Source organism: Homarus americanus, unplaced genomic scaffold (genome assembly GCF_018991925.1).
Source record: "Homarus americanus isolate GMGI-L3 unplaced genomic scaffold, GMGI_Hamer_2.0 scaffold31037, whole genome shotgun sequence".
Taxonomy (NCBI): Eukaryota; Metazoa; Arthropoda; class Malacostraca; order Decapoda; family Nephropidae; genus Homarus; species Homarus americanus.
Genome location: NW_024722227.1, coordinates 13,561,285 through 13,632,508, shown reverse-complemented (window position 1 = coordinate 13,632,508; position 71,224 = coordinate 13,561,285). Strand labels below are relative to the sequence as shown.

The window sequence follows — 71,224 nt, the reverse complement described above, 5'->3', positions numbered from 1 at the left end:
CCAACACCCATCCATATCACCACATACCACCAACACCTATGTATCACCAAACACCATCAACACCACCAACACCCATGTATCACCACATACCACCAACACCTATGTATCACCAAACACCATCAACACCCATGTATCACCACACACCACCAACACCTATGTATCACCACACACCACCAACACCTATGTATCACCACACACCACCAACACCTATGTATCACCACACACCACCAACACTCATGTATCACCACATACCTAATCTTATGTACCACTACACACCTTAACACTCATGTACTACGACAGTGATACACCTCCAGTAACATACATAATTATAACCACCTGCGGCAAACACCTTCACTTCTCACCAACACTCATGACAGACAACACACCTGATCAAACAGTTAATAGCAATAACGATACATTTTTTTTACGTAGGACAAACATTATTAAGACCAATACACCTATATACCCTCCCTCACACTCCGGTACTCTTGTCTCCTCCCTCACACTCCGGTACTCTTGTCTCCTCCCTCACACTCCGGTACTCTTGTCTCCTCCCTCCCACCTTGGTACTTCTTCTGTCTCCTCCCTCCCACCTTGGTACTTCTTCTGTCTCCTCCCTCCCACCTTGGTACTTCTTCTGTCTCCTCCCTTCCACGCTGGTACTTCTTCTGTCTCCTCCCTCCCACCTTGCTGGTAACTTCTTCTGTCTCCTCCCTCCCACCCTGGTACTTCTTCTGTCTCCTCCCTCCCACCTGGTACTTCTTCTGTCTCCTCCCTCCCACGCTGGTACTTCTTCTGTCTCCTCCCTCCCACGCTGGTACTTCTTCTGTCTCCTCCCTCCCACGCTGGTACTTCTTCTGTCTCCTCCCTCCCACCTTGGTACTTCTTCTGTCTCCTCCCTCCCACGCTGGTACTTCTCTCTCCTCCCTCACACTCCGGTACTCATGTCTCCTCCCTCACACTCCGGTGCTCTTATCTCCTCCCTCATCCGGTCTCTCTCCCTGCAGAGTGTCACTTCGTCCTGGAGTATGATAAAGAGTACGATGGGAGCAATATTGCGGAATACACTAACGGCGTTAACTCCTTCTACGTCTCTTTCAAGCAGTGTCTCAAGTACTCGTGCATCGGCTTGATATGCCACGCCCCTGGAAGTGAGTGTTACTAGTATCCAGTGTGATCAGAATCAGTTATGTCCACAAATAGTGTCTCAAGTACTATTGTGTACCTATGACCTGCCACGCCTGATACTTATGTGTGTCCATGAACTACTACAGCCCTTGTATGCGTTTCCAGTATTCTTGTAAGATCATAATATACCAAATCCCTTGTAAATGTCACTAGTAATATTGTGTAACGATGATTTGCTGCATCCTTAGTAACTCTTTAGTCCCTATGTGTGGCCATGTTCTGCCTCGTACCTGGTAAGTGCCTCCAAAACTTGAGTGTTTTTATGATTATCCATGTCCCTGATGAATGTACTCAGGATTATTGTAGCCGTGATCTGCCATGTCCCCAGTACTCCTGAATATATCCATGATTTATCACACCTTTGGAAAGGGTCTCCAATATTTATTGGTGGCCTTCATCTGTAAAAATTCTGGCAGATATTACAAATATTCTTGAGTCGCCAAGTATGTATATATATATACATATATATATATATATATATATATATATATATATATATATATATATATATATATATATATATATATATATATATATATATATACACTTTAATTTAATGGTTGTCTCTCGTGTTCGAGGATGGTCGGCCAAAGGGCCACCTAGGCGTGAACATGTTTAAGGTGTAAAAACTGTCGCCAACACAACAACCACCCCCTGAGTTAACGAGCTGTTTTACCCAATGTCAAGGATTTATCCAAGAAGACCGGACATCTCGCCAACTGCCCTGGCTAACCATTACCCCGGAACAGGATTCGCAAATTATTTAACATCCAGGTCCCCAGTTAATGCCGGGTAGACAGAGGCAAATGGCGTAAAGAAGTTGCCCATTGTTTCACGCTGCTACACATACATACATACATACATACATACATACATACATAGTCTTTTTTATATTAATATAGACTTATGGAAACTTTTATATATTGAGTGGAACTTCAATGTTCATGATGGAATGTTGTTTTTCAGATAGGTGCTGGATGAAATCTACCTCCCACCTCTCCTCCAACCAAATGCCAACTGTTCAAAACAACTTGAATTACTGGTACGCTCACTGCCAGTAAGCAGGTGCTCTCACCCTTGCAGCGAAGAATGACGAAAATGATTCCGGGACTTAGAAACCTTCCATATCAGGATAGGTTAAAGAAACTAAACTTGCATTCCCTAGAAAGACGAAGAGTGCGGGGAGATATGATAGAAGTATTCAAGTGGGTGAAAGGAATCAATAAAGGTGATATAGATAAAGTTCTTATAATATCCGAGCAGGATAGAACTCGGAGCAACGGATTTAAGTTGGATAAGTTTAGGTTTAGGAGGGAGATAGGAAGGAACTGGTTCACAAATAGGGTGGTGGACGAGTGGAACAAGCTTAGCAACTTTGTAGTAAGTGCTGGAACGCTGGAATGTTTCAAAAAGAGGCTGGATAGATTCATGGATGATAGAGAGTGGTAATAACTCTCGACAGGAGCTGCCATGCACAGGCCAACCGGCCTATTGCAGACTCCTTATGTTCTTATGTTCTTAAAGCTACCAAAGGTTAACTTTGTAAATAATCTCTTACAGCACAACTTCGGAGGTTACAGTTTTACCCATGATATTAATAATGTATTTTCACGCACAAAAATATGATGAGACATCACCAACTATCTAGTCGGTAAGGCTGGTGGGGGGCGCACACCAGCTCCCCTGAGGATAGGTTATGGGGAGCGGCACCTTTTGGACTAAAAGTATATCTTAAGATAAAACAGACTGCAGACGCAGGTGCTCTGAGTTTTCTTCGAACTCTGAAGAAACTGTATCTACATTAACATTTTTAGATCAATATATTTAAGTTTAATTTCCACGTAAAATTGTTTTTTGTAAAGTTGTGAAAACAATATTTTTATCTGTAAGGTGAAGCAAACTATGTGTCAGTCAAACTGAGGACCTCCCCTGTTGACGCTTGTCTAGCAGCAAGAGATTGAGTGTCGCCAATTTTCTGGTTTTGTTAACTAAATATGTCTGTTTCTTCATGTTTTTATCCATTTGTTTGAAAAGGCACAACATCATGGCTGAAAAAATGGGTCTGAAGTTGTCTTTTACGGTAAAGTTATCGGCAAATACAAGATCCCCAGAAAAGACGATGACTGTCAAGGTTCCTACATCTAGACCCTGACAACGGCCCCTTTAACCAATCCAAAATGTTATGAGAAAACGATCTAGAGATGTCAATGTTAATGTTATAATGTATAACTGCACTTCAACAACTAAGGTTTTTAAACATGTACTCTAAAACAGGTAAGATACTAGACATCAAAAATTTAAAATCAAGGGGTAATCTCTCTTTTACAAACTTTCAGCAACAAGCGGATACCGGGAACTGGAGCCCGGCAGAACTAAGGATATCATCCCATTGAGTAAATTCATAGTATTCATCGCATCATGGTCCATATTAGTGATAATTTCTATGAAGAAAAAATATGAAGGCTGTGCAAAATACTCCTATAACAACGGTGAAAAAAATATACCAACTGTGGCGGGTCATCAGGATAGCATGCTACGCACCCGAGTACAGTACAGTACAGTATTTAAAAAATCGATAACATTTATAGATCAATTGATACGATACTGGCAATGAATTTTTTTCTGTGGAAGAAAAATAATTGCCAGTAGCGTATCATTTGATTTTCCGAAACATCCGTATACTAAAAATTAAAACAAAATAAATAAAATAAGTGTTTTCTCGATATACTCCACAAAATAAGGCTCACTCATCACTTACAGTTCAGAACCAAAACTTTGCTTGCCAATCACTTAGTCTCCCCCAGTCTATTTTTTGCTTTATTATAATAACCGAAAATATATGTAATGTTTCTTAATGAATTTTATAGGATAATCAATATTCAATGACACAATATACATAGAAATATTATAATGAAGTTTGATCTTTAATACATTACTGAAGTGTGGTTATTTCCTTAAGTGAGTCTACCACCTGGATAGAAGCTTCGATGAAGGATTAAGATAAGAATGATTTAAGTAATATAACACTTACACTGTATATAAAACTCTTAATAGGTAATCTTGTAATGCTGTGCAACATGGCGTTTGACAGGTCAACAGGACCCAAATTATATCGGGTTTTCTCAGCGGAAAATTTATTCCCAAAAGTTTAAGGACAACATCTATGATCTGACTTTCTTGTCACTCGTATCTTAAGGGTCGAGAATGTATGGTAATGTTTTATGTATGTTCTGTGTAAGCTTTCTGTGGTTTAATTCCTAGTGCAAATACAAACTATAAAAAAATGAGAATCTCTACATATTGGTGTGTTTCTATATCTACTGTATATTAATGAAGATAACATACTTTTAATTCACAATAATGTATGAGTCTCTTTAAACATAATAAAAATATATCCCTAAGACAACTTCATCCTATTATTATCCCTTTAGCAGACCTTATGATGATTATCTAAATAATGAGGATTTCATATAACAATTCATTAGATGGTATTTGTTTTGTCTATTATAATATCATGGGATACAGTTGTAGAACGCTTTGATCCATCTTTCATCTGTTCATTGTGTAAAATGGCTCTATTTTCCTTTGCATTTTTTATGATGTCTTCCACTTTTGGTCTAAATCCCATCAGTCAGATCTTTTGTGTTTTGGTTTTGTTTGTTTATAATCTAAATAATATATATTTTTCCAGTGGTTAGTCTAACGATGTTTCAGATCTACAATGGTCCCAGGCATAAACCGAATCTCTCGTTCATATCCATACTGTCCCTCTAAGACTAAGTATTTATGGACAGATAGTAGGATACCTTTCCTTATAGAATTAGTGTTGTGTTAATAATTTATTATTGAGGGAGACACCAGTAAGTTTAATGTTACTAATGTTGTTTGTCTGTGCCCTTCACATTCTTCACAATGAATGCTCGATTTTGGCTCAAATACGAGCCACTAATGCATCTAATTCGTTCCTTACACTTCCAACATTTGGATTGAGGAAGCGTAGAAAAGAAACGTTATAGGATACCTCTACTTGGTGCCAATTTGTTCCGGAAACAGCCATTTTCGCGTAAATGGATTTTCCATTGTGTTATACTTCTCTTTATTGACGATTCCCGTCTTTGTCATTATTATTATCTGTCTTTGAGTCTGGTCCATCTTTAAAACAAGGAAGTTCACGTATAATCAAAGACAAAAGTCGAGTCACAGTTTTGTCCTAAGATTAAATATAACTCGTGAAAAATTATGAGAACCCAGTGCCACAAGGCAGAGCGCACAAAAAGTTTAGCCCTTCGGCATATGTTTTCACCAAATTTCACGACACAACTTCTGTCTTTCATTGTACAGTCTCGTTCAAGATTCTTCGAACACTGCTGGAGACAGCTGGCAACTCAAGGCCGTTTCTTTACTATAGTATGTAGTATAATATAAAACGAAACAACATAGCCCAACCATTAATTAAGCAACGGGGAACTAAGTAACCAATCACCGATAACCTTACATTCATTCATAATTTTTACTACGTACTACAGTAAACAAACGGCCTTGAGTTGCCAGCTGTCTCCAGCAGTGTTCGAAGGATCTTGAACGAGACTGTACATTCCTTCCACAATTTTACACATTTTCAGTTTATAAAATCTCTTTTAGATTTCATCTTCCATGGATGCTGCTTCCACTTGTACCAAGATTGATCTAATTGCCATCCTAATTCTACCGTCCGCCTGTTCCTATACTGTATACATAACATTGACAAAAAAATCTTTTTCAATAAATGCAAATTAAGAGTATTGTATATTTTTATAAGAGCTTTCCCATTAATGTTATTTTCTGTGAAGACTAAAGTAGTCACAGAAAACGAAAATTTACCTCTTTCTGTACAGTATAAGATACTGTCATTATAGAATATACTCCTCAGATATAATGAGACGGATAGGGATGTAAAAGCTTTAAAGCAGTACACACGAACCGACCAACTCAAACCCTAAACGAGCCTAACAATAATTAGCTTTTTTGAATTAATAAGTTAGAAGTTTGGTTGATTATGATCTGCTTCATAAAAAAAATGCATCTCATCTTTTTCTTGCTTCCCTGTCGGATTTACATAAACTCTGAGGACCACAAAACCGAATGGCGATCATCACTAATGTATGCAATAAATAATGACATTGATACTAATTAAAGTGAAGGATCAAGAGTAAGAGTAAATATTTGCCAAATTAATAAATACGGAACTCGAACCAATGCATAGACAAATGAGGCATAATTATGATATCTAAACGAGTATTAATGGTAAAGTTGAATCAGTTTTGTTTAGCTCACATTAGTGGGAGACATGTTGGGTGTGTGCTTGTGTGGGTAAATCAGATGAGGTTTAGTTTGATATATATTGAAGCATATCTTCAATATATATGTCGATCGTATTAGTTATTACATCATGACTATTAAATACACCCCACCAAACCTATCAATCTAAAACCATATTACACGTTAACCAAACCTATACAAACTAGTCCAAACACATTTAGCCTCAATACTGCCGTATCAACTATAAAACTATATTTTTTCTACAGCGGCAGCGTGGTCGCCTCTCACGACTAGGGTTTGATCCCTGCATGAGTCAGTTGTGAGATAAGTGTTATATCCAGTGTAGCACCACACTACAGAATATCTAGGATGGATAAGCACAGCAGGTCTCGTAGGAATTGTATGTTAGTTTTTAGAACGGAATATATTTGTATTCTCTATTGTATAAAGATTCAGGAAAAAATGGTTCCAGTATTTCTAATGACATAACGATCATATTGATATCACAGAAGTCATAACCCGAAGTCCGCTCCGAGTGCAAAATTAAATAAGCCGCCTCTGTAAAATGTCTTGAGATAATGGCGTAACTATCAAAATGAAGGTCGTCATGTAACATACAGTAAAACGTGATGAAATATGCAAATAGATTGAACACAAGATAACATAAAACATCTCAGGGACTTGGTGATAACTCGAGCCACCTAGCCCCAGTGTTAACATCATCGTCTAGTTAAACAATGTTGATGGAGCCTTACTCTCAGATGACGATGGGCACCAAGAACAGTGAGAGCTTTGGCCGGGTCATCACTGTCAATCCAGACAGTGAGAAAAAGCTTCCTTTACTCGGAATCGCTTCGTCCTCCTCTTTTTGTTGTGATGTTCCAGTATTACAGTGTCTTGGAAGAGTCGGGTCCAATGATGATAATAATGGTCTTGTTGACAGAGGAAGTTGATGCAGTGTTATGCCTGATATTCTAGTTTTGAGGAAGTCGCCTTGAATACTTGGATCTACATCAGAATCTAGCACCTGGGTGTTACTACTGTTTGACACAGCCAATCAAACATAAAAGCAGTATCAGTGGTCATCAGAGTAGTCCATTAATGCTTGACTGGTTTAGATTTTGGTAGTCGTGTTGCTGCTCCTCTTGCTTCTGCTGTTCGCGCTTTCTTCCTGCTTTTGTTGCCGTCTTAACCGCTTTGAACAGGATTATTATAACTCATGTCCAGTCCACTAATGTCATCACCTAGATCATCAGTATCGAAATCATTGAGGTTGGTGGAGGTTATTGAAGAGAGAGTAGTGATCATGGTGTTTTTTTTTCAGGGATTAGCCCACCCGGGCACAGGTCACTGACCCACATCAGGGCCTGGGGGGCGAAAATGTATTAATAATAATAATAATAATAATACAAATAATAATAATAATAATAATAATAATAATAATAATAATAATAATAATAATAATAATAATAAAGAACCATAAAGAAATACAAACATGAAAAAAAAAGATCAAAAGTGAGAAACAATACTGTATATGTATGTTGTGTTGTTACTATTAAGTGAAACAATTGAGACCCTGCAATTGTGTGAAATTGAGGCAGAAAGTCAGATCAGCAACCTGAGACTTGGTCACAATTTTTGTGATGCCATGTGGCAGCAGGGTCTACCATAGACAACACATCATGCTTCCAATATCTTCCCAGGCGGTAGTACCTCCCCTTGGTGACTGAGGGGAGGGGTGGTGGTTGTGGTCACTGAGGGGAGGTGGTGGTTGTGGTTACTGAGGGCAAGGGGTGGTGGTTGTGGTGACTGAGGGGGAAGGGGGGTGGTGGTTGGGACTGAGGGGAGGGGTTACTGAGGGTGGTCTGAGGAGGTGGTGGTTGTGGTGACTGAGAGGGGGGTGGTTGTGGTTGTGGTGGTTACTGACTGAGGGGAGAGGGGATGGTGGTTGTGGTGACTGAGGGGAGGGGGTGGTGTGTGGTGACTGAGGGGGAGGGGGTGGTGTTGTGGTGACTGAGGGGGGGTGGTGGTTGTGGTGAATGAGGGGAGAGGGATGGTGGTTGTGGTGACTGAGGGGAGGGGGTGGGTGGTTGTGGTGAATGAGGGGAATGTACTGAGGGTAAACTCGAGTAGAAAGATATAGTGAGAATTTATAGTAGAAGGATTGTAAAGTGAAGAAAGTTGGAAGTGTGCCTGATTATTTAACCGTCACTAACTTCTTTGGGGAAATCTTCCAAACGACACTTCCAGGTACAGCTATTTATTAGTTAACTGACTGGCATGGACACATTAATAAATCATTATATCGAAGTTACTAGACAATGACTCCCAGACACAAACATGAAATGGATTCACTTCCCACCGCAAGTAACTCGCCCTATGGATCGTTCTAACAATGACTCACGTGTAACCTGAGGGAGGCCCAGCGGCTGGGGATACTGTTTGCAGGTGTTGCTGAAGAGAGTGGTCCTGGCTGGTGCTGAACTCTGTCTCCTGTGAGAGACTCTGCTAGCTGGGGACTCGGTGCTAGGGAGGGAAGTCCCCTCCCGACTTGTGATGAGTGTGACTTCATCTGCCCCTGAGTGCTGTCTCTCCCTGTCTGTCTCACGGAAGGAGCTGTAGGCCCCTTATATTGGAGGTTTCAGGCCTGTAGATGTCGTCACTAATCTGGGTGTGTCTGGCCAGGTGTCAGGTGTACTGGCTTGGTGGAGGGAAGTTTGACTAATCACACGACGGTGAGAACTTTTCCCTCCCTGACCATGACCTCTGTTGGGTCAGGTCTTAATCTCACCTTGGTTTCTGTAGGGTGGGTCAGCTTACGTGGGTGAACACCTGTGCATCTAGTGACTGCTATATGGGTTGTTCTTCTCTGGGTTGTATACTTTGGTCTGATAAACAATCACTATAGGAAGGGGTTGGTGGTTGTGGTGACTGAGAGGAGGGGGTTGGTGGTTGTGGTGACTGAGAGGAGGGGGTTGGTGGTTGTGGTGACTGAGAGGAGGGGGTTGGTGGTTGTGGTGACTGAGAGGAGGGTTGGTGGTTGTGGTTGGTGGTTGTGGTGACTGAGAGGAGGGGGTTGGTGGTTGTGGTGACTGAGAGGGGGTTGTGGTTGTGGTGACTGAGAGGAGGGGTTGGTGGTTGTGGTGACTGAGAGGAGGGGGTTGATGGTTGTGGTGACTGAAAGGAGGAGGTTGATGGTTGTGGTGACTGAGAGGAGGGTTGATGGTTGTGGTGACTGAGAGGAGGGGTTGGTGGTTGTGGTGACTGAGGAGGGTTGGTGGTTGTGGTGACTGAGAGGAGGGGGTTGGTGGTTGTGGTGACTGAGAGGAGGGGTTGGTGGTTGTGGTGACTGAGAGGAGGGGGTTGGTGGTTGTGGTGACTGAGGGAGGGTTGATGGTTGTGGTGACTGAGAGGAGGGGTTGGTGGTTGTGGTGACTGAGAGGGAGGGGTTGGTGGTTGTGGTGACTGAGGAGGGGGTTGTGGTGACTGGGGAGGGGTTATTGGTGGTGGTGACCGGAGGAGGGTGTTGGTGGTTGTGGTGACTGAGAGGAGGGGTTGGTGGTTGTGGTGACTGAGAGGAGGGGGTTGGTGGTTGCAGTGACTGAGGGAGGGGTTGGTGGTTGTGGTGACTGGGGAGGGGGTTATTGGTGGTGGTGACCGGGAGGGGGGATGGTGGTTGTGGTGACTGAGGAGAGGGGTTGGGGTTGTGGTGAGTGAGGGGAGGGGGTTGGTGTATTCTGGTGACTAAGGAGAGGGAGTTCTGGGTTGTAAAAAACTGATGGGAGGGGAATGATAAGTGATTAAGGGGAAGAGGCGACGAGTGTTGGTTTAAGGGAAGGTCTCCGGTGACGGCTGAGCAAAATACCAACACAATGACACTTCTTAGCAGGGGTTAAAAACACTGCTGTAGTATAATCAAATTTGGTTAAAGATTTTACTGCCATATCCATAACTCTTAGTCTACGTCTATCTACTAAAAAAACAAACCAAGTGATATTATGAATATATAAGTAATTCCTGTGATCTGTGAGTGAACTTTGTGGTAAGTTTAGTTATCATACTACTGTTTTAGAAGTTCTGTCAGTTAACTAAAGAACACAGCGTCTTTGTTATCTTTCAATGATTGGTCTTTTCTCCTCGTGATGAATAGTAAATAGTTTCATGTGCTGAGAAAGAAATTGACCCATAAACCCAGTTATGCATTTACCTTATTCACCTTTACCAGCTATGTGTGTTTACGAACAAAACATGTCATTTGAGAAGAGGGACAAGGTTGTTGCCACAAAAAAAATGTTTCTGCAACTGCTCTAAGATTTATAATTCATCTTTTCCTTGTGACGATGAGTCAACAGAATCTGGCAATACTACACAATAGGTGGCGGTATAAGAGGCTAGGCAAGGAGTCCTCAGTCACACTCAGGAACTGGGACGGGTAGGTAGTGAGACGCTCTCCCTCCTCCTGGTGAAGCCGTAACTCGTCCACACGCTGCCTCCTGCCATTCTGAAGATTCACAACTACTACGGTGAACAATGAGTGAACTAAGACTCTTTGTGTCTCTAGGACTTATAGCTGCCCTAGTGGTTGCCCAGTTACCATTTTCCACAATTCCAACAATTTCCGACGTGGTAAAAGAGAATGGACCTAATGGTAGAGCTGCAGGTCTCATCAGACTGTGGGATTTCGCCCTAGAGAGAGATGGCCAGGGTCCTGCGCCAGTCATCAGAGTCAACTTTGGTAAGTAATAATTGATGATTGTTGTTTTATCGTCATCGAAATTCAGCATAATAAATAGGTAGGGGGCATCACACGTCATAATACCGCGACGTTTGCTTAAGTTTCTGGGTAAAATATTGTGGTTGTTTTCTCAGAAGGTTCTCAAGATTCGGCGCCATACATAATTATATCTAGGACTGACTTAAAGTACACTTAATGTGCGTGTTGAAGTCATAGTATAGTGCTGTTCTGTGTGTGCATATATAAGACAGACTGATTCTCCCTTACTAGGTAAATGAACGGGTGACGTTGACCCCCGTCATTATTTCTTACCTGGAAAGAGTGTCAAATGCAAGATGATTATGTCGAATAATAAACACACACACACACACACACACACACACAGCGCGCGCGAGAGAGAGAGAGAGAGAGAGAGAGAGAGAGAGAGAGAGAGAGAGGTTACCACATTTGGTTGAATAACTTTGGGAGACCCTTGGCCTCTGAGATAAGAAGGATCGTTCACGGAAATTTAGGATTATTTTCCCTGAACTCCGAGAAGATATTGTCTTCAACTCCCCATCCCCCGTTTTTATTTATTTATAATAATTTTCCAGTTTTTATTTATTTTTATTTATATACACCTTTACTCTTTGTAATTCGAAGATTCCCTCGCGGTAGCGTAAAAAGCATTAAAGCAGAGGTCACACACGATATTTTATTTCACCCCAGTGGTCAGGCTAGTGTGGTACTGAATATCATAGGTATTATTAGTATATCGTGTGGCTAAAGCTTGATATAGTGGCTGACTTATCTGTTCGGTGCATATGGTGGATACAATCTTAAGTTTTTTTTTTTTTCTTTTTTTTTACGGAGATTAGTCCACCCGGGCACAGGTCACCGACCGACATCGGGACCTGGGGGGCGAAAAAATAAATATATTGAACCATAAATACAGAAATGAAAAAAAATAATTAAACAGATCAAGAGTGAGAAACGATATATATGTTGTGTTGCCAAAGTAAGAGAAACAATTGAGACCCTGCAATTGTGTGTAAAACAGGCAGAAAGTCAGATCAGCAACCTGGGACTTGGTCACAATTTTTTTGATGCCATATGGTAGCAGGGTCTACCATTAGACAATACATTATGCTTCCAATATCTTCCCAGGCGGTAGTACCTCCCTGTTTGATAGCTGCCTACTACCTACTAAGAAGCTTCTTACCATCAGCAAGAGTAGTCTTGACCTCGTTCCTAAAAGGTTATATTATTTGTTCACAGTTAATGGCTTAGTGTTCTAGTGGGTTGTTATGTGGGTGTTCACGTCTACAGTTGGGGTATACTGCCAGTGGTACTCATATCCTAGTATTAGTATAGCAATGACATTATCTTGCGGTCATCTGATGCATCTCATTATGGTGGGCAGTGGATCGACTAGTCTTTGTTATTCACTTGTCTACTACTTCGAATTCATCTGTAATTAGTTTTCTAATTAGTTTTTTCTTATTCAATTTGATGGTCCAGGATCATACAGAACAGTTTATTAGACACAAGATTAGTTAAAACATCAACTGAGATACAACAGAAACTTTCCCTTCAACCGTGGTAAAATAAAAGCATTATCATCTGATAACCTGTACAGAAAGGACAGATGATGTTGTATTAGATGGGTATTTGTTTTAAAAGAATCAAGATAGTTAATGGGTGAGTGTGTCACGGTGGGTGATGGAGGCAGTGAGTCTCTGGCCTTGAGGAGGGTGTGCCTGCCAGGTGACGGGAGAAAGGAAAAACAGAAGACTGAATAGTAATAACAGATAGAACAACAGTCAGGAGTTACTCGTATAATACTGTCAGGTATACCCACTGTAGTTAAAGAGATTAATTTAGTAGATTTGGTAAGATATAACATGTATTGCAGAATCTCTTCTCCGTCAGTGGGGGAGTTAATTAGTCAAAATGGTGTTAGAACCGTTGACGATAGCGACTGACTGGAGAATAGAGAGTGGAAACGGGGAAAAATTTGTGAATATGTGTACAATGTATATAGCGAGTGCGTGGAACACAAGTACACATTTATGTACATATGGAAATTCACAAGTGAGAGATAACACTACGGGAGAGGCACGAGAGATTATTATTTTAAAACCAAAACAAAAATATGTAAAACATTTACACTTTAATAGCTGGCCAATACATGTATTTTTAGCGGTGCTTTAAAGGCTGGAAGTAGAAGTTTTCCTGTAACGTGATGAACATATTGTAAGCCAAACCTCACCTCGTGGTATTTTATAGACTTCAAACTGTGACGAACGCAAAGATGCGCCATCTTTGCGTTCAAATTCCTAGTTTAATCCATGGATAATTAATTTCAACCAAAGATGCAACTGCGTGTTGGGGAGGGGGACGAGTTTTAGGTGGATTTAGTCCTGCATTATGAATCTTTACCGGCTTATATGCTTCTTAGATGGTGAGTTTACTAGTGAGCTGCCCTGGTGAGTGGAACTGAGGGTATTGTTTAACATAACCGAGTGCATATCTGCTCCATCAACCTAAGGGGGGGAGGAGGAGGTTACAGGAGTACTCTATGGGGTGATATCTGGCTCCGGTGTGCGGTTCTGGCTGGTCTCTAACACCTGGAAGGGTTCTTAGGGTCTTAAAGTAAGGGAAGCTGGTTGGGGCAGGGAGAATAGTGTCCTGACCCTCCAACAAGGTATGTCTTATGTCCTGGCCCTCCAACAAGGTATATGTCTTATGTCCTGGCCCTCCAACAAGGTATATGTCTTATGTCCTGGCCCTCCAACAAGGTATATGTCTTATGTCCTGGCCCTCCAACAAGGTATATGTCTTATGTCCTGGCCCTCCAACAAGGTATATGTCTTGTCCTGGCCCTCCAACAAGGTATATGTCTTATGTCCTGGCCCTCCAACAAGGTATATGTCTTGTGTCCTGGCCCTCCAACAAGGTATATGTCTTATGTCCTGGCCCTCCAACAAGGTATATGTCTTATGTCCTGGCCCTCCAACAAGGTATATGTCTTATGTCCTGGCCCTCCATCAAGGTATATGTCTTGTGTCCTGGCCCTCCAACAAGGTATATGTCTTATGTCCTGGCCCTCCAATGTATATGTCTTGTGTCCTGGCCCTCCAACAAGGTATATGTCTTGTGTCCTGGCCCTCCATCACTGTGTCCTGCCCTCCATCAAGGTATATGTCTTATGTCCTGGCCCTCCAACAAGGTATATGTCTTATGTCCTGGCCCTCCATCAAGGTATATGTCTTGTGTCCTGGCCCTCAACAAGGTATATGTCTTGTGTCCTGGCCCTCCAAGGTATATGTCTTGTGTCCTGGCCCTCCAAGGTATATGTCTTATGTCCTGGCCCTCAACAAGGTATATGTCTTATGTCCTGGCCTCCAACAAGGTATACGTCTTATGTCCTGGCCTCCAACAAGGTATATGTCTTGTGTCCTGGCCCTCCATCAAGGTATATGTCTTATGTCCTGGCCCTCCAACAAGGTATATGTCTTATGGCCTGGCCCTCCAACAAGGTATGTCTTGTGTCCTGGCCCTCCAACAAGGTATACGTCTTATGTCCTGGCCCTCCAACAAGGTATATGTCTTGTGTCCTGGCCCTCCAACAAGGTATATGTCTTGTGTCCTGGCCCTCCATCAAGGTATATGTCTTGTGTCCTGGCCCTCCAACAAGGTATATGTCTTGTGTCCTGGCCCTCCATCAAGGTATATGTCTTGTGTCCTGGCCCTCCAACAAGGTATATGTCTTGTGTCCTGGCCCTCCATCAAGGTATATGTCTTGTGTCCTGGCCCTCCAACAAGGTATATGTCTTGTGTCCTGGCCTCCATCCTGTGTCCTGGCCCTCCAACAAGGTATATGTCTTGTGACCTGGCCCTCCAACAAGGTATGTCTTGTGTCTTGGCCATCCAACAAGGTATGTCTTGTGTCCTGGCCCTCCAACAAGGTATATGTTTTGTGTCCTGGCCTTCCAACAAGGTATGTCCTGTGTCCTGGCCCTCCAACAAGAGTAAGAAGAAGGGGGGGGGGGTACTTGGGCCTCATCCTGGGTGGAGGGAGAGAGAGGTTGAGCTTCCGTCGACTGCGAGTGGGTCAGGGGTCAAGATCACCCTTCCTGCTACTCCCAACTTGTGCAACACCGCCTTCCCACGCCGGGAAAACAGATTATTCTCGGAGGAACAGACACACCCTAGCGCCCCTGTCATACAGAAAGTGGTTATCTCGCTGTGCTGGCAGATAAGACACCTTTTCTCAAGCTAGGTTTAATATATATATATATATATATATATATATATATATATATATATATATATATATATATATATATATATATATATATATATATAATCAATGGGTCATAATTAACAAACCTGCGCACAGCCAGCCATACTCTGCAGTCCGTATCTCGTTACGGGTTCTGGAACTGTGCACTCATGTAACATGGTTTACATAACAACCACAAGTTATTACGATTTATTTACATAAGAACCATCCAATTACAGAGGCATTTTACATAATATCCAGAAAGCAAAGAGGAGTTTCCTTACAAATAGGATCCCATCATGATAGTTTGTTTACCTAATGAACTTTAATATCCGGGTTGGTGTACGGCAGCTGCTGATGACACCATATTGTAACTTCACATTTGAGGGTCTGTAGTGATGAGACGGTGTACAGGAGACCCTTTAGTCACATGGATACGTTCAAGCGAAGCTCTAACATAGGAATAATTTAAAACTAAACCATTTACAACATTGCATAACGACCATAATGAGGGCCATCATCCACGTTGAATGATTAATTTGAGGGCCATCAGTCACGTGGCTTAGTTAACTTGAGGACCATAACTCACATGGCTTTGTTCACACGAGAGCCATTATTCATGTGATTTTTTTAAATATGGTAGTTATAGGCAACTTAGGATTGTTTGCCTTTGGTTGTCTACAAAAAGAAAAAATCTTTCAAAATTTGTCATAATCTCTTCGTAACTCTGACTTAATGTGCATATACACTCAGGATCACTGATCGCTGAATAAATATGTGCACAGGTGAATTATCATGAAAAATTAAATATGGCAAATTAAATTATATCTTTATTCACTTCCAATTAAGTTACTATGAATTCACAAAATAAATATCGTGTGTTCACCCACCCACCCACTTTTATGGGTATTTGAAATTGCGACTCGAATATTTCTAAACCAATTCACATTTTATGAGATCGCGACAGTACAACTTGAACCGGGCGTAGGGAATGCTGATCACGTGAGTTTGTTTACATGAAGAACTCCAGTCATGTGGATCTATTTACATGAGGAACGCCAGTTACGTAAGTGTTTAACTGAGCAATACCAGTCCCGTGGTTTTATTTACAGTATATATGTAATAAATCACTTTTTCATAAGTATCACCAATCACGCGGTTTTACTTGCACGAGGAGTGGTAATCACGTGGGTTGGTAAGGTAAAAAATTCTAGTCACTTGGATCTGTTTATATATGGAACGCCAGTCGATTGAATTAGTCAACTGGGAGCTGTCAGTCATATGGGTTTGTTGATATAGGAATTGTCAGTTCTGTCAGTTTGTCTACCTAATACCAGTCAGTCACATGTATTTTTCTACCTAGAAGAAATCAGTCCCTTCCCTTTTCTAACATAATGGAGTGTGTTAAGCAAGTTTTATTACCTGAAATCTGCTGATCACATGAGCTTTGTTACAATGGAAGAGAGTTACTTAAAGTTGTTTATATTTAAATTGTGTCTTGTGGTTCAGTGACTTGACAATTACCAATCAGGTTGATTTCTTGACCTTGCCTTAACCAATCAGATGGGTTAGTTGCCTTGACAATTGCCAGTCAGGTGGGTTTCTTGCCATGCTAGTTGCCAGCAGGTGGGTTTATTAACATGAGCGTTAGGAGTCGCATGAACTAATTTTTATGGCGGCCACCACTCACGTGCGTGTTGACGTGACGAGGACTAATCAGTAAAATGAGTTTAAGGTTCTCAGCTGTGTCAGGCAAGTCATAATCAGTCATTCACTTCTCTTGTTCGGGGACCATAATGCTGGCAGGGCATCTATTAATGCCAAGAAGGAAAAAGTATTATAGAATTTAAACAGCGCGAGAAAATATAGGTAACCTTTGTGGTTCACCTCTTATGACTTGAGGGAGAGCTGTTGGTGTGCTCCAACACGCAAAAACATTTTTTTTTTAGTTCCCGGTGTGTGATTGGGTGTGACATGAATTAATCTCCAGTACTTTTCGTTATTTTTTGTTTTCACCCTTTTCGCCTTTCTTCCCTAAACACTTCTTGGAGTATTAGTTAGTAAGTTCATACATATAATTTCATGAACTGGTATTTCTTCAACACCAATATTTACAAGATAGTACACATATTTCCACGACAAAAAGCCGCGACTCTTGCAATATTTGGCTAGTTCACATAACTAGAGAAGAAGGTTGATTACACAGTATAGAAATTTGACGTGCTAGACGTATCACAAACCCAACTTTAGTTAAATTACTCATCGGTGAAAGTAAGGACACAATTTCGAGGACATTTTAAGGACAGCGACGGTCTTGAACATGATGACATGTACCCCTGCATCCGTTTCCCGTGGCTTGTTGTCTTAGATTTGACGCAATCTCCGTACATCAACATTTTTAAGAATATCAGTATTTACAAATGTATAAACAAATAAACAAAACGAAGTTAACTAACAAACAGGAAATTAATAATTTTATATAAAATCCCTTCAGCCTTGGGTGTCATGTAACCGCTAACAATGCTAAGTCTTACTTCTGCACGATAATCACTTAAAGAGAGACAAACAAACAAACTATTCAGTGCACATAAAAGCTCTATGTGAAAAGCTGTCATGCACAGAATGGGCCTGGTGGAGGTAAGCATGTTGAGACACCAGTCCTCGCCAACCCTAATTCTAAGGTTCAGGTAAAGTTGGTGCTTATTAGTACTGCGTCTCATTTGACCTGCAGGTGGAGGAGCCACACCCAACAAGTGCAAGGAGCTCAGGCAACCTCGTTTGTTGTGGCCAATCACCGTGACGGAAATTAACCACCTGGGCTTGAGCGGTGGTGAAATTAAAAATGTTCCCTAAGCCATCCATCACGCTGATGCATCTTTTATTATCATTGTGATGATTGGTGATGTTCCTATCACAGTGATTGGTGGAATCTAAGCGACTATTGTTACCATGGCGGTGACTGGTTCACTAAAAGTGACTGTACCTCTCGACTACTGAAACTGTACCTCTGGACCACTGAAACTGTTCCTCTGGACCACTGAAACTGTACCTCTAGATCTCTTTGGTAATAAATTAACAGTAAAACACAAACTTCAAAAAGAGAAAGTTGCCACAAGTTCACAGTTTCACGCAGTGTTCTTCCTCCATGTTTACTTCCACTCGTATATAATAATGAAGTGGATAAATTTCTACCTATAAACTCCAATGTGGTGCTTCATGTGACTGAGAAACATGCGTTGTAATCGTTGCTTAACTTAGCTTAACCTATTATCATAATTTTCCACGGAGTTTTATGTAACGGTGCTACCTGTACGTTGCTGAGGCTGTTCCTTTGTTGACCAAATTAAATAACTACTATAGCAGGTTTCTAAGACTGTGTATGAAACATTAGAGATAAAGATAAAAATTGTGAAAAGAGTACTCACAAGATACCGAACCATAGTCCAGTATATGTACACAAACAGATATTCAAGCCGTGAAAATTATGAAAACATGCAGTTAGCTTCCCTCGTCTCTCGAGCTATCATGCCATAACTAATGTTCAGAAAACTTAACCAAAGAAGAGGTATTTGTGTCATTTCAATATCGATATGCTGTGCCGTGTAGTCTGAAAAATGGTGACGAAGGAGGTTGCCCCGGCGCAAACAGTTGTACCCACCCATAAAGGTAGATGAAGCCTGTGTGCCTCAGAAGTAGATGACAAAGAAAGGAAACACCACTACTGTAGGCCGGAGGAGGGGCAGAGATTAGGCAGAGTACCATCCTACATCTTAAGACTTACCTAGAGTCGCTCACCAGACCCCACTGAAGTAAACACAAGTGGCAAATATGGTCTTGCGCCCAACAGTCACCGTGGGCAGTTTATTGACGTGTATGTATGGGCTTACTGATGACATATACGGTACTTGAGATGCCGACAGCCACCCACAGTGACACATCAACCTTTTCGTGCCAGGAAGGTGGTTCTGCTCCTCCAGAGTTTAGTGGAGTGAGAGACTTTCATCTCGTTCCAACACTATACCTATTTGGTGAAGTTATATTCAAGTCTGTACCCATTTTGGTGAAGGTCGAGCTCTGTAGTAAGTATAGTATATAGATGAACTTCGTGTAACCTCATAGAAAGATATTATTGAGCATAATTCTTAATTTCAAATATTTATGAAGTCTTGATTCACTATGCCTTGTGTACTAAGCTCTATAAGCATGAACACGTCCGTTGATACAACAAACAGGAACTATTGAGAAAAAGGAAGATATTTAGTTTGCTGTTAGTTAACTCAGCAAGTCGCTCGCTTCCACAAATGGTGTGTCTTGAGAACATACGCTTTCATTGTATGTACAAATGATTACGTGGATTGAAAGTATATACTGTACAATATATAATCTTTGCCAAATATATCACATGGATCTGTACCCTATAGTAGATTATAAATATATACGCTAATAGTACATACACGTATATGCCGGCAGGAAAAATATGTAACAAAAGGTATATATATATATATATATATATATATATATATATATATATATATATATATATATATATATATATATATGAGATTATACAGTGCGAGACCTTGTGACGTAGCGTCTTGCATGCAGCCACCCCCTACCCCACACACATGTCGAGGTTAAGGCTGTTCCACGCTGCTCTTATCTACTACCTCAACAGCAACGGGTCACGAGCCTGTGCAGCATTCAGGCCACACGCTACTGCTGCTGTTTCTGCCTTCTCTTAAGCTACCAATGTATTTTCGAAGGCAAATGTAATGGCTGTTGTAAATGTTAATGTTGCTGTCGTTGGTGCTGTTGCTATTATTTATATTGTTACTATGTGTCGTATCTAAAACCGTTTTCACTGTTGTGTGCTGTTCCTTTCATCTATTGTATGTAACAGCTGCATACTGCTTTGGCATCAATGTCATCGAAGTATTATGCTGCTAGTCACGTCATATTAACTTTCACTGCATCGTCAAAACAGTTTTTCAACACTGACGTCAGACATTCTCGTGACTTTCATTATTTGTAATAATAGAACACTGTTATGCGCACGAGTGTTACCTCCACTGCGTGACGATGCCATCACAAGTCACAGCTGTGTTGTTACGTAACTGCTTCCGCTGCATCCTTTGTGTGTGTGTGTGTGTGTGTGGAACATGTTACCGTGTGCTGTCACACTAAACCGGTGCACTCTTGAACTGCTTGTATTACGGGACTAAGCAAGGTTGTACGTGTGTGTGTGTGTACACACACACACACACACACACACACACACACACACACACACACACACACACACACTTTCTAAGACGCAAAAAGTGGTTTCTCGCTTGCAGGGAGGTGGAGGATAGGAGGGAAGGTGGGGGCGGAGAGACCTAGTTCTCTCGGGGCCTTCACCCCCACTACCTTTCCCCCAACCTCTCACCTGGAGGGGAGGTGTGAACTCAAGTGTGAATACTTCCTCGTGATAAAAGCAAAAATAATGAAAGGATGAAATAAAGGGAATATATATTTTTTTGGGGGGGAGGGGGAGATAAAAATATTTATAAAATTAGTAGATATTTAAGCCACAGGAGAGAGAGGGGGGTATTTTTTCACAATATAGGAAAATAACTAAGTGATGTCGTGGGTATTACTGTGCCGAGAATAATACTGATCACTGGGTGTTCAGAGAGAGCAGCATTTCACTCACCTACATCAACCATGACCCGACAAACACACACACACACACACACACACACACACACACACACACACACACACACACACACACACACACACACACACACACACACACACAGTTTTCTCGCCACCACTGAACTTTCTTCCTCATATACTGTTGAACACCAACATGAACCTCCTTCATCATATACTGTTGAACACCAACATGAACCTCCTTCCTCATATACTGTTGAACACCAACATGAACCTCCTTCATCATATACTGTTGAACACCAACATGAACCTCCTTCATCATATGTTGAACACCAACATGAACCTCCTTCCTCATATACTGTTGAACACCAGCATGAACCTCTTCCTCATATACTGCTGAACACCAACATGAACTCCTTCATCATATACTGTTGAACACCAACATGAATCCTCCTCATCATACTGTTGAACACCAACACAACCCCTTCATCATATACCGTTGAACACCAACATGAACCTCCTTCATCATATACTGTTGAACACCAACATGAACCTCCTTCCTCATATACTGTTGAACACCACCATGAACCTCCTTTCATCATATACTGTTGAACACCAACATGAACCTCCTTCCTCATATACTGTTGAACACCAACATGAACCTCCTTCATCATATACTGTTGAACACCAACATGAACCTCCTTCCTCATATACTGTTGAACACCAGCATGAACCTCCTTCATCATATACTGTTGAACACTAACATGAACCTCCTTCCTCATATACTGTTGAACACCAGCATGAACCTCCTTCATCATATACTGTTGAACACCAACATGAACCTCCTTCCTCATATACTGTTGAACACCAACATGAACCTCCTTCCTCATCTACTGTTGAACACCAACATGAACCTCCTTCATCATATACTGTTGAACACCAACATGAACCTCCTTCCTCTCATACTGTTGTTTTACCAACATGAACCTCCCTTCCTCGCCTTGTTGAACACCAACATGAACCTCCTTCATCATATACTGTTGAACACACCAACATGAACCTCCTTCATCATATACTGTTGAACACCAACATGAACCTCCTTCATCATATACTGTTGAACACCAACATGAACCTCCTTCCTCATATACTGTTGAACACCAGCATGAACCTCCTTCATCATATACTGTTGAACACCAGCATGAACCTCCTTCCTCATATACTGTTGAACACCAACATGAACCTCCTTCCTCATATACTGTTGAACACCAGCATGAACCTCCTTCCTCATATACTGTTGAACACCAGCATGAACCTCCTTCATCATATACTGTTGAACACCAGCATGAACCTCCTTCCTTATATACTGTTGAACACCAACATGAACCTCCTTCCTCATCTACTGTTGAACACCAACATGAACCTCCTTCATCATATACTGTTGAACACCAACATGTCCTTCATCATATACTGTTGAACACCAACATGAACCTCCTTCCTCATATACTGTTGAACACCAACATGAACCTCCTTCCTCATATACTGTTGAACACCAACATGAACCTCCTTCATCATATACTGTTGAACACCAGCATGAACCTCCTTCCTCATATACTGTTGAACACCAACATGAACCTCCATCATATACTGTTGAACACCAACATGAACCTCCATCATATACTGTTGAACACCAACATGAACTCTCCATCATATATACTGTTGAACACCAGCATGAACCTCCTTCATCATATTCTGTGAACACCAGCATGAACCTCCTTCTCATATACTGTTGAACACCAACATGAACCTCTTCATATACTGTTGAACACCAACATGAACCTCCTTCTCATATACTGTTGAACACCAGCATGAACCTCCTTCCTCATTATACTGTTGAACACCAACATGAACCTCCTTCATCATATACTGTTGAACACCAGCATGAACCTCCTTCCTCATATACTGTTGAACACCAACATGAACCTCCTTCCTCATATACTGTTGAACACCAACATGAACCTCCTTCCTCATATACTGTTGAACACCAGCATGAACTCCCTTCCTCATTATACTGTTGAACACCAACATGAACCTCCTTCATCATATACTGTTGAACACCAGCATGAATCCTCTCATATACTGTTGAACACCAACATGAACTCCTTCATCATATACTGTTGAACACCAACAGAACCTCTCATATACTGTTGAACACCAACATGAACCTCCTTCATCATATACTGTTGAACACCAGCATGAACCTCCTTCATCATATACTGTTGAACACCAGCATGAACCTCCTCCTCATATACTGTTGAACACCAACATGAACCTCCTTCCTCATATACTGTTGAACACCAGCATGAACCTCCTTCCTCATATACTGTTGAACACCAGCATGAACCTCCTTCATCATATACTGTTGAACACCAGCATGAACCTCCTTCCTTATATACTGTTGAACACCAACATGAACCTCCTTCCTCATCTACTATTAGACACTAGATTGAACCTTTTTCACCATCACCTTTTGAACCACATCTTAAATCTTGTCCCTCATCTACAAATTATATCCATCTAAAACTTCTGGTTCATCAACTCATGAAATTGGCCCAAAATAACCCTTATACACTATTACTGAACTGAGCCCAAAACGTCTGCCTCGTGTTAACTAAGGGTAGGTTACAGGTCATATATTATAGGTGAGTGAAGGGTAGATTACAGGTCATATAGGTGAGTGAAGGGTAGATTACAGGTGATATAAGTGAAGGATAGATTCCAGGTTACAGGTACTCTCCATGGGGTGGTTAATAAGGCTTGGGTGTCTGTTGTTATTATCTCTTGGAACTCAACCTATCTCTGGCTACCCACAATGAGGAACTAATGGACTGACTTAATATTTCCTATACACCTTAAATAATATTATGATAAACGCTAATAATCCTATCAAAATGAAGGGCGAAGAGACACGATCAGGTCATGTATTTCTTTACCAGTTCAGGGCATGCCTCTACCAGTTATCTACAATAAACTACTGATTAAGGACACATCTCCCCAGTAACCCGTAATAAACAGCGGAGTCAGGGCATGTCCCTCCGGTTACCCATGAAGAGGAAAAGTTGAACCCTTGTCTTCAGCAGATCACCTTCGATATAACACTCATGTAGATCATGTGGTCCGGGTCACTTAATGTTGTGGAATAAGATACCGGTGTGTGAGTGGGGGAGGGGGGCGCCCTTCGTGGATCCTGAAGGCCGGCCAGGACCTCGGCCGCCTAAGTCGTGACTCAGAACCCTCATCCCTCCTCCAACATCCCCCCACCCGCCCTGCCCCTCCCTCGGCCCTAACCAACATGGTCTTCCGGGTGCCCCAACACTGCTCGTCTCTACCCCCAGGTTATGGCCACCTTCCTCCACCCAAACTCTTCTCGCCCTCTTGTTTATCTGTTGTTGTTTGCTTGTTTACGATATTTGCCCTATATTTTACTGTTGTCAGATTATTTATGTTCTATTTTATTTTAGTTATAATTGTATCATCCTAAGTTCTCTCCCTCACTACTTTGGTTGCGACACACACACACACACACACACACACACACAAACACACACACACACACACACACACACACACACACATAAGAACATAAGAATGGAGGAAACTGCAGCGGGCCTATTGGCCCATACTGGGCAGTCCCGTTTACACCCAACCCCTATTGCTCATATAAGCATCCAACCTATGTTTGAAGCTATTCAGCGTATTCGAGTTAATGATGATATTTGGTAACTTGTTCCATTCATCCACTACTCTGTTTCCAAACCAGTGTTTACCTATTTCAAGCCTAAATCTAAATTTGTCTAATTTAAAACCATTATTACGAGTTCGCTCCTAGTTGGATAGTTTGAGTACCTTTGTAATATCCCCTTTGTTTAGCCCTGCCTTCCACTTATACACCTCTATCAAGTCGCCCCTCGCTCTACGTCTCTAGGGAGTGCAAATTAAGATGCTTTAACCTGTCTCTATACTCAAGGTTCCTAATGCCCGGGATTAGTCTTGTCATTCTCACTCTGAATTTTCCAAGGATTCTATATCCGACTTCTGTAATATGGTGGGCAGAACTGAACTCGTAATCCAGGTGTGGTCTCTAAGAGCAAAGATACAGTTTTAGGATGACCTCGCTAGTCTTGTAACTAACACTCCTTTGTATGAACCGTGCTGTGGCCTTGTTCACCGAGCAAAACATTGTTACTTGACACGGGTTCCTACTTATCATTACTCCTAAATCTCTCTCGCAGTCGGATTTCTCTATGGCATCATTGTTCATCTGGTATCTGGTTTCCCTGTTTATATCTCCTATACTGAGTACTTTACATTTGTCCACATTGAATTTCATCTGCCATTTTTCAGACCATTCGAAAAATTTGTTTAGATCTTCCTGTAGTTTGCTGAGTCCTCGTCGGATTTAATAACACGTCCTATTTTAGTATCATCAGCAAATTTACTTATGTTGCTGTCTATGCCGATATCTATGTCGTTTATGTATATAATAAATAATAATGGTCCAAGTACTGAGCCTTGGGGAACTCCACTTGTGACGTTGCTCCAATGGGACTTAGTGCCGTTAATGCTCACTCGCTGTTTCCTGTCCTGTAACCACGCCCTAACCCATTTAAGGATGTCACCTTTGATGCCATGAGCTTCTACCTTTCAATTAGTCTTTCGTGGGGGACTCTGTCGAAGGCTTTGCTAAAGTCATTAATCGTTTAATTTTAGTTCCAGTATTTGCGTTTCCCTGCTTTGCGCAACTCTCACATCTGGAAATTATTTTAATCCTTAAATTCTTTTATTTGGCTTTTAAACACATCTTTTGTTTCTCGCTGTCCCACTTTTTTCACATCCCTCCCATTCTCTCATTGGTTTCTTCATTTACCAAAACATCATGTTGTTGTTCTCCCTGATTTAATTACCGCCATGGCTCTTTCGTCCGTGATCCGTCAACTTTCGACTTGTCCAAAACCGTCAACAGGACTGAGACCAAGAACCTTGCCTTGGGTGTACCCTCCCTCACCTCGTGTTAATGTTTGTGTACCTTCCCTCACCCAGTGTTAATGTTCGTGTACCTTCCCTCACCTCGTGTTAATGTTCGTGTACCTTCCCTCACCCAGTGTTAATGTTCGTGTACCTTCCCTCACCCAGTGTTAATGTTCGTGTACCTTCCCTCACCTCGTGTTAATGTTCGTGTACCTTCCCTCACCCAGTGTTAATGTTCGTGTACCTTCCCTCACCCAGTGTTAATGTTCGTGTACCTTCCCTCACCTCGTGTTAATGTTCGTGTACCTTCCCTCACCCAGTGTTGTGTACCTTCCCTCACCCAGTGTTAATGTTCGTGTACCTTCCCTCACCTCGTGTTAATGTTCGTGTACCTTCCCTCACCCCGTGTTAATGTTCGTGTACCTTCCCTCACCTCGTGTTAATGTTCGTGTACCTTCCCTCACCTCGTGTTAATGTTCGTGTACCTTCCCTCACCCCGTGTTAATGTTCGTGTACCTTCCCTCACCCCGTGTTAATGTTCGTGTACCTTCCCTCACCCCGTGTTAATGTTCGTGTACCTTCCCTCACCCCGTGTTAATGTTAGTTTATATAATGCCATTTTCATCATTATTTGTATAGATATTATTGATAAAGATAATTACCAGCCTAATGGCAACACGTGTTCGTTCGATCTACAAGTCTGTTTGTATGTATGTGTGTTTGTTTGTCTGTTTCTGTGTGTTTGTTAGATATCTAGCTTACTGACTCTTAATCTGTTTGCTTGTCTACAGGATATGTCTATCTATCTTTCTGCCTCTTAATCTGGCTGTTTGTCTAAAATGTGTCTATCTGTCACTTAATCTGTCTGTTTGCCGTGTGTCCACCTGTCTCTTAATCTATTTGTCGATATATCTATTTGTCTCTCTGTCTCTTGATCTGCCTGTTTGTCTATACGTCTATCTATCTCTCCGACTCTAAATCTGTCTGTTTCAGTCTCTTTACCAACCTTTTTGTCACCTCTTGAATGTTTTCCACCTTACCTCTTGACTACATTTCTTGTACCAATGTGATATAAATTATCACTGTTGGTAAATATATAACACTAATAATTATGTACTTTGAAATATTGTGATAATTGTTTTTTGTGTTTATGAAACGCAGCAACAATCGTCGATTTTTTATATAAATATATTGAAAAACTATAATGAAAAATCTTTTATGAAAAACTTTGGTAAATGGAAAGTTGCTTGATACATTGTAATAAATACATTGAAACACTCTGAGCAGTATACTTTGAAACATTGTAATAGGTATATTGTAACACTAATCAGTATACTCTGAATCATTGTACATAATAAGTACAATGTTTTTGAGTTAAAATGAAACATTCTCATCAGTCCATGAAACACTTGAGATAAATACGATGAATCACTGTGGGGTACACAAGCCAGTTGTTGCCTCGTTCAGAAGATGAGTCGTGATGATAACTCACCTGAGGCACGAGCTCATACCCGCAGTTAGAAATGAAGAGGGAGAGAGAGAGAGAGAGAGAGAGAGAGAGAGAGAGAGAGAGAGAGAAAGAGAGAGAAGAAACCTAATATGGAACTAGGGCGAAAAGTGTAGTAATGGAATAAGAAGAAAAGTCATAAAAAGGGAAAGATAATTACAAGAGACAGAGACAGACAGAGAACGTAGGTCCGTGTCGTGCCAACCAGTACCCACCACACCCGCCAAACCAGGACACCATCCCGGATATAACCAGCCACGGTCGACTATCCTAGCACACCACCACCACCATTCTCGTCTCTGAACTCCTTCTTGGTACACGTGTGGGCGGTAAGGATGGCCCTAGGGAGCGTCTGCACACCCAATATGCTCATGCTTCCCTACAGCTAATAATAAAAATAAGTACAAAGCATTAAAAATTTTAAATTGTTTTGTGACATTTGAAAATTGAGAGCAGTTTGAGTGATGCTGAGGGTGTCAGTAACAACTACGTAATAAAATGTTATGTAACATGATATAGGTGATGGCTCATTATCCAAGTGATGATCATGGAGTATTAGAGTAGCTAAAGTGTAATGGTTGAGATTTATGACAGCCTATTGGGGGAAATTTTCCTAGTGTCTGCAGTTCTCTGGTGTTTTATAAATTTATTGAAAGCAATCTCGTCATTTTCTGAACGTAAGTGTATAAGTGAGAAGTGTTGGAAGTTCCCGAGTACCAATGAAATCAAGATTTTTTTGGGGCAGCGGGGAGAGTGGTGGGGCGGCTGCGGGCGGTACTACCTCGTCCAGGCATGTGGTGTGAACCCTCACAGTGGTACATAGTCTGGCGAGGTCTGTAATACTTAGCAAGTGGTACTGTTTATATCTAACGATGATCATTTTTATCCAGTGGTAATATTTTAAGGTTGGTCCCTGAATTATTGCTTTTGTTATTGTTGATAGTTTCCATAAAAAGACGTAACAATTTGAGTGGTTGTTTGTTTGTTTGTTTTTTCATATTGTCATATTGACATTAATCGTTCAAAAATTTTCGGTATTCAACCTAGGACCGTGACGTCATCAGAGGTCTTCGGCAGTTTTTCGTCCTGGACGAGGCGAGGCAAGTTGCTTCACAATGATTACAGATAACAGTATTGTTTCAACAGCCTTTAGATTTCAAGTTTTTATGACCATCAAATGCTATATTACAATTTAAGAATTATAAATGAAAAACTATCAATGAGGTATTAACGTCAAAGATGTGGTCACTGTGACTGATGAAAAATACCTGCACACAATGTTGGGACAGGTCAGTCTCCCCGCCTACACTCTGGTGGTTGCCAAGTCTTTTTTTTTTTTTAAGCATGAAAAAAATCTATTTTTTTTACTGTGATTCCTTATTATTATTATCTGAGTGGCTGTTCTTAGCTTTAAAAACTTATTTACGATTATTAGTAACAACGGGAGCATGAAATTACAAAATATCAGGAGAAATAAAAAAACTGTGAAACTGAAATCTGTCCGAGCTTCCGTCTAATGACATTACGAAAAGGTGATGGTGTGTTTCATGATGTTTTAGTGTGAGAGAATCCCATAAACCTGTGGTAGAAGTCTTGTACTATGGTGCTGACAGTGGTTGAAGACATTATAAATATGCAACCGTTTAAAGACCATTTTCAGAGTAATTTTCCTGACTAATACCTTCAATGACGTCATCAACCACTCAGACAATGCTGAACACTTAATGACATTTCTCACATCAAATTTTAAATAAAATAATGGTGAGTTTCATGATTATTTTAGCGAGACTTATCATTAATATCAGACTCAAGACTTGTGTCACATAGTTAATTATTCTTCCTCTGGAGCTGTCCTTTAAATGTGGCGTTAATGAGTTTCTCCAATGGTGATGTTAATCTAGTGGTAATGTTACCCCAATGGTAATATTAAACCCTTGTCATATTACTCCTCTAGTCATGTTACTAAACTGGTAACGTTACTCCTCTTCTCATGTTACTCCTATGGTAATGTTACTCGAGTGGTGGCCGGTAACTTTATTCCCGTGGTAATGTTATCAAATGGTATTAATATTTCAGTGGCAGAGTTAGCCAAAAGGTCACGTCACTCCAGTGATAATGTTACACTTGTGACGTGTTACTTTACTGTTGAAGCATTATAAAGTGGTTATGCTACTAGAAAGTGGCAATGTGTTACTCCAGAAAACGACAGTATTACACCGAAATAACACGCTTCACCTTCATTCATCCAAGTCTCTCCTTGAAACAAAGTTTGTGGTGGGGAAAAGTCTTAAAATCGTAAATATTGGCCAAGACAACACAGGTGTATGGTCCTCAAGGGTTGCATCATTCTGTTTTTTTTTTTCAAAATATTTCGATGAACTGAAACTAAACCTTTATCTGGAGATGTGAAATATCGCCCACACAAGTTATTTCCTCATAAAAGCTCCCGTGATTTGTCTTAACTTTGATTGGTAGTGTTACTGTAAAGCTGTGTTTACTTGATGTCACAGTAGCCATGTGAACTCTTTTCCTGACTAACTGACTCACTGAAAGTAAAATTATGCAATATAGTTGTGATGTCAGTTCTAAGTATACTGTACATATCCTGAGTGTCAGAGTGAACATTCTCCAGTAACCCCGGCTAGTTCACACCCACAGACTTGCCACCACAACCATGTCCCAAGCAGAGTCATTAACTACTAACGCAGCTATAAACAGTACTTGGTTACTCTTGTTTCTATATTGGTAAGACATCACTTCTTTGTGGGGCTCAGGTGAAGTCAGTTGGATACTTCCCCGAGTTTTTTTTTTATAATTAATTTATGTTGGAGTTTACGTCTGAGCCGGTTTATTTTTTCCCCTTCGTCCTCTGCTGCTGGCAATCTTTAATGCCGATACATTTTACAATAGCTCCATCCAGCTCTAAGATTTGGTTGATTGGCTGAAATTAACAGGAACCGTTCAGCCTGGTCACTTGTCACTCCTTTATGTTTATTGTCTCAATTCTGTTAAATTTACTGTGATAAAAAATCTCAGTGGTTTTGCGTTATTGTTTCACGCCCATGTCGAATGTTTGCAAACCTTAAGAAGAAAACGATAAAAAATAGAGATTTACACAAATTAAATCCTCACTTGGTCAATCATAATAGGTATATTTCTTAACACCGATATTTTGTGCAATTAAAGCCCCCGTGTGAATAGATTGCAAGCGAAGCGATAAGGTACTGTCTGTGATTGTTTTTTTTATTTCCATAGTTCTCTAACGGGGAGTCAAAGATGAACACCCCCCCCCGCACCCTCACAAAACTTGGGTTGCCCTTGTGTTAGCCCGGCGGCAACAGTGCATGACGCAGTAGTCTTCACTCCTGGGCGCTGTAGAAGGCGCCCAAGAGTTTCTACTCATCCACCCAATGAAAATTACTTCCATTACTTCAAATTACTTCAATAACCTCTTATTTTTTTATAAATGAAATATCGGCTGCGACTGTATTATGCTTCTAATGGGAAAAAAATAGCATCGTTTCTTTTGTTCTAAAAATGAATTAAATTTTCATGGGATGAAAATCTCAACACACTGAATAGACACTTTCAGCTACACTGTAGATATTCACTTTAAACTAATAGCCGATGAGTGGAAAATTATATACCTGTGTTCACTTCATAATTATAAAAGTATTATTCGTGATGAAGGTAGAGAATAGGTGGGAATAAGAACAGACGACAAAAAGTAATGGATGGAGAAGGTAAGTGGGATGGGTAAAACATATGGTAAGGAAAGAAGAGGGAAGGGAAAATAAGAGGGGGGAGATGACGGTCAGGACAGTAGGATAGGCAAAAGGTGGGGATACTGCGAAGGATAGGAGGGAGGAGAGAAAGAAGGCAGACTAGAGAAAAGGGGAATTTGGTTACTGTGGTAGAAGGGATGCGTTGGGGTTAATGGTTGGCCTCCTGAGACAAGCGGGAGAGAGAGGAGTGGATGATGGTGGGGAACGGGGTAAGGCCGAAGACCGGGACTGGGTGAAGGAGATGAGGTGAGAGGTGGGGAGGAAGGTAGGGAGTCGAGGAAAGACGGGAGGGAGGGAGCATTTCTCCGTCCACGACCTTTAACACTTGACAATATATCGCTGCTGCCACTGAAAAGTCCTGGGCACAGAGGGAGAATATCACCAACACGTAGTTTTTTTACTCATTTACATACTTCTGGATTACGTGAGTCTATATGAAAAAAACGATACTAGTAACATTGAATCATCATAAATATTTTTGTTTTTGTTTTTCAGTGTTAATAACATAATCATAGTACTAAGAACATTATATATTGTTATAAAACAAGTTATTATAAGATTCCGAACCTTTACAAACTTTATTGTCAGAATTATTATCGTTGTTAACGTTCGTTAATATATCATCGCCTGTATCTTGGGTCATCATTCTTCTTATAACACAAACCATTGAAACACTCTTTTGTAAACATCAAAACTGCAGTAACCTTCACAATAAAGCAGTGTTTCTATCATCATCCATGTAGGGACACCAACACCTATAACACTACTTCATGTTAGGTTATTAAAATTTGTATAGTGATCACTTATGGATGTTGGCCCGTGTATATATATATATGAAACGAATCTCTTAAAAAAAAGTAAGATATAAATAATAAAAAATAAGACAAATGAAGAAGTGCTCGGAAAATTCAGTCCAAAAATAATTCCCAAAGAATATTTTTACCCAAGAGTCTTCACGGGTGAGTAACAGATAAATATCGCCTTCATAAGACCTAAATGTTGACAGATGGAGACGAAAGGAAAAAAAAGAGAATGAAAAATGTTAGAGAATTATTAGTGAGGCAGGAAAAAACAAATTAGTGAGTGATAGATATGACAGGTGAAGTGAAGGTGAACTAATACATGTGAGCTCTTTAGATGAACCAATGGAAATAAGAGAAACATTGCCCAGGAGAATACACTAAAAATCACAGGAAAGGAAAGTAAGAAATACAGTGATTATAATAGAGAATTGTTAAAAGCAGGAAGGGCTCCTGAAGAAATCACGACCTCCTCCTCCTCCTCCTCCTTCCCTCCCTCCCCCACACCTGTGCCCGCGGCCTTGTCACTCTACCCCTGGTACCTGACTAACCCGTCCCTGCCCCTCCTCCCCCCAGCTGGCGAACAAAGACCTACCCCCTCCCCCAGCACACAATTAGTACCCTTTATGGAATTTATGTCTTTCTTGTCCCGTGTATTTTACGTTCTTCTTCTTCCTCGTTTTATCCTTTTAACCTGAACTCCCAGTTCTAACTTGTGCTTGTGTTGGAGATTTTTTTCTTGTTGTGTTGCGTAACCAGAGTGTCGACTTGTTTCTCGCTCATATGCTGAGGAGTATGTGTTGACTCACGAGGGGGAACGCTGAGTATTTACAACCATGTCAGACACAACACCGCTGGGCGTACATATTCAGGAGACTCCTATCACCAACAAAACAAAGATCATTCATGAAACTAAATAATGATAGTTTCCTTTGACTCTTTATATATATATATATATATATATATATATATATATATATATATATATATATATATATATATATATATATATATATATATATATATATATATATATATATATATATATATATATATATATTCACTTATCACTCACTGTTAATTTTGTTATTTGTAGTTTTTATGGAAACAATAGTTACAAACAAGGATATTATAACTAATAAAGATAATGTCAAGGGCTTCCTCCATTTCCTCAGCAGTAGAGAGAGGTATTTCCTCTCCGGTTTACAACACTGAGGAAACTGGAAAAAATACGTGGATTGTAATCTAGAGACTTTGTTGGTCTCAATAAACTCGAAGTGCGTTACATACACACCTTCCTTAATGCTGTTACCCCCGGTATTAAGAACCTTTGAGCCCACTGAAGTATAACAATCCGCCTTAAGCAAAGATCACCACATATCTGTCTCTTCTGGAATTCCTTGAAGGATTTGGTTACAGGAAAGGTAAGTTGCGGTCAGGCCAGAAACTCTAAGTAAAGGTCCCCATGGAATCTCCGTTATCCTGTCATGGTAAACAGTAACTCCGTCTAGACATTTGTTACAGGTATCAGGTATGTGGAGTAAGCGTTATCTTTTGTTATGGGTACTTATTGCTGGCCACCCCCCCAACAAAAACTACTTAAATAACTTGTAACTTGTTTCGACCCAAAGACCATAGGTGTTGGTAACAGGTCTTCGCTATCAGTATTTAATTAACATTTTCTAGTTTAATGTACAGTACCACTTGTTTTAACTGGCGTTTATGTTGCCACAAAAGGTCAATATAAAAATGCTTATGAATTCACACACACACACACACACACACACACGAATGCGTAGGAAGTGAATATCTTATGCAAATCCGTTCATAATATATCAGGACAGGAGGAGAAGAGGAGGAGGAAGTACCAGGAGGCTCACCCACAGCCGCCCACTCTTACCTCATTATGTATTTATGACCTGCAAGTGTTGAACTGCACCACCTGTGTGTGTGGGGAAGGGTGTCTGTGTGTGGGGGAGGGTCTCAGTGTGTGGGGAAGGGTGTCTGTGTGTGGGAGGGTGTCTCTGTGTGGGAGGGAGGGTGTCTGTGTGTGTGGGGCAGGGTGTCTGTGTGTGGGGGAGGGTGTCTGTGTGTGGGAGGGTGTCTCTGTGTGTGGTGGGAGGGAGGGTGTCTCAGTGTGTGGGGAGGGTGTCTGTGTGGGGGGAGGGTATCTGTATGTGGGGAGGGTGTCTGTGTGTGGGAGGGAGGGTGTCTGTGTGTGGGAGGCAGGGTATCTGTGTGTGGGAGGGAGGTGTCTGTGTGGGAGTAGGGTGTCTGTGTGGGAGGGAGAGTGTGTGTGGGGAAGGGTGTCTGTGTGTGGGAGGGAGGGGTGTCTGTGTGTGTGTCTGTGTGTGTGGGAAGAGGGTGTCTATGTTTGGGAGGGTGTCTATATGTGGGAGGGAGGGTGTCTGTGTGTGGGAGGGTGTCTGTGTGTGGGGGGTGTCTGTGTGTGGGAGGTAGGGTGTCTGTGTGTGGAAGGGAGGATGTCTGTGTGTGGGAGGGAGGGTCTGTGTGTGTGGGAAGAGGGTGTCTATGGGAGGGAGGGTGTCTGTGTGTGGGAGGGAGGGTGTCTGTGTGGGGAGGGTGTCTGTGTGTGTGGGAGGAGGGTGTCTGTGTGTGGGAGGTAGGGGTGTCTGTGTGTGGGAAGAGGGTGTCTATGTTTGGAAGGGTGTCTATGTGTGGGAGGGAGGGTGTCTGTGTGTGGGAGGGTGTCTGTGTGTGGGGAGGGTGCCTGTGTTTGGGAGGAGGGTGTCTGTGTGTGGGAGGGAGGGTGTCTGTGTGTGGGAAGAGGGTGTCTGTGTTGGGAGGGTGTCTATGTGTGGGAGGGAGGGCGTCTGTGTGTGTGAAGAGGGTGTCTGTGTGTGGGAGGGTGTCTGTGTGTGGGGGAGGGTGTCTTTGTGTGGGAAGAGGGTGTCTGTGGTTGGGAGGGTGTCTGTGTGGGGAGGGTGTCTGTGTGTGGCTGGAGGGTGTCTGTGTGTGTGGGAGGGAGGGTGTCTGTGTGTGGGAGGGTGGCTGTGTGTGGGGGAGGGTGTCTTGTGTGGGAAGAGGGTGTCTGTGGTTGGGAGGGTGTCTGTGTGTGTGGCTGGAGGGTGTCTGTGTGTGGGAAGAGGGTGTCTGTGGTTGGGAGGGAGGGTGTCTGTGTGTGGGAGGGTGTCTGTGTGTGGGGGATGGTGTCTTGTGTGGGAAGAGGGTGTGTGTGTGTGGGAAGAGGGTGTCTGTGTGTGGCTGGAGGGTGTCTGTGTGGGAGGGAGGGTGTCTGTGTGTGAGGGAGGGTGTCTTTGTGTGGGAAGAGGGTGTCTGTGTGTGGGAGGGAGGATGTCTGTGTGTGGGAGGTGTCTGTGTGTGGGGGAGGGTGTCTTTGTGTGGGAAGAGGGTGTCTGTGTGTGGGGAGGGTGTCTTTGTGTGGGAAGAGGGTGTCTGTGGTTGGGAGGGTGTCTGTGTGTGGCTGGAGGTGTCTGTCTGTGGTTGGGAGGGTGTCTGTGTGTGGCTGGAGGGTGTCTGTGTGTGGTTGGGAGGTGTCTGTGTGTGGCTGGAGGGTGTCTGTCTGTGGTTGGGAGGGTGTCTGTGTGTGGGAGGAGGGTGTCTGTGTGTGGGAGGGAGGGTGTCTTTGTGTGGGAAGAGGGTGTCTGTGTGTGGGAGGGAGGTTGTCTGTGTGTGGGAGGAGGATGTCTGTGTGTGGGAGGGAGGGTGTCTGTGTGTGGCTGGAGGGTGTCTGTGTGTGGTTGGGAGGGTGTCTGTGTGTGGCTGGAGGGTGTCTGTCTGTGGTTGGGAGGGTGTCTGTGTGTGGGAGGGAGGGTGTCTGTGTGTGGGAGGGAGGGTGTCTTTGTGTGGGAAGAGGGTGTCTGTGTGTGGGAGGGAGGTTGTCTGTGTGTGGGAGGGAGGATGTCTGTGTGTGGGAGGGAGGGTGTCTGTGTGTGGGAGGGAGGGTGTGTGTGGAGGGAGGTTGTCTGTGTGTGGGAGGGAGGTTGTCTGTGTGTGGGGAGGGTGTCTTTGTGTGGGAAGAGGGTGTCTCTGTGTGGGAGGGAGGGTGTCTGTGTGTGGGAGGGAGGATGTCTGTGTGGGGAGGGAGGGTGTCTGTGTGTGGGGAGGGAGGATGTCTGTGTGTGGGAGGGAGGGTGTCTGTGTGTGTGGGGGGAGGGTGTCTTGTGTGGGAAGAGGGTGTCTCTGTGTGGGAGGGAGGGTGTCTGTGTGTGGGAGGGAGGATGTCTGTGTGGGAGGGAGGGTGTGTGTGTGTGGGAGGAGGATGTCTGTGTGTGGGGAGGGAGGGTGTCTGTGTGTGGGAGGGAGGGTGTCTGTGTGTGGGAGGGAGGTTGTCTGTGTGTGGGAGGGAGGGTGTCTGTGTGTGTGGGGGAGGGTGTCTGTGTGTGGGGAGGGTGTTTGTGTGTGGGAGGGGTGTCTGTGTGTGGGAAGAGGGTGTCTGTGTTTGGGAGGGTGTCAGTGTGGGAGGTAGGGTTTCTGTGTGTGGGAGGGAGGGTGTTTTCTGTGTGTGGGAGGGAGGATGTCTGTGTGTGGGAGGGAGGATGTCTGTTTATGGAAAAAGGGTGTCTATGGCTCTAGTGTGTGTGTGTGTGTGTGTGTGTGTGTGTGTGTGTGTGTGTGTGTGTGTGTGTGTGTGTGTGTGTGTGTGTGTGTGGAGATAAAAAGTATATAGGTAGGGTGTGTTGCCTTTTGTCTCCCTTTAACCCGAGGCAGGATAAATATAAACATGGAGTTAAAAATAATATTAATTGAGGATTTCTACGTGCATACACTGTGCTTCAGTTAACATGTACGAGTATGTTGCTTAACCTTGAACAGTTCCATTTACAGCGTTCCCTCCGCCCCGCCCCCGTTAATGCATGTCAAACAAATTTACAGACTCATCCTTACCAACCCATTGCTCTACTCAAGAAATAGGTTATATATTAATAGTCGTCAGCATGTTGACTTACACGGTACTTGGGTATCCACGTTCTTTTCATCACGAATTTAACACGTCTGGCTGTAGTAATATTCACTTTGCACTATGAAATAGTTGGGAGAAAGAAGAGGTATGTCATCTTAAGTCTACATTACAGAAACTTCACACTAAAGTTAATTTTGTTTCAACCTAAACTATCTTGACCTAGTGACTCCAATGTTGAGTTTTTGATGTGGCACATGGTAGAAACAATACTGTCGTCTATTTCAGAATATTAGTGAAGTGGAAAATTAAGAGTGAGAGAGGTATCCTCGGAGTGTCCTTCGCGGGGACCTCCTGCCATTCATCGCCTTCCCAGAAACATAAGTTATCCTCCCACCTGCCAACCTGTTATTACGTGGTGGTGGGTGGCGGTGGCGTGGAGGGTCTTGGCCTCAGTGTACCGGGATGTGGGTCCCGGGGTGTTATCTGCCCCATTGGGTACTGGGATGAGGGTACCAGGGGATATATGTACAGTATGTGCCACCGGGTACCGGGATGAGGGTGGTTCGCCTCCTCCCCTAAACACTTGACTGTTGGGTTCAGTGACTAACTGTAACTCCTTATTGCAGCAATCATTTGGCTGGCTGTAAAGCTGATTGACTGGTTGACCTAGAGCCTGACTAGCCGACTAACTGACTCGGTGACGAAGAGGATTACTTTCTGGAGGATTCACTAGCTGGCTGGATGACTCAAGCCTGCTGATGGGTTGACAACTGTTGTATTGAGTATCCAATTAACTGTCTCTTAGTTGACAGACAGACTTTCACAGTAGTGAAATAATGAGTTGAAATATCTATCTATATATTCTATTGACTGTTATACCAACTGTCAGACTAAGTCACTGATTAACGAGCATGTTTACTGAGTGAGTGACTACCTGCTTTGCTAACTGGTGCATTCATTGCCGTATGCTGTTGCCATGTTTAAGTGACTGACGTCTTGGTAAATTGGCGTAAAACTGATTTTTTTTACTGTGTTGCTAACTAATTTAGCTGACTGACTGACAAAGTGTCTGGCCGATCGACATAGTGGTTCAATGACTGGATAACTAACAAACTGGTCGACAGATTGTGATTTCATTTGTAAATTTGAATGAGTTTATCGGTAGTGTTTTCCTGTTGTTCTTTTTTTGTCAATGAACATTTGGTATTTATTTTTTTGTCTGATTTAAATGAGAAGTTTTTATCATCTTGGCTATAATGTCTTGAGGATGTGTTTATTCCTTATCAGTGTTTTGTGTGTGTGTGTGTGTGTGTGTGTGTGTGTGTGTGTGTGTGTGTGTGTGTGTGTGTGTGTGTGTGTGATCTTTCTTCTTATGTTTTATTCTTTTATCGTCCTACTGTTAGAGTTGTGCTTCTGTCTGCAGCAGCAACAACAACAACATTAATAATAATAATAATAATAATAATAATAATAATAACAATAATAATAATAATAATAATAATAATAATAATAATAATAATAATAATAATAATAATAATAATAATAATAATAAAATAGATTCATAGAAACAGCAGCAGAAGAAGGAGAAGTAGTAGTAGTTATCCTTGAGTGGTATATAAGTTTCTTTTTAAGTAACCAAATTGTACAGTGTGTTAAGACATTATTCTTCTAGTCTTCACCCCTGTCCTGTGAACACCTTCGTCACAGAGGATCCATTAATCACTGCATCTTAGTAGTACCCCAACCTATATTCTCATCATGCCTCTGGTTAGTTTAATCACAGTCAAAACATTCCATTCTGCTTTCTGATCGCGCATTTGGCCACTATATCCCGGTCACATTCAATAAATTTCCATCTCAATCTTACTAAATATCGCCTGCATATCGCGAATTCTGTCTTATGAAGCAATCGTATCCTCTCCATTACTGATTAAATCACTCTACACCTGAATCTCATCTTCTTAAGTACCTCTTAAATATTCCATTTAGTTTTTTTAGCATCTCACTGTGTAATTACACTACACAGCTTCTTACCATGAGTAATGTAGTACTGTGTATATATCTTACTTAAGACTCCTAACCTTGATGTGTATCTCCCTACAGAGGCCAAGACGATTCTGGCTCCAGAGTCAATAGTTCTGCATTCCCTTATACACCAGGACGCCGCTAACCCCCTCTACGGCAGTACCCCCGCCCTTGCTGCCCTCCGCCGGGAGTTCTTGTTAAACCATCTTGTGCAAGAGGTTCTTGAGTTCACAGATCCTCGCCTGAATGAGAAGAGCGGTGTCAAGCTCCTCACCTTCTCCGGCAAGGATGTGACCTTCACTAAAGATGATCAGGGTAAGTCTATATGTATGTATGTATGTAAATCACTGAAATCCCACTGTAAGGGATGATAAAACTGCTGGACGTGAGATTCATTAAGTAAAAACAATGATATTCCCAAATTTGGTTGAACGAAGTCTTATAAAAAATAAGTAAATGTCATATTTTCACGGGTTGATACTTAGTTGTGTTGGTGTATTAAGGAAAGGTAGCGCCATGTATTTTTATAATAACCTTGAGCCCCGCCATTACAGCCCCAAGTCACGGAAGATAAAGTAGTGTTGTCTGTGTTGTTAACGCCGTTCAAGATCCGCACATCCTCCACTACCCTTCACCAGAAGGTTAATTATATAAATATAAAGATAAACTCAAACTGCCAAGAACTTAAAGACTTTAAGATAACCCAAGTAAATAATATCTTAGTTATTATGTTTACGAGGGCAGAAACAAGTACTGTAATACTTTCATAATTCATATTTAACTACACCTTGGGAGGGCGACACTCTATATCACACCTTCAGGCTGACGTGTAGCCATCACTGTATCACACATTGCACGCTTGACCACCCCCCTCCCCTCCCGCCTCCCGACGTCCTTTGAGAACATTCCTCCTCACGATGAAGAGTTCTTGTATATGCGAACGACTGTATTGTTTTTCAAAGTTTAGGTTCGCCTACAAACAACAAATAATATATCAAATTTCTTTGCCACAACTGACCTGAATATATCAGTAGACGGCAACCTGAGCATATAAAGTATTAAGATATGTGGAATAAGGGAAGTTTACGTGTCTCTACAGGTCAGTTGTTTGTGAACGATGTTCCTGCAGAGAGCGAGAGCAGCTATAAAGATGGTACCCATATCTACATCCTGAAGGGCACCCTCTTTGATTCCAAGCAGAAGATCACTAAAGCCTTCATCAGGGAAAACTCCTTTAATAAGGAGCTCAACGGACCTACAGGACCTCCTTTGGACATCCCCAACTTTGACCCAGTTATCAGAGCCCCGGCACCACCACCCCCTGGAGTAGTTGGACCTCCAGCTGTCCCAGTCATTCCTAGTCCCCCAGCACCACCACCATCAGCGTTCCGTGAGTTTGTCAGAGCCCCGGCACCGCCTCCGCCAGCCTCCTCCGACGTCATTATATTTCCCAGTAGACACGGTCAGGTAAGAAGTGACGTTTGAACCTCGTTTCCTTTCCTTGGATGACGTTTGATTACACTAGCGTCCACAGCCAGTCTAATACCTCCTTATGACCTGACTTCACATGACTTGTCCTTCACTGCCCCTCAAAACAATCATTTCTCCTTCACACCATTCTGGTAAATGTTCTTCGTTTTAAACTTTCTTTTTTCCAAAATGACTTTTCCTTGAAATAATAACAATAACAATGAATGACTTCAAACCTACAGTATATTAATCAAACTTAAACCAAGTTTGTTTGCTAATAGAGCATGGAATTTTAGGATGTAGTTGTCTATAAACAAGTGCTCTTCCTGTCTTCCTCAACCTGTCCTTCATTAGTGCATTTGTTGTAATTAGTCACCATCGCCCTCAAAGCCATGCACTGTTATCATGTGCTTCAGCTATTCTGTATTTTAGTTAATAAGAATACATTAACGTACAGTACATGTCTTTCTGACTACGATACAAATAATACCGCTTCTGTATATTTTGATCATTATATCCTTAGCATTAGTTTCCAGCTCTCACAGATTTCAACCATCATTTACTACTGTAGCCAAAATGTATTTTAGCCTTGATATACAGTAGGTTTACTTTATTTAATCTGACTTATATAAATTTGATTGAGTAAGTCTGTGGAGTGAAACTATACTGTATTACAATAATTAAATAGATGCATCTACTTAAATTATAATTCTATTAGGTCCTTAAGTCATGGGTGTTTTTTTATATAAGCTATAGAAGCATGTGAGTCATATACATTAGATGTGCAGAATCAAATTAGATAATATGATTTGTTACAGTCACTGACACACTGTACCTCAAGTCTCATTATTACTGGAAGGATCTGAATTTTATTGTGCACATCATCTTAGCTTTGCAGAACATGTACAGTTGTTCGCAGTAGATAGATTCCACATTTGTAGCATCTTTGAATACTTGGTGCATGTTTTATTTTTTTCTAAATTGGTTTACTCTAAATTGTAACTTAGAATATTAAATTCTACAATTTTTTTTATATTTGCTCATCAAAATAATTAGTATATAATGGGTAGTTTAGCATAGATGGATTAATTAATTTATAATTTCTCTTTATGTACAGTACATGGTACATCTGTTAAGCACCTTTTAAGCTTTGGCCATAATAAATTACACTAAATTATTGTATCTGCTATTACATACTTTAATAAAATTGTGTGATAAAGACTTTCTTTTTCTTCTGTCCTTTCTGACGTCATTTTAGACCATTAACAGCCAGATAGACCTGCATGACAAGACTTCCTGACAGTAAATGAAGTTTGTTTACACACCAATCTTCCAATTGATGGCATGTTGGTTGTAAAGAAATTATGTGCTGTATGACTGAACTGAAGCCAAGACTGGTAGTTTGACAAAATTTATGACACTGTAATGTTTACGAGAACTACTTCATATATCATGTACAGTACTTATACAGTATTATGTTTGTTAGTGTTAACTTGGAGTGTAAAGAATCATTTTATATCACCAGAAAGTTGTGATTAAGCTTGCTTCACATTTCACCAAAGTACAGTACTTAAGAGACGAGAAGTTGCAGGTATGACGTAGACAATAGATCCTTAAGACAACAAATGGACTTTATACAGTACAGTACATGCACCTTCATTCAACATCAGAACCGGCAGATGTATTAAATAACCCACATCGTGTATTTTAATATTTTACTACGTATACATTAAGGAGTAAAATTAAATCAACTAGAAGACATATCATGGACATTTGTGGTCCAATTTAATCATCAGTATAATAAACTGAAGCAAGCATAAAGGTTCAAGTTCCGATCTGTGAGACATGGGGCGTATGGATAAACATTTAACTGTACACTAATACCTGTACACCGAAACAAAATATAAAATATCGTGCAGGTTTTTACGATGTTCGTGATTTATGACTTCAAACTGAGAGCGTACCGTTATTGATATTACAGTATACTGTACTTATCATAATTTTTTACAGCTTAACAGTAGGCTACATAGTAACATTTTTCTTATCTAATTAAAGTTACGTTTTAATAGTTTGGGTTACTTGTAATGTTTCGTTCAACAATTTCTTGGACCAACTGACAAGAAACACAGTGGACTTGATAGTATTATTCTTGTAAGGCAGAGAGAAAATACACAGACATGATACAGTACAGACGCTCCAAACGACGTAAAGAAGCTCAGAAAGATATATTCTGGACAAAGACAAGACAATAAATGAATGGGTGTGATTTCAGTCCAGTACACAAGACGTCAATGTAAGATAATGGAACTGACATGGTAGTGGGCCGGACACACAGTAAGAGGGAAAAACCAACATTGGACGGATATCCTCGGTTAGATCCTAAGAGATAGGAAAAGACCACGAAGGAAAAAAAATAGTCTATCAAGTGGATAGATGAAATTAGTAAGGTTAGAGACAATCAATAAGCAGCAAATGTTGAAGATAAAAGGAAACAAAATTTTAGAATCTATCGACCAATTAGTCTTCTATCAGTTGTGTATAAAAGGTTTATGAGAAAACAAACAGATTTCGGCCAAAACCCAAATATAACCAAACAATGGAACAGGTAAGGTTTAAAAACAAAGTAACATAGTCCATATACAAAAAAGTCCAAAAAATATTCCAGAAAAACAATGATTATAAAATGCCATTAGGCTTAGCTTTTAAATACTTTGAACGCCCAATGATTTAAATAGTTACGTTGCCATTACTTGTTACCTACAAAGAAATACTGTTCCTCTACTGAAGATGAAGAAACAGAAAAAATATAATAAAACTCAGAGAGGAATGTATTAACGTAACTCTAATTCTCCAGAACTGTCCACATCAATGTTGTATCCACTATTTATGTTGTCATCTCACACTACAGCTTGGGGGTGTGTGGTGGGAGGATGGTCTCTTGATTCTGCTTGGGAACTTCAGTCACAGCGGGGGAAGGGGCCCCTCTTGTCTGATATTATCACAAACAGAAAGAATGCAGAAAAAACGGAGGGAATGGAGTGGTGAGGATGGAAGGGAAGAGAAGGGTGGAAAGGAGGGAAAGGGAACAACGCTGACCTAGATCTTGCTTATCATAATTTGGACTTATTTCAACAAATGGACGGACTTTCTACACACAGTACATATACATGTAGCTTATCAACAATATATATATATATATATATATATATATATATATATATATATATATATATATATATATATATATATATATATAATATATATATATATATCCTGGCGGGTTGAGGTGTTGGTTGTATGTATAAGTCAGCGTGCTATTGGGCTAATGAAATATATATGGATCCTCGTGTTTCGAAGCCGGATTTGGTAAAACGTTACTCTGACGACTTAAGTGATACGGGTAGTCCCCATTAGAGGTTCACGGCGCCATAAGCTCGTTGAACAGGCTTTGTGTGAAATATAACAAAGTCTAGGACTGCTTTTAGTATCCTGGTGGTCCAGCGGTTATCGTTCCCCGGTCACATTCATGGGCAAGTGGGCCGTGGGTTCGAATCCTGTTGGGTTGAGGTGTTGATTGTATGTAGAAGTCTGCGTGCTATTGGGCTAAATATATATATATATATATATATATATATATATATATATATGTAATGGTCGTTTCCAAGAATTGAATAGTGAAAACGGTTATACTTTTTAATTCAAATATTTTTTCTTCGATGAGCTGTATATCTCCAATTCCTGCTGGGTGTACTTTAGTGTGGTTCACGATCACCTGACAGAGGATCAGGCAGGTGTCACCACGAGATACTGTGCCTTCCACAATCAATAAAATTAAGTAGTGCACTATGGTTTTACAAGCTGTTACAGACGTGTACATTATGTTGCAGTGGTGGTGACTGGTCAGATGAAACCCGCTGCTAATAGACACAACCTTAAAGAGCAGGTTATGACTGATGCTCATGTGACTTACAACTACAGTGGTTGTATATTATTAACAGACATATTTTTTCCTCCCCTGCGGTGACTCACATTTCTGAGACAATACAAACGCCTCCTCGTGTAGGCCTACCTCAGGTCTTTGCTTGTTAAGTGGTCGAGTGCGATGCTTTGGACAGCGACACACCATGAAGCTGTTTGTGAACACTGTGACCTTGTTATTTTTTTAAGATTTAATATGATATAGAACATGGTATGATTTAAATCAGAACAGTTACATGTTATATTATTATGCCGCAGGAGTAATATTCGTACATATATAATAAGAACGAGGAAGGAAGGAAGATTGACTTTCGCATGTGTTAGGTTTGTGTTGGTAGTAAGCGAGAGAACATCCATTTAAAGTTCCTGGGTTGGAGTACTGACTGAAATGACAAATTGGTTGTCATCAGAGAAATGACGATGAATATAGCGGTATAATAGGGCAAGGATAGATACCTGTAGGTTTTACTGTGTAAGGAAACTGAAAGAGATGGCAATGATGAGGAGAGCTTTTGATGTAAAAATAATAATAATAATAATTAACGGTTTATTGAAAGAGCTTGGCAGCCAGAAGGCTGAAAATATACAGTTATATAATTGAGGAATGGGTTTCGAATTACAAATAATATACAAATAACATAAGTGATATAAATAAGATATATAATAACTAGATGGGGAAAAGCTCAAACTACAGGGCATTTCAACATAGTGACAGTGCAAGAAGTAGTATTTACTGGGAGTGAATACACTGGTTTATTACAAGTTATTGATAATTTTTACAATGGTTGAGACTGGGCTGTTCTTATAGTGATCAGTTCGTGCACGTATGGGCTGGATGCGGTTGTGGTGTCGAACAGCAATTCTCGGGCTAGGGATCTCAGGTGGTAGTAGGAGCCGGTGTCGAGGATGGTGCAGAAGCTTCTTACCAAATTTGCAGATGAGGTCGTGGTGATGGTCAGTGAGAGTCGAAAGGGTCAGTGTGTTGAGCGCTTCTTGATATGTGGAGTAGGAAGGGGAGAGAATAATCTTGCATGCCCTCTTTTGCACTTTTTCTAGGTGTTTACATTGTGTGGCATTTAGGGAGGAAGACCAGGTAGGGGAGGCATAGGTGAGCTTCGGAAGTATGAATGTTGAGTAAACACTGAGGAGCTCGGGTGCAGGAACTCCGAGGGATTTGAGTCGGCGGAGGAGGTGGAGACGAAAACTGGAGGATTTGACAACTTCACTGACGTGTGTTTTCCAATTTAGTTTGTTGTCTATGGTGACGCCGAGGAGCTTAGTGGAATCTACAACCTGGAGTGTGTTCGGACCTAAAGTAATGGAAGGGGGTGGGACAATGTCGGAGGAGAGGTTGATGTGCATAACCATGGTCTTGGTATGGTTGATGGTGACGTGGTTGTTGGTGGCCCAGTTTTGGAGACTGTTCAATAAATCCTGAAGGGCGGTATAGTCGGGAGCAGAAGTGTTGACGCTGATTCCAAGTGTGGAGTCGTCGACATATTTCCAGCGATCGGGGGTTTCTCTTAGGGCATCATTGATAAGCATAAGGAAGCAGAGTGGTCCCATCTTGGTGCCTTGGGGGACGCCACAGGTGAGTGACTGAAAGGTGGAGACAGCCCCTCGGAAGCGTACAGCTTTAGTGAAATCAATGAAGGCGACAGCTACAGACGTTTTCCGTTTCTCGAGATGGCGGTATATGTAATCGAGAAAGCTGACAAGACAGTGAGTGGTGGAGGAAGTTTTCATATTGCCAAATTGCTGAGGGTCTACGACTCCTGCAATATCAGCATAAGCCTAGTCGAACACAAAACTTTCACAGATTAGGCTGGGTATTGGGGTGATTGCAATAGGTCGTAGCTGATTTAAGGATTGTGGGCTGGTTGACTTGGGCACTGGTGATACATAAGAGGTCTTCCAGTCAGCTGGGCATCTGACTTGACTGAGAGAAGCATTGATGATGGAGCATAGGGGTTTAGCAAGCTCCGGGGAGAACTCCTTGAAGAGTTTCATTGGTAAGTCAATGGGGGTGGTAGAGCGTTTTAATTTTAGGTTGTCCAGACGTTTTGCTACTTCAAATTCTTCTACTAAGTCAGTGGGAAGGGGGGCTGGTAGGTAAGCAGGGAGAGTGGTTGTGTCAAGCCGGGAGAGCGTCTGGCATATAGTAGCGAAATGGTTATTTGATTGCTCAGCTGCGTCAACATTAGTGAGATGGCTAAGGAAGGGGAGGGGGTGTGTCTTATTGTTTAGTCCACAGAGTTCTTTATGCTTACCATACCATTGACTGAAGTTGGTCTGCTTCAGGTGTTGTAATTTGGTTGGGTAGTGGGACTTCTTTGCAGTGCGTATTTCGCAGATGACTCGGTTGCGAAGGGACCTGTAGCGGATGTGGTCATTGAGATGAAAGACTATGTCTCTCTGTTGCATAAGTCTTTTGATCCGAGGGTGTGATCCAGGGCAAGTCAGCTGGGTGAGATCTGACGGACTTCTCGGGGAAGAAGTGGTGGTGAGCTTCCGTGGTGGTGTTGGTATAATTTTTCCATGTTGTCTGTGTATAGGCTTCGTGCGCAAGATTTCATATAGGAGCATTGTATCACATGTTAGAGCAACACAGCTGTTGTTAAGTGACAAGCAATTATCCGTATTCTCTTTCTAGCTTAAGTTTGTGTTTAGATAATATCATATACAGTTTTACACCAGCGCTAGGTTGGTTTGGGTTAAGTTCTGTTGGACTGGTTCTTTGTGCACCAGGTCGGTGGCAACCTGCACGGGGCACTAAACATACACAATTGCCAATATATCCTGCCCACTGACTCTTCAGAATTGGACTCATTCAAATTCAGGTTAGAATTTAATATGTTGAGGATTACGTGCGAGGCATTCTCTTTATACTTATGGCTGAACCTACATAAGCAGAGGAACATAATCAAATTTAATAAAAGTAGCAAGAGGATGTGGAGGAAATTTGATAGGAAGTATAAATAAGTGATGTCTCGATATGATGAGCGTTATGTTGGGTGTAGAAACAATTGCTCTGTACTGGAAACCTCGGCCCAGATCTTCCTCGGAGAAGTTTTGTTTACAAAAGTTTTCATAATTTTGAAGATATTTATCAAACGAATTGGCTGCGTAGTGATATGCTTCTAGCAACTCGGGAAACGCCCAGCAATGTGTGGCCAGGCGTGTAAAGTTACGACTGGCATTAGCTTCCCGCACTTACCATTGGTAACCAACCTTTCGTTCACATAGGACTGGGCGAGGTAGTCTCTCCGCTACACTGAACAAAAGTAACGGATCATGAACAGTGAATATTTCCCTTGAGTGTTTAAGCATCGGCGACACAGGTACACACTCTTACTCATATCCAAACTTATAAGCAATATTCACTTTCAATATTAAGACCTGATAAATCGCATGATATTACCTTGGTAAAAGTTGATGGGAACATTAACATAATAACCTGGAGCAGACAAATGGCAAAATGAATCCCTTATCTTAATGCATATGATGAAAATACATTCCAAAACGCAACTATCTATAATCATATCTGGCCAAGACCAAAGACACAGTGAGATTTTAATCTTTACACCTTAGAAATATTTTAGGTAGTATAGAATAAAAGACCTGGATCACATTTTTCAGCAATTGCCTTGTCACGTTTCTCAATTAGGTACGAAATATTTGTATTGGGCGTTGACATTTTAGTGTTCGCTGTGTAATCAATTCCTTCCAGCAAAAATGAGATTAATCTTCACTCTTTCAACCATAAAAACATCACAGATCGGAGAAGTAACAGAAACGCCGTGTTCATTACGGTGTTAACCAGAGTGTCTTACATTATAACCTCAGTCTGGAATCACAGAAGCTCGTGCCGCGGCTCACCTTAGCAGCAGGATGTCTTAAGTGATTTATTGTACGAACAGTTCAAACCCTAATTCAGAAACTCCTCTATGGATGGCTAAGCACCTGGGATGATATACTCGTATTCCCAGGACGGTGAACTTCTCTCTCGCTGTTGATCACTTTTCGTTCTGGGAATTAAACTCTATTTTCGTAATTGTCATAGCCTCCACACTGTTGATGTCTCGTAGGTGTCATGGCCTCCACACGGTTGTTGTCTCGTAGGTGTCATAACCTCCACACTGTCGTCTTGTATGTGCCATGGCCTCTACACTGCTGTTGTCTCGTAGGTGCCATGTCCTCCACACTACTGGTGTATCGTAGGTGTTATGTCCTCCACACTGTTGATATCGCGTAGGTGTCATGGCCTCCACACTGTTGATGCCTCATAGGTGTCATGGCCTCCACACTATTGATGCCTCGTAGGTGTCATGTCCTCCACACTACTGGTGTCTCGTAGGTGTCATGGCCTCACGTTACTGCTGTCTCGTAGGTGTCATGGCCTCCATACTACCATTGTCTCGTAGGTGTCATGGCCTCACATTACTGTTGTCTCATACTGTAGGTGCCATGGTCTCATGTTACTGTTGTCTCGTAGGTGGCATGGCCTCACATTACTGTTGTGACGTAGGTGGCATGTCCTCGCATTTCTGTTGTCTTGTAGGTGGCATGGCCTCCACACTACCATTGTCTCGAAGGTGTCATGGCCTCCATATAAACGAAGTGCCAAGGCCTCCACTATCCTACTGAATAATTACAGTAATTACAGTTATAATTCAGTAATTACAGTTTGTCATCACGTTACTGCGACACAAGACATCACTAAAGTATTATTATGGTGATGTAACTTTGTATCTTATCATAATGCACATTGACGTAGCGTATCCACCAAATGATAAGCCAAAAGGTTAAAAAAAGTATATATGATTAATTATGAGTTGACATTAAAAACAAGCGCGTATGTATTTTGCTTTACGAGTTTATTCAAGCTTGTATACAGCCATGTGTGTATGTAGTCCTGAGGACACACACAAACACATACACACACACACACACACACACACACACACACACACATACACATTAACAGGTATTCATTTTAGTTTATTTTGCATATAATCTTTATCTCCAGGGTGATTTACAGATAAGGTATTCATATTAATGTTAGTCCCCAGCAATGTCATACTGTATATCCCTTTTTTTTTCAACATTGTCGTTTATTCTAATAAGGTCGCGCACTGTGCACTTGTAAATACAAGTATGGACGCACTCGCCAGCACACACACACACACACACACACACACACACACACACACACACACACACACACACACACACACACACACACACACACACACACACACACAACAGCCAATAGATAATATTCGTCTCACACCCTAACAAGGCCTTAAGACACACGCCCATTTCCCCTTCCTCGTCTTGCTTCACTACACAGACTTGTAACGTCGGTCTATACTTGTGGCTCACCCATTAAAGTAACCTCCATAAGTGTTGACCCTCCATAAGTGTTGACCCTCCATAAGTGTTGACCCTCAATAAGTGTTGACCTCCATAAGTGTTGACCTTCCATATTCTATTAGTGTTGACTCTTCCATAAGTGTTGACCCCATGACCTCCAAAAGTATTGACCCTCCATAAGTGTTGACCTCCATGTGTTGACCCTCCATAGTGTTACCCTCCATTAGTGTTGACCCTTAAGTGTTGTCCCTCCATAAGTGTTGACCTCCATAAGTGTTGACTGCCTATAAGTGATGACCTCCATAAGTGTTGGCTCCCCATTAGCGTTGACTCTTCCATAAGTGTTGACCTTCCATAAGTGTTGACCCTCCATAAGTGTTGGCTTCCCATTAGTTTTGACTCTTCCATAACAATGTTGACTCTTCCATAAGTGTTGACCTTCCATAAGTGTTGACCTCCATAAGTGTTGACCTCCATAAGTGTTGACCTCCATAAGTGTTGACAAGGTGTTGGCTCCCCATAAGTGTTGGCATAAGTGTTCCCATTAGTGTTGACTCTTCCATAAGTGTTGACCTTCCATAAGTGTTGACCCTCCATAAGTGTTGGACCTCACATAGTGTTGACCCCCATAATGTTCCATGACCCTCCATAAGTGTTGGCTCCACTTAAGTGTTGACCCTCCATAAGTGTTGGCTCCCCCATTAGTGTTGACTCTTCCATAAGTGTTGACCCTCCATAAGTGTTGACCCTCCATAAGTGTTGATCTCCATAAGTGTTGGCTCCACTTAATGTTGACCTCCATAAGTGCTGGCTCCTCATTAGTGTTGTGTTGACCTTCCATAAAAAATGTTGACCTTCCATAAGTGTTGAACCACAAGTGTTGACCCTCCATAAGTGTTGGCTCTCCATAAGTGTTGACCTTCCATAAGTGTTGACCTCCATAAGTGTTGACCCTCCATAAGTTGGCTTCCTTTAGTGTTGACTCTTCCATAAGTGTTGTCCATAAGTGTTGACCTCCATAAGTGTTGACCTCCATAAGTGTTGACCTCCATAAGTGTTGTTGGCTCCCCATAAGTGTTGGCTTCCAAGTGTTGACCTCCATAAGTGTTGACCTCCATAAGTGTTGCCTCCAAGTGTTGGTTCCCATAAGGTGTTGACCTTCCATAAAGTTGACCTCCATGTTAACCTCCATAAGTGTTGACCTCCACAGGTGTTGACCTTCCATAAGTGTTGACCCTCCATAAGTGTTGACCCTCCATAAGTGTTGGCTGACCCCATAAGTGTTGACCTTCCATAAGTGTTGACCTTCCATAAGTGTTGACCTTCCATAAGTGTTGACCCTCCATAAATGTTGACCCTCCATAAGTGTTGGCTCCCCATAAGTGTTGACCTTCCATAAGTGTTGACCTTCCATAAGTGTTGACCGTCCATAAGTGTTGACCCTCCATAAGTGTTGACCTTCCATAAGTGTTGACCCTCCATAAGTGTTGACCCTCCATATGTGTTGACCCTCCATAGGTGTTGGCTCCCCATTAGTGTTCACTCTTCCATAACCAGTGCTGCTTCGTAAGAGAAGGAAGTGAGGTGAAGAGGGAGGGGTACCTAGGCTCTTTGTGGTGTAAGTGAGGGGCTGAGGTGGCCAAAAGAATAAATAAGAATAATAAAATTAATAAATATGTACTTGAATAATCCAAAGCCAATGTGAAGTGGCCCTCACTGTCCCTCCAGGAAGAATAGTTATTCAACACTAATGATATATCCAGTTTGGACATATCAATCAATCATTATAATATAAACACGAGAAATACGCCAGAGGTGATCAGGTGAATAACAGAGGAAAAATTTAAGTGAAAGGAGCAATATTCACAATAAACGGACTGGATTATTTTAATGCAATATAGTCAAGAAAAGGCAACGGAGAGCGGGAAAAAGAAAGGGGTAAAATATAACTCACGAGAAAGGTTACTGAGAGGATAAATTGCAAGGTATACATTAACCAAGAGAAAATTAGCGTAAAGGATTGATTAATTGTTAGACTTTAAAGGTGACGCTCGATTAATATGCAACGGGACTTGCGTAAAGCCGGACACACAAAGCTAGGTCACTTCCCCATGACCCCTTCCCGACCTTATCTGGTTCTGTCGTGAACGAATCTCACGTATCTTTGGGTCTCGTGACCTTATCTCACGTACCTCTGACTCTCATGACCTAATCTTATGTATCGTGGCCTCGTTGTAGGTCACGCTTGTAATAGGTCATTCTCTTACCTCAGGTGGGACGAACCAGGAAGAACCGCAGTGTTTTTAATCACTCGTGATGCTGGGTGCGCTTTACCTCAGCTTCGTGTTCTCCGGGTAATGGTAGCTAAGGAAGGGAAGTAAAGATAACAGGAAGGAGATAAGGTTGAAGAGAATGATCAATGAAAGCAGGAGAGAAGAGATCTGATGGAAAATAGGAGGAGGATGAACAGAGATGGGAAGTAAGAAGCATTGGAGAGAGAGAGAAGTGACATGTCTGATGGAAGAGCAAAGAATAAAGGAAGAAAGGCAGAGGATCGTGCAGAATAATGGTAAACAGATAAGCGTTAACTGAGTAAACTACAAAATCGTCGAGATGTTAACATAAACTTCAACAGGAGACAAAACAATATTAGTTGAGACAAAACATTAAAATTGTTACACATATCATTGAGGAAAGAAAAATCTGAACAAGAAAAGAAAACATGGGTGAAGAACAAAAGTGAATAATCCGTCACTGGGTTCGTTGAGATCCATTAAGACAAACGATGTGGTGCCCCTTGTTCCTCTACGTCTACAGTCACGAGTATGTCTTATCTTACATCATGTTCACGCTGCGTGTTATAAAAAGTAGAATTGAATGGTACTGACCAGCAACTAATACCCCTTACATTTGTTTTGACAAATATACATCGTTTCCGTCTCCAGGTGTTAGGCGAAACGCGTGCAAAGGGTGAGGGGGTGTACTCGGTGGTTGTCCAGTTTGTTTGTTGTCATGTTTAATGGTCAGGGCAATATCTCAGGCACTTCCTGGGGTAAGAAGCCGAAAATTGGACACGGTAGTGACCAAATGCTTCGGCAAAAATGTTTAAAGTTTTTTTTACTCATTTTTTACACTGACCCCCTCCTCACTCATTCCGTCTCCAGATAATGCACGAAGTACAAGATGGTGTGCATTTAACCAGTGATGTTGGTCTCGAGACCCTATTCCAAGTCTCGGTCTCGGTCTTTGATATAATTCGGTCTCCGAGTTTTTCTCGAGACCTTTGGAAACCACAAATTTAGTCATTAATCTTCAGGTCTGTTGGGAAGATGCTATCAAGTGGTTAATTTTGGGTTCAGATGGGGGAGGAAGACCTGACCTAACTTAATCCATTAACTGGACCGGAAAAAGTTTTATATTACAGTATGGTAAATCCGTCAATCCGTCAATTATGAGATACAGAACTACAGTATGTGCAATTGTGCATGTTACCATTACGAACCACAATATTCTTGAGACACACGCATAATGTAACGTTATTCATGTATTTTTTTCAATTAGTTGTCTTAAGAAGAGACGATACCATAGTCTTTTTTTTTAAGTAAATTAAAAACCAAAAAGAAATGTTGTTCTGGTACGCACTCACTGGTACAATAGACACAATATCCCTTACTCTTTACTGGCACCTCAGCAATGAATCAGGGTTGAGTCAACAATGAGTCGTGAGAGGTTGACCCTCTTATTCGCTGTCAATTTTAGAGTGTAGTCATTCAGGCGGAACAGCAAAATACAGTTAGGATCTGAAGAGCAATTGTCAACAAGAGGGGCTTGATATAGGCTACTATTCCTTTACCACACAAGAAAAGTAAAAGTCCTTAAACTTCACTGAATAAGATCATGCTTACCTAATGACATGAACATGACACGTAAGATAAACTAATTTTAGCACCAACTATCGACCTTAATCTTTTTCTTGAAATTTGTGCCAAATATTCACAGATTGATAAAGTTAACTCAAGAAAAGGAACATTACATTCAAAACTTCCATCAACTTTCGCTGAGAACGACTCGCGTGTACATGATACACTGAGAAAGTTGATACTGTACACTTAACACGACACCAAAATGTGGTCATACACTAACAGGTTACACTCGAAGCAAAATTCCTGGATCTAGACAAGCATTTGAACTACATATAGTCTCCCTCCTAAGGACAAGTATTTTAACTACTCTCTTACAAGGACAAGTAACGTAGATTCTTTCACAAGAACAAGTAACGTCATTAACTCTCTCTCAAGGACAAGTAACGTAGGCAGTCTTTAGCACAAATATATAAAGCCCTTTTATACGCCCCCAAAGAGACGAACAGAAAAGGAAACGTTTCACTCCAGGACAAAGAGTCTTACCAGAAACCATCCACAACAAAAGTAACCAAACCAGACACCTTGAACGGGACAATGAAGTTTGGCTAACACCCAGGAAGCAGCGGGCTCCCTACCTTTCCCTATCTCCTTAAATTTATATAACCTGTACCAGCCACCCGTCCAATCAGCTGCTGGTGTCCATACATGTTCATTCTATTGCAGCTAAATATAACCATTCCACGCTTAAGAGGAAATGAGCTGCTTGAAAAGGTATTGGACGCGACACCATCAGATATTTTTCTCCAGATTTGATCCCATGCAAGCGAAGTGGCTAGTTTCGGGTACCCCTTTACATCCTGTGCAAAGCATAGCGCAATAGCATTAAAGCGCCCAATAGGGGAGTTAATGCTTGCCTTCTTTGGCACATGGCCGAGGATGAATGTTAATACTTAAACCCCACACATGTCGACCCACCACCTCACATTGTCCTACAGCACACAACACACAATATAACACTACACCATGAAGCACACCTCCATACTGCACCACACCACACATGACACACTGCACCACATCATGATTAACTGCACCACACCGTGATACACTGCACCACATCATAATACACTACACCACCACTACACCACACCATGATATACTGCACTCCACCATGATACACTGCACCACACCATGATACACTGCACCACACCGTGATTCATTGCACCACACCACGATACACTGCACCACACCAGTCAATCATGAGTGGTCCAATGCATCCCGGTGTTTTCTACACCACACCATGATACACAGCACCACACCATGATACACTGCGCCACGCCATAATACACTGCACCACACCATGATACATTGCACCACACCACGATACACTGCACCACACCAGTGAATCATGGTGTGGTGCAATGTATTCCGTTATATACTGCACCACACCGTGATTCACTAAGCTACACCAAGATACGCTGCACCACACCATAATACACTGCACCACACCATGATACACAGCACCACACCATGATACACTACACCACACCATGATACACCGCACCATCCCATAATACACCGCACCACCATGATACACTGCACCATGATACACCACCACACCATGATACACCGCACCACACCAAGATACACTGCATCACACCATGATACACCGCACCACACCATGATACACTGCACCACGCCATGATACATTGCACCACACCATGATACACCGCACCACACCATGGTTACACCGCACCACACAATGATACACCGCACCACACCATGCGATGCACATTATACACAGCACCACACCATGATACACTGCACCGCACCATGATACACCGCACCACCACGATACACCGCACCATACCGATACACTGCACCACACCATGATACACTGCACCACACCATGATACACTGCACCACACCATGATACACCGCACCACACCATGATACACTGCACATGATACACCGCACCACACCATGATACATTGCACCACACCGCATACACCGCACCACAACATGATACACCGCACCATACCATGATGCACCGCACCACACCATGATATACAGCACCACACCATGCACTGCACCACACCATGATACACCGCACCACACCACGATACACCGCACCACACCATGATACACCGCACCACACCATGATACACTGCACCACACCATGATACACTGCACCACACCATGATACACTGCACCACACCATGATACACTGCACCACACCATGATACACTGCACCACACCATGATACACCGCACCACACCATGATACACCGCACCACACCATTATACACTGCACCACACCACGATACACCGCACCACACCATGATACACCGCACCACACCATTATACACTGCACCACACCATGATACACCGTACCACACCATGATACACCGTACCACACCATGATACACTGCATTACACAACACTTTACTCTTTCAACCTGCCCACGAACACCCATAATATGAAAACTTGCTTAAGTGTAAACGCATTTGTGAAAACTTGCATGTACACAGGAACGACAGAAGTAGACACATATGGAGACAATTTAATAAAAAAAACATTTTTGAAATTTCAACAAGACATTCGTGTTACACTCATACAATACGAGTGTGATCATGAGTACAAATTCTGCTCACATTGGAGATACAATAAAGACAACACAATGGCAGGAGTACAGAAAGGGAAGGTCAAGGTGGGTGACAAGAGACAGTGAAAGTGATCAAGTAAGTCTGTCCTCGTCCGTCCCTCACTTTCCATTGTAGAAATTGGCGATAAAGAAAACGGGGACAAGGGTGCGATACTCCGCAACGCTGAAAGTGAAAGTATTGGTGTCTACTATGGCACTAGATCCATATTATGATGTTACACAATGGCGCTTTATGTATATAGTGTAGTGTACATTACGTCATGAAGATTGTAATCTACAACAACAATAAAACGAGTCCGTCACTATGAGGACACACCTGTATAATGATGTCTAGCACCATACACTGGCTTCTTTTCTGATGTGTAATACATTCAAGATGATATTAAAATTTGTTCTTTGAAGAAGTACACATGTGAACCCCATGCATAAACTTTGCAAACCATAAAAGGACTTTTAACACGTGCTCTAAGTTAGTTCATTCACTAAACATCAACAATTAAAAATCAAGATATACATCTCACCAACACTAACGCAACGTCAAGACTACACAATCACATTACTCGCACAGCTGACTGACTCACTAGTAACACAGGAGGGGGTTTAGTAGAGATAGTTTGTTAAGAATCTGATGCCCTCTTCCTGAAAAGATGAATTACCAGGTCCCTACACTAGGTGACTCAGGTGATGTTGGACGTAGGGGGAAAGATCAGATGAGGTGATGAGGGACCACAGGGTGTCCTTGGCCTGGTAATTTATCAGTCTCGGGTCGTGTATGGCTTCACCTACGCTCTATGTGTGCGTGTGTGTGTGTGTGTGTGTGTGTGTTGTGTTGTGTTGTGTTGTGTTGCGTTGTGTTGTGTTGTGTTGTGTTGTAAATGTGTGTGTGAGGGTGGGGGGTTGAGAAGAGAGCGGAAAAGGAGTGAGGGCGTTAAAGATAGGGTACTAGGGTGGGAGAATGTCAAGAAAATAGTGAGGGAGGATGGAAGTAGTTGGATGGTGTGCGTAGAGGAATTGTGCTGAGGGAGAAGTTAAGAGGCCCGGTGTCCGGTAGTAGTGAATGTGTTTGGTGGTGGCAAGGGTGTAAGGGTGATGGTGTTGTGGTGTAGTATATGTGAGTGGTGGTGAGAACAGGGAGTGAGTTATCGGTGGTGGTGGAGGTGTGTTGCAGATATGGTGATGGTGATGAACTCGCGAATGGAGTAACTGACTGGGAAATGGAATGTTGATATAAATAAATCTAGAAACAGTTAATGGTGGTAGAAAGACGAATGGTTCATAATTACTTAACAAAAAAACCCCAGAAAATCCCAAATAAATTATCACTTCCCAGCAATTATAAAAATGTCATGTCTCAGCCAGTCAAAACAGAGAGATGTACTTGTTTACTAGTAGATACAGTGAATGATGTTTGGTTTATAGCCTAACTTGCTCAGATTAGCCTCATGATCTAGCTCAGATCAGCCTCAAGGTCTAGCTGAGATCAGCCTCAAGCTCTAGCTCAAGGCTAACTCAGATCAGTCAAAAGTTATAGCTCAGATCAGCCTCAAGGTCTAGCTTAGATCAGCCTCAAGCTCTAGCTCAGGGCTAACTCAGATCAGTCAAAAGTTATAGCTCAGATCAGGCTCAAGGTCTAGCTCAGATCAACCTCAAGGGCTTATTCAGATCAATCTCAAAGTCTAGCTCAGATCAGCCTCAAGGTCTAACTCAGATCAGTCACACGTTCTAGCACAGATCAGCCCTTAAAGACCATAGTTATTGAAGCGTAGAAATAAATTATAACAGTAACATAAGTGATAAGAAATGTATTTATTTCATTTTTTTTAGTTTTGTCTAGTGTGTGAGCTGACTTAGTGTATATACTTAAAGATCTTAGTTGTTGAAAGGTAGAAATGTCATAACCACAACAATAAATGTTTAGTATAAATCAGTTTAATCTCAAATACAGGCAAATTATCATATGTGGTGTCCTGCCTAGAAGGAGAGTTGGCAATGAATGGTTGTCAAGGGCAGTTGGCGTCAACGGCCATCTTGGCAGATATTGCAAGTCAATATCAGTCCCATTCATTAACAACTGGGACAGCTTCTACGGCAAAAGGGACTTCTATGCTAGGGAAAAGGGCGTAATAGTTGTAAAAAACAAACACTTTAATGTTGTGTTATTGGAATAACTGTTTATACAACAACAAAATAACAACATGACTAACAATTCGGCATAAATCAGCTAATAATCAAATATTGGGACAGCTCGGCTGCAATGTATCAACTTATGATTATATAAAATACAGAATACAATTAAAATGTATGTTGAATATGTGGAGATGCCTAACACTCTATTATAAGAGATGCATAATCCCAGTTTAAACATGGCATCCACTAATTCCTTCTTGCGAGTTTTAGTATGAATCAGTAAACCTAGATAGACAGGAAGAGGTGTTTCCCTTTTTTGCCCATGTCTGAGAGTACCGGAGTTACCTTCTCGGCAGCGCACAAAACCGCTAAACATCAATAACTGTGCCAGTGTCATTGTTCCCTAAGGTACTGATAAGTAATTTAATTGGGTTTTGATGTTAAGACCATACAAGATCATAGAAACCAAAGCCATCAGGGAGTTTGGAACTGATGATTCTTGCCATTGGCTATCTCTTCTAACAATGCTGGCAGCCCGTGCAAGATGAATGGCATCATTGTCAGCATCACGTTCACATGTCTTCCTCAGTGCTGGTCCAACATCCTCATTAAAAACAAGAAAGACATCACGCTCTTCTTTATGAGCTTGTAGGTCTGGAAAATTTGTAAGGATCCTATTTTTCAAATCGGTTGAATGCACACACCCAGATATACTTGTTTCTAGCTGTTACAGTCTGGTGGCGTACATTCTAGTGAGATCTGCTAGTTTGAATATTCTTACAGCTTCAGTATCTGTATGAGCATCTTCAGTGTAAGAGACACGCTCAGCTAGTGTCATACCTTGATTAATGAGGGTATTGTCTTACATTGCATCAGATACCTGTACCTTTGCTTGTCTGGCTTTGATATTTCAAGACACCAAACACTGGACATGGTACTTGGCCTCCTGAGTTATGAGATCTCCTGCACTCAACTTGGCCAGGAGATGTTGACCCTGTAATTGCAAAGCACATTTTCTGACTCGAACATCAAGCTCAAATGTTGAAGCGTGGTGCCATGTATTTGTATCTTTGGCAGATTGATTACAAAAGAAGCACATTTCTGTCTCACAAGCACTGTTCATCAGACTCTGACGGGTGTATATCTTCATCTTGGGATAATCAGAACTTTCTTGTGAAGTGCCTTTTCTCTTTTCTGTTCAATGAAGTTTGGTTTTATTATACCCCAGACTCCAACTATCATGCCATTTGGCAATGCGGCTTGCACGTGTGTCCTCAATGCCCTGGCTATCATCCAGTCAGGGACAAAATCTCAATGGCAAACATACCTTCTTGAAGCCCAAGAGATTTTCTGTCAGTGTCTTGTACCCAGCTCCTACTGTGTTACGTTTTGATTGTGCTGGACAAATAAGTGCTTCACTGGACATCTTTTGACACAGCACATATTTGTCCCAGTCAGTTTCTGCAGCAGCTGATGTTCTAGGCTGCTGAAGATCTGCTATTTTATATATTTTGGACCTTCCCTTCCAGTTTAAGTGACTATCTGGAAATAGAAAAATGTAATTGCCACACCAGCTTTTGCCACCTAACCTAACCTAACCTAATTACAGAGGAGCCTAGGAAACATCTAGCAGCCTTTCCTGAAAGAAACATGTGAGGAAATAAGCATTTAATTAAATGGCTACCATGGTCCTCAGGGAAATAATATACAATGGCCTTGTAGTTGAAAATACTTATAAATACATTATCTAATAGTGTGCCAATTCCCATGCTTCTATCATTAATACCACAATTTTACCACCAGTCTGCCTGACTGTAGGGAGCGAACTAGCTGAAAGCAATCACAAAGAAGTGAGATTCAAAGTAGAACTTAATGTCAGACGCAAGGAAAATTCCATTAAAGTCCGAGATTTCAGAAGGGTAAACTTAGATAGTTTCAAAAGGCAGCTGAGAGAAGAGTATTATGTTTGGGGGTAAATTACATGACCTCACGTGAGCTGACCTCATACACTTTACCCACAGAGGGTGACCTCACTTTACCTGGTGACCTGTCAATGATAACCTGACAAAACATGGCCACTGGGGGTGACCTGACCAAGAGATATAAGATTGTCAGAACCAAAACAATTTAAATAATGAGTTACTTAATGCCCAAAGGAATAACATACCATACAGAAAACTCACATCAAATAACAATATCCCCAAATGGATAAATAATTATCGAAGGAATATTATTAGACAAAGGAAGGCTATAGGTAGAAGAATAAATCATGGTGACGTTTACCTCCGAGATTGCTATAAGGTATTGACCAGTAGAGTTAAGACCGAAATAAAAAGAGCAAAGAGGAATAATGAACTGAAGGTAGCAAGGGAGGCAAAGTCAAAGCAAAGGGACCAATACAGTCTACCGGAGAGCCAACGACGGGGAAATGAGTATGAACAGATAACAGTTTTCACAACCGACATGATATACGAGGCACCGACTATATACAGAGATAGTGAAGAAAATCGATTAAGCGAGATAGTAATGACTTTCACATATCTTCATCGTATATGTATTTTTTTTAATATTCTCGATAGATATAATACAGAGAGGATTACTAACACGTTTACCCTAGAAATATAAATATATAAATATATATATATATATATATATATATATATATATATATATATATATATATATATATATATATATATATATATATATATATATACTGTGTATATATATAATCAACACCTCACCTTCCAGGATTCAGACCCACGATCTTACAATTGTCACCAGGGAACGCTACCTCTGTGCCACCAGAACACTAAAAGCAGTCCTAAGCTCTGTTATATTTCACACAAAGCCTGTTCAATGAGCTTATGGCGCCGTGAACCTCAAATGGGGACCACCCGCGCCTCTTAGATGATCAGAGCAACGTTTTACCAAATACGGCTTTGAAACACGAGGATCCATAAGCTCGTTCAACAGGCTTTGTGTGAAATATAACAGAGTCTAGGTCTGTTTTTAGTGTCCTGGTGGCCCAGAGGTAGCGTTCCCTGGTCACAATTGTAAGATCGTGGGTTCGAATCCTGGCGGGGTGAGGTGTTGATTATATGTAGAAGTCCGCGTGCTTTATTGGGCTAATGAAATATATATATATATATATATATATATATATATATATATATATATATATATATATATATGACCAGCATCGTTCTGGTCTTCAAAACTCTGCCTATGAATCTATGATGTCATATGGCTCCATAAATCAAGCTGAGGTCATAGTGTAAATAAATAACAAGTCGTACACAAGAAGCTTTTCCCCGCCCCTAACCTCCATAGTCAATAATCTAAACATACCCCTCCCCTCTATATCCCAAGCTTTATTTTTTATCTGTGAAATTATTACGAATTTATTCATTGGCAATTGGCAACGTTACCCATAATGCAAAAAAAAGCGAAGTCCAACATACAGTAGGCCTTAAATGGTAAATACTAAAATGGTTATTGTCCAATTCAAAGATATCACTGACTTAAAGCTATTTTATCAGTTTTATACAGACCTTTCAATCTAATTTCAAGTTTCTTATTGGCAATCACATTTATTATAGTCTAGTCGGAATAGCAACAATAACTTAGGAAACATGGGTGATAAAAAAAGGGTCATCGAAAGTGGCCCGAAAATCAATGGTATAAAATTGGTATATTCGACAGATATAGGTATTTGCTCACATGGCATATGCTCATAAAACAAATATTCACGACATTAATGGAAAGGAAGACAAATGCTTTAAAAAAAAATTATTTTTTTGCAAATCACAATTTATAAAATCCAGTATAAAAACCTTACCTAACCTAACCTAACCTAACCTAACCTAACCTAACCTGACCTAACCTTACCTAACCTAACCTAACCTAACCTAACCTAACCTAACCTAGCCTAACCTAGCAGCAATAGGGCACTGCATCCGATTGGAGTAGTTATAATTTTAATATATTGTGATCATTTTTATACATTATGATTTACCAATAAAGATTATAAAACATATAGTAAAACTTGTACAACATAATTAGTATACTGTTTTTTTTACAAATTGTGATTAGCAAATAATTTGTTTTGTTAAAGTTGTGAGCATTTGTCTTTCTTTCCATTAATGTTGCGAGTATTTGTCTTGTGAGCATTTGTCTTGTGAGTATCGTATATGTTTTGTGAGCATATGTCTTGTGAGCATATGTCGGCACACCAGTTAACACTATATGCCCTGTTATATTTATGGTGGGGGCATATACCAGTATCACGATCATGTTCATAAAATAATGACAGTATGAGAACATCGCTCAAGTGTCGCCGTCTACGTTACTCTAAATATAATCAGCAAGACATAGAGCAGATTCAGTTTGTAGAAGTGTATTATCTTTTTCTTTGATATTGATAAGACTGAGAGAATACAGTCATCACTTTTTTAGTTAGTCTGACTTCTTGGCACTTAACTTAAAATTGGGGGATTGAGATGGTTGAGTGCAGTGCCCGCTACATTGCCACCTGCTGTACCTTTAAAAAAAAGCGAAGTCTATATTGTGTTATATCAGATCGTCTGGTCTATGGTTCTCACTTTCACAATGTTTTTTTTTATTTGTTTATAATCAATAATATCGTAATGATAACAGAAAGCATGTGAGGGATCTATGAATGTTTCATCTTCAAAATTACTGCATTTGCCAACATTTGGAGTGAAGAATCCACATAATGTCGCGGAGCCATAGTAGACGTCAGAAACTTTTTACTCTTCCCATATTGCCCACGTGCATCTCCGCCACCTTCTCTTCCCAGTGAAAAATAAAGAAAACTTTCTTAGTCCTCCCACGAATACAAATGAAAGAATATCTTGTGTTTGCGATTATAAACATGAATCCTGCATGTGTCATCATGTTTACTAAAAACCTTGATAAAGTCTGGCTTACTCTCCTTCCCTCCTCTCTTAGGCAAAAGCAATAATTTCTCATTGAGGGAACAATTAGGGTCAAAACATTCATTTATACATAAAAAAAATCATGTTTAATGATCTTTCCACTTCACGACAGGGAGTAAGGATTTATGCTCCTTTACTACCTCAGGATCTTGAGCAACAAGGAAAACAGCTCAGCCTTTAGTATAGTCATTATTTTTTTTTAAATGGGGATTAGCCCAACGGGGCACAGGTCACCGGCCCACATCGCATTGGAGCCTGAAAGGGGGGGGGGGGGAGTAGAAGTAAATTGAACCATCAATAAATTCAGAAATAGGAAAAATTAAGCAGATCAAGACTGAGAAACGATATATATGTTGTGTTGTCAGAGTAAGAGAAACAATTGAGACCCTGCAAATTGTGTCAATGAGACAGGCCAGTTAGATCAGTAACCTGGGGCTTGGTCACAATTTTTTTGATGCCATATGGCAGCAGGGTCTACCATTAGACAACACATTATGCTTCCAATATCTTCCCAGGCGGTAGTACCTCCCTGTTTGTCAGCTGCCTACGACCTACTCTACAGTAAAAAGAATAAAATAATAGAAGCCAACAACCGTGAACACAACGAGACAGCCCAACGTTCTTAGTTTCAGTTAGTTAATATTTGTAATAAATAATTACACTACATTTAAAGAATCACACACACTGATGCATCAACTAACATAAAGTACGCATAGAACTGCTCACAATAATACTATAGGCCTATATGTAAATATATATGTCTCGGTTTGCAGTCGGGCTAACTCGAAAGTATTGACACCTTCTTGTGTGGTGATCCTCCAAGCGTTACTATGTGGAGTAAACGTCTCCCAGGTAAGGGGGTTGACTTGGCACTTTTTCAGGTTTGTCTTAAGACTATCCTTATACCTTTTCAGTTGCCCGCCAGCGTTAAGTTTACTATTCGTTAGGTGACTGTAAAGTAGCTGCTTTGGCAATCTACTGTTGTCCCTGCTGGCAACATGGTCAGTCCAGCGTAGTTGATCATGGATAATGGTAGTCTCGATGCTCCTACAGTTGGTTTCAACAATAATGCTGGTATTTGTTCTCATGTCTTCCCAGCGAACTCGGAGGATGGAACGTAGACTACGTTGGTGAAAGTTTTCAAGTGCCTTGAGGTGCCTCCTGTATGTGGACCCATGTCTCGCTGCCATATAGCAGGGTGGGAGGACCACTGCTCGATATACGTGTAATTTTGTAGACAATTTCAGCTCCCTACAGCTGAAGACACGGTTTTGTAGTCTGCCAAAGGCTTGAGATGCACATCTAATCCGATGTTGAATCTCTTCATCGATGTCCACTGTGGTGGACAGGTGGGAGCCGAGATACCGAAAGTGGTTAACATTAGATAGAGTAGTACCGTTTAGCTAAAAATGGAAATGAGTCTTACGTACATTCACCTCAAAGCCGAAGTGTGCATATGCATCTGCATAGGCGATCAGGAACTGATCTCCCGAAGGTCGCGTTCAGTGTGAGCGACAAGGGTGAGGTCATCTGCATACTGAAGTCCAGTAATGGATGCTGCCGACAACTTTGTTCCTGCCTGGAGTCGTCTTATGTTGAAAAGACCCTTCATCCGGTACTGGATGTCCACCCTGCCAGTACACAACCTTGTTTCACCCCCGTGTGGATGGGAAAGAACACAGACTGGGTTCCACTGTACAGGACACTGCCGTTCATGCCCTCGTGTAGTTACCTCACAATGGCTATGAATTTTGGTGGGCAGCCAAAACGGCTGATGGTCCACCAGAGAACTTCCCTGTTAACCGAGTCGAAGGCCTTGGTTAGGTCGATGAAAGCCATGAACTTGTTACGGCTCTGGTCTCTGCAGATATCCTGTATCTGGAGGGCAGCAAAGATCAAGTCAATGGTGCCACGTGGCGGTCTAAAGCCACTACCATCAGCAACAAAAACAACACCCACATCACTACCACCCCCTAATCCCACCACCATCACCACCACCAACAACAACAACAACAAAAACAATCACATCACTAGCACTCTCCTAGTTCCGCCACCCTTACCACCACCACGAACAACAACAAAAACAACAACCACGTCACTAGCACCCCCCCCCTAGTTCTACCACCACCACCACCCTTCTTAAGTCGACCAAAATGAATCTTACGTTCATTGTTTACATTATACGACAGAGTTAGGAACGCTAGCAACCATAATTTCCGCAATTTCCGGTAATAAAGACTATTGTGTTCGTTGAAGATGAAGCTCAATAAGACGCGTGAGAATGTAATAGATAATGACATGGGTCTTTTTGTCTTCCTTTTGTGTTGCCAAGAGTAATTCGCATGTACAGTTGCGGACAGAATTCCTTGGACACTTAGCAGTATCTGCCATGTAAGTACTTGGGGACCATTAGGTGAAGGGAATTGAAATATTAACCTATTTTCTCTGAGTTTTCTTTGTATTAAGTTGTGATTTTTTCTTCCATTTTGTGGCTCCGACATAATTTGTGCTAAAAAGCAACATTAGATGCAAATCAATCATATATGTGACCCAGAAGTAGATTCCTGATATTGTCAAGTATTCTGTGAATTTTGTATGCAACTGCACTTGACTGTAAGTGTGTGCGTGTCAGAGAGAGAGAGAGGGGGGAGGGGGGGTGAAGTGTAGGGGTTGTAGAAGAATGAAAACAGGTCTAGAGGTGCAGCTTAGATTTGTAAGTACAAGAAAATATAAATTAAAAAACTTAAAACTAAAACTAAATTAAGTTTGATGTGTCAATTAAAAAAAGAGAATGTCATATGTGTGTCAACAGCATATGTAGAGACGAAAGAAGAGATAAATGGAGGCATCTCATATGGTAATTAAAAAGAGAACTAAAAGAATATAAAAACAGATGAAGGATTGGGAAAACCTCTGTTATAAGGTTTTAATGAGAAGATAAAGCTGCTCTGGAGGGAATTCAATACGCAGATAAAACCAGAACAACATATGGAAAAGGTAGTTACGAATGCCAGAAAGGAGCAACTGTGTAAATAACAGAAAGCAAACACTAGTTGGAGAAACATTTCGAACTGGCGAACACAAATAAGAAAAAGGCGGAGTTATCATGGTGGTAGCGTAGAGGAATGAAACATACCAAAATAAGAAAAAGGACGGAGTGCGGGGTGAGACAGACTGTATGCAAACTTATGAACGAATTGGTGCAAGAAATTAATTAAAACTCCTTTAATTGTATAATACTTTTTCAAGTCATTAAAAGCACACGGTGTTGGTCTCAAATACTTCCACTTGTACAGTATATACCTGTACACATAGAAATTAATTAATGAACCCGAAGGATTACGGGGGTTTTCTCTCACCAAGGGCGACAAACGTAATGACTAGGTGTTACTTTGACTGGATTTTTTCCCCAGGTGGTACATAATGGTAAGCCAAACGCCTCTCACTACTGCGGTCCGGGTTGGATTACCACTTGGGTCGGATGTGAGAAGGGCGTTGTTTCGAGACCCTATATCGATCAGTGCAGGTTTTCTGGTACTTCGTTGTCTCCCTGTACTGACACTGGACCCAATAGAGGTAGCCCTTACTGCACCTCTAGGCAGATTAGTATATTCTCCCCAAACACTGTGGAAACTATTCGGTAGATACAGGCTCCGGAAACATCAGAATACAGATTTCAAATAGTAGAGAAAAGAGACAACTCCGGTTAAAGGTCGTCTGTCGAATCTGTCTCCGCCGTGTTTTATCCTCAGCTTCCTCCCGTTCCTCCACTGTCGTCCCCTTGATTTCCTCCTCCTGCGAGACTTATTTCAGGCTCTCTAAACACCCCCTTCTCTAGTTGTACAACATTAACAAACCATCTCATCCTCGCCTCTCTTATCTTACTATTTATTCTTATCGTTCCTGCTCTTGTTGCAATGCCTTTGTTTCATAGCTATCAATGAGACACTCTCAGTATCCACTACAACATCCACATCTTGGTTCTCTCTAAAAATTACTCCTTCCTGAGAGACCCACGTTTCTGCCCCATTCATCGACACCTGCTTAATCAGTCTTGTACAATATATCTTCACTCTCAATTCCCTTGCCATCCTTCTTTCAGAACACAGCTTCTTTAACCTCTTTCCAATATGTTTATCGCGACCTCACGCCATTCTTCACTTTCACTTCGTAACCTCCCTCTACCTTCATCACCGCTCCCAGGTATTTAACCCTGTCAACCTGTGTTAGCTGCTCATATATCCTGTCTTCAATCCTGACCCCATCTCCTAATGTCTTGCTACACACTATAACCTCCTTCCCAGCACTTACTCTCAACCCCTGTCTCTCAAGACTCTCCCGTCACTGCAACAGACTTCACTACACCTCCTCCTCCCCTGTTTCTGTTATGATAAGATCATGCACAAACAGGAGCTCCAATCACCCCCAATCCCTGATGTTCTTACCCAGTACATCCACCACGATCAAAAACGATAAAGCTCCTATTGCTGAACCTTGAGATAAAACAACTCTCACATCAAACTGTTGCGAGTTCCAGTTCCTTTGCATATCCTCTTCACCATCCTAACCAAACATTACCTCAGGTACCAGTACACAACATTATCCCTCCTCCTAGTCACAGGCCTGGCATTTGACATTATTAGGGACCTGCCACACTTTGCCATAAACAGATAAAATGTACCGGGAACTTTCCCCCCACACACTCATCATTCTCTCACTTTATGTAACTTGACAGAACCTATGACCCTTCAGGCTTTTACGCCCTTAATGTACGAGTCATAAAGGCAAGTATGAACTTTTCATACTTCCCTGTTGGGCGCTGTAAACGCTTCTGCGCTTCACCTTGCACAGGATGTAAGGGGGTGCCCAATAAACTAGCCCCCTCGGGGGCAAATCTGAAATCTGAGTACACAACATCTCCCGGGAATTTGTCACATATCCAGATCCACGAACCCATAATAGAACTTCCCCTTTCCTTCTTAAATCCTTCTACTGGGATAGCCGCATGATGTGGTTCTTTTCCCTTCCATGAATGGGCACTTCATTTCTTCGATGTTCACAACTCCTTCAACCACTCGTCCACTATCCACTCCAATGCTTCACACCACGTCCCATCAACTTTATCCCCCTGTAATCTCCACACTTCATGATGTCATCCTTTCGGTTTTTTCCACACCCCGTGATGGTTCTAGGACGATTCGTCAAGGGCAATCTTTCACAGGTTCATTATAAACCAAATCTAACCTAACCTAACTAAACCTAACCTAACCTAACCATGGTTTCATCACCTAAAAAATAATGACAATACTATATAAATGTAATCAAATATAACACGGCATTCAATAGACCGATGAGAAATTGTCCGATGAAAATATATCCGCCCTTCCTCCTTGATGTCATCCTCCCGCTTGTATAGTTTTATTGTCACAGTGTTCCTTACATTCTCCGGCACCTTAACAGATCTAACAGCCGGTCATCCCCAAACGTTTTAGAGACAAATCGTTCAACTGAACATTGAGACGCAAGAGACTTTTGTTAAATAGGGATAACTTTTAGTTATTATTGTTATAACTTCATCAAAATTATATTACGTCTGGTTAATTTAGTTTAGTAAGGTTACTTATCGTACTTATCACTTATATAATATATTACATATACCAATACAATGCTCCCATATATCCATCAACTAAAGCTGTCAAAAAAATCTTAAATTTTTTAAAAATTTATCGTTGCATCGCAGTTACCCCTAAACACACACACACACAAACACACACACACACTAGTACTAATAATAATTTGCTGTCACCTCGGAATCGTGTATGATAATCATGGAGTTATGATACAATGATATGAGTTATTAAGGATGTCACCTTCGTTCGTGAGCTCTGAGGTGCATTCGAGCTAACTCGAAAGTATTGACACCTTCTAGTGTGGTGTTCCTCCAAGCGTTACGATGTAGTGATCGTCTCTCAGGTGAGGAAGTCGATTTAACACTTTTTCAGGTTTTGTCTTAAGATTATCCTTATACCTTTTCAGTTGCCCGCCAGCGTTACGTTTACTATTCGTTAGGTGACTGTAAAGTAGCTCCTTTGTGAGTCTACTGTCGTCCATCCGGGTAACAAGGCCAATCCAACGTAGTTGTTCATGGATAATGGTAGCCTCGATGCTCCTCCAGTAGGTGTCAGCGAGAATACTGGAATTTCTTCTCTTGTCTTCCCAGAGAACTCGGAGGATGGAACGTAGACTACGTTGGTGAAATTTTTCAAGTGCCTTGAGGGGCCTCTTGTATGTGACTCATGATTAGCTGCCATATAGCAGGGTGGGGAGGACCACTGTTCGATATACGTGTGCAGATAGCATTGTAGATAATTTCAGCCCCCTACAGCTGAAGACACGGGTACAGAGTCTGCCAAAGGCTTGAGATGCACATTTGATCCGATGTTGATTCTCTTCATCGATGTCCACGATGGTGAACAGGTGGGAGCCGAGATACCGAAAGTGGGTAACATTAGAAACGGTAGTAAGGTTAAGCGGGTTGGATGGTGGAAGTGTGGCTGAACCAGGGGCAGGCTGAAAGAGATTCTGAGTCTTACGTGCATTCACTTCAAGGCTGAAATGTGCACACACATCTGCATAGGTGCTCAGATCTCCTAAAGGTCGTGTTCAGTGTGAACGACTTGGGTCATGTCGTCTCCATAGTGAAGTTTAGTAATGGAAGCTGTCGACACCTTTATTCCTGTGTGGAGTCGTCTTATGTTGAAAAGACCCTTCATCCGGTACTGGATGCCCACCCCACCGGTTTAATTGGCACTGGCACGAGTAAAGAAGGCAACCAGCCAAGAAAATGGAAAAAAGTGTTGGTGCCAGTACACATCCTTGTTTTACCCCCGTTTGGGTGGGGAAGAACACAGACTGGGTGCCATTGTACAAGACATTGCCGTTCAGGGCATCATTGAGTTTCCACACATTGGCTATGAATTTTGATGAGCAGCCAAAAAGGCCGAGGGTCCGCCAGTGGGCTTCCCTGTTGACCGAGTCGAAGGCCTTGGTTAGGTTGATGAAGGCCATGTATTGATCACGACGCTGTTCTCTGCACTTCTCCTGTATCTGGCGGGCAGCAAAGATCAAGTCAGTGGTGCCATGCGATAGTCTAAAGCCACATTGAGATTCTGGTAGGAAGCTTTCTGCTTCAGGAAGAAGTCTGTTTCGGAGGACTTGGGCGATAATGTTGCTAGTTACGGACAGCAGCAAGATCCTGTGGTAGTTGCCTCAGTCTGACCGGTCTCCCTTGTTCTTATAAATATTGACGATGGAGGCGTCATTCTGGGCTTGGATTTCCTCCTTTCCCATATATTCTCCAGGAGAGAGTGGACTGGAGACGGCTGGTAAGCAGAAGACCTCCTGCTTTATACACCTTAGCTGGGATTCCATCAGGCCCTGAGGCTTTTTTAATCTTCATCTGTTTCATGGCAGTAGCTATCTCATCCAGGGATGGAGGATGGCTGTGGTGGATCAGCAAGGCAGCAGGGCAGTGATTGGTAAGCGCCAGGACGTGTCCACATGCCAGTGGGCATATGCGCCATCCCTCTGCTCCGAGATCCCCTGCTGGTCTAGC

The 71,224-nt window shown here is 41.6% G+C and overlaps 1 protein-coding gene across 1 annotated transcript; it reads left to right on the top strand.

The window, feature by feature from the left end:
* The first annotated feature begins 10,901 nt into the window (after nt 1-10,901).
* LOC121862392 lies at nt 10,902-41,864 on the top strand. The gene is made up of 3 exons (XM_042360658.1): nt 10,902-11,221; nt 39,252-39,488; nt 40,273-41,864. Exons 1-3 carry the CDS (start codon nt 11,017-11,019, stop codon nt 40,656-40,658), a joined length of 828 nt encoding a protein of 275 aa, XP_042216592.1. The 5' UTR covers nt 10,902-11,016; the 3' UTR covers nt 40,659-41,864.
* The last annotated feature ends 29,360 nt before the right edge of the window (nt 41,865-71,224 follow it).

Excerpts from the sequence above, each read along its gene's own strand:
- LOC121862392 (XM_042360658.1), top strand. The coding sequence starts at position 11,017 with ATGAGTGAACTAAGACTCTTTGTGTCTCTAGGACTTATAGCTGCCCTA. Across the intron at positions 11,222-39,251 it reads AGTCATCAGAGTCAACTTTG|AGGCCAAGACGATTCTGGCT; the intron begins GTAAGTAATAAT and ends ATCTCCCTACAG. Across the intron at positions 39,489-40,272 it reads CTTCACTAAAGATGATCAGG|GTCAGTTGTTTGTGAACGAT; the intron begins GTAAGTCTATAT and ends GTGTCTCTACAG.